This window comes from Schistosoma mansoni (genome assembly GCF_000237925.1).
Source record: "Schistosoma mansoni, WGS project CABG00000000 data, chromosome 2 unplaced supercontig 0120, strain Puerto Rico, whole genome shotgun sequence".
In the NCBI taxonomy this organism is placed as follows: Eukaryota; Metazoa; Platyhelminthes; class Trematoda; order Strigeidida; family Schistosomatidae; genus Schistosoma; species Schistosoma mansoni.
The window spans coordinates 708330-779908 of NW_017386000.1; the positions used below are offsets into that span (position 1 = coordinate 708330).

General features: G+C 36.5%; 3 protein-coding genes across 4 annotated transcripts; 1 reads left to right on the forward strand and 2 right to left on the reverse strand.

Annotated features, from left to right (window-relative positions):
• Nucleotides 1-1368: 1368 nt before the first annotated feature.
• Smp_014010 (adenylyl cyclase-associated protein, putative) lies at nt 1369-18071 on the reverse strand (the record flags this gene model as incomplete). The annotated part of the gene is made up of 11 exons (XM_018791578.1): nt 1369-1720; nt 4357-4500; nt 5248-5330; nt 9119-9242; nt 12660-12914; nt 15058-15283; nt 17389-17474; nt 17509-17598; nt 17639-17770; nt 17821-17927; nt 17963-18071. 11 exons carry the CDS (start codon nt 18069-18071, stop codon nt 1640-1642), a joined length of 1437 nt encoding a protein of 478 aa, XP_018645286.1. The 3' UTR covers nt 1369-1639.
• A 14039-nt stretch (nt 18072-32110) lies between these two features.
• On the forward strand, nt 32111-43191 carry Smp_014020.1 (cdc50-related; the record flags this gene model as incomplete). 2 transcript variants are annotated; one of them, XM_018791579.1, is made up of 7 exons in its annotated part: nt 32111-32190; nt 32228-32361; nt 32396-32542; nt 35748-35937; nt 38268-38606; nt 42052-42214; nt 42939-43191. In XM_018791579.1, 7 exons carry the CDS (start codon nt 32145-32147, stop codon nt 42946-42948), a joined length of 1029 nt encoding a protein of 342 aa, XP_018645288.1. In that variant the 3' UTR covers nt 42949-43191. The 2 variants fall into 2 exon arrangements, with proteins under 2 accessions (XP_018645288.1, XP_018645287.1); XM_018791580.1 differs by lacking the exons at nt 42052-42214; nt 42939-43191 and having other exon boundaries at nt 32145-32190; nt 38268-38631.
• Nucleotides 43192-44677: 1486 nt separating this feature from the next.
• Nucleotides 44678-57629, reverse strand: Smp_129720 (fuse-binding protein-interacting repressor siahbp1, putative; the record flags this gene model as incomplete). The annotated part of the gene is made up of 7 exons (XM_018791581.1): nt 44678-45288; nt 46221-46407; nt 50663-50798; nt 54583-54895; nt 56389-56552; nt 57101-57361; nt 57396-57629. 7 exons carry the CDS (start codon nt 57627-57629, stop codon nt 45015-45017), a joined length of 1569 nt encoding a protein of 522 aa, XP_018645289.1. The 3' UTR covers nt 44678-45014.
• Between the last annotated feature and the right edge of the window lie 13950 nt (nt 57630-71579).

Sequence of the window (71579 nt, forward strand, 5' to 3'; positions counted from 1 at the left end):
GATTGAAATGCAAGATCGTTCATGGAGGACAGTTGACAGACTCGTTCGAGGTGAAGACCGGTGTCATGCAAGGTTTCTTACTCTCACCCTTTCTCTTTCTCCTGGTGATCGTCTGGATTATGAAGACGTCAACATGTGGGGAGAAGAACAGGATACAATGGACAGCTAGGATGCAGCTGGACGATTTAGACTTCGCATATGATCTGGCTCTTCTACCACACACACACACACACACGCCATCATTCAGAGGACACAAGCGTTTATTAACAGTTGTCTACGCATATACTTCGGATCCGTTGGTCAGACACTATCAGCAACAACCTAATGTGGTAGAGAACAAACCAGATTTCAGCAGAGGAAGAAATCAGGAAGAAGTGCTGGAAGTGAACAGGACACACATTGAGGAAATCACCCAACTGCGTCACAAGGCAAACCCTCACATGGAATCCTGAAGGCCAAAGGAAAAGAGGAAGACCAAAGAACAAAGTACGCCGAGAAATGGAGACAGACATGAGAAGAATGAACAAAAACTGGATAGAACTAGAAAGGAAGGCCCAGGACAGAGTGGGTTGGAGAATGCTGGTCAGCGGCCTATGCTCCATTGGGGGTAACAGACGTAAGTAACCTAAAGCCAGAGTACAAATATGCATGATGTGAACATAGTGATCGTTAGCTAGTTCTCCTAGCTATGAATTTTTTGTCAATCTGAAAACAACGAAACCCGATCACTTGTAACTTCCACTTTCCTCAATCAGCACACTCAAGACAATGGACAAACATTTAAAGAGTAATGCTGTGTGCGTAAATGATCACTATCTTTTTACAAAGTGGGGGAAAACAATCGTTGTGGCTTCAGTTTGGGCACCTGGGCAGTATCACAGCCCTCAAGCAAATCGAATGAGATTTGTATGGCGCATATATATCTGGTGCTTCCTTGTACCAATATTTATGTGTTTAAACAAATAAATAAATAAGTAAATAATCGTTGTGGGTGTCATAATGATAACAATATGCTATAGAAAACCATTCCAAAACAACATTTAAAGCAAATCATAAGTTTTTATACGAATCCTAAATATATGGTTATCGAGATGAAACTCTCTATTCACCACCTAGTGTACCTAAAGTGACAAAAATAGCTTGTTTTATTTCTTATATTCAATTATTTTTATCTGAATGAAAACCATATTTCAAAGGTATATTGCTCATATCCTATTCTGTGTAAAAAACAATACTATCACGTGATACTTTCTTACATTTTCAAATCATTTTTTGTAGTTTACCATAACCAAAGTCGTTATTATTTTTAACGCATTGCACAATAAACAGACTAATCACACGATAATGATGATGAATTACACAGACCGATGTAAAAATCATAACATGTATATTTTTAAACAAGCAATAAAAAAGCAAATACTTTCAAAAGAGATTAAACAACAAGTGCCTGATATTGACAGTCAAAGATTGACACAGTCAAACAAATTAAATCATCATATCACTATCAAAAAAGCAGTTTTTTATTGCGCTTGGACAAAAATGTTGTGCTGGTACATGAAGCAAGATAAGGTGGCTATTTGAAATGAAAAATTTCAAGATTGTTGACATGTGTGTATGACGAACATTAAAGTAGCATTTCTTATCTGGAATCACTACACACTGTTTTCAATCCTTTTCCAGTAAAGTTTGTCTTAAATTGTTCTGGGACTGCGAATTCTTCCTGAAATTTCACACATGAAAAATGGGGTTAAGATTCTTGAAGAAAAAAAACATTTATCAACAGTTATCTTTTATATCATTAAATAATCATCTACAGGCTAAGATTGTTATAGAGAACATTTTCACTACATATAAATCGATTTTTCATGTAATGTTACAGACATGGAACATTTGTGTGCTACAACAGAACTATAAACGACTGATTAGCCGATTAATCTAACACTAAAAGACTACACAGATAATGTTATTAGTTTCCGAAACACGCCAATCCCATTGACTGTCAAAACAGTTTCTGTTATGTAAACTATTTGATCAATAACAAATTTATCATCTCTTAGATGAATATAACGCAATATATCAGTGAGTAGTATAACTGATGATAACAATGACATAGAGAACTGTAGACTGTTGCTTTGTTCATAAATTATTTATTAACGTTATACTTTGATGGTCAGATTGAATGGATACACGTAAAGCAAATATCACCATGAATGTAACCAGCTTCAAATTAGAAGTATTAATAACTAGATAATAATTATGATTATATACATATATACAGTGAAATAACATGAATTAAACCATAGTGTAATTATACATAATAGGAAAGCTCATAATAATATAGATTATCATGATAAAGAAAAAGAAACCGGCAAAAGATTAGTTCAATAATAAAGGTGTTACTTGGTATGGTATATATATTTAAACTGATATTAATTAACATATAAATAAAATAATTAAAATTTATTTATTTTGTAAATTCTCTTCATTTGCTGCCTACAGCAGAGAAACAATGGTGCCAATTATTTAAAACTAAGATACGTATTTTATAATATATTAATGAAGATTATTAAAGCAGAACATTCCTTAAATTAGTTAGTATAAAAAGATTAAACAATTTTGTTTAATTCTTCAACATTTAGTGTTAGATAGTTAGTTTGTTGTTGTTGTTTTTAAGAGAATAAAATAATAATCTTCATTAAATCATAAGTATGTAGATTGGTTTTATGAATCAATTCTATGGATTATAAGCATATAGAGAGAATTCATAGAAATAAATAAATTCATTATATTATTTTTTATTACATTCACTACTACTGTTCCTTTTATATTCACATTTATAAATGAGAAAAATTTTATATAATAAGATAACAACAAGGAATAGATATGATGTATAATATTTGAAAAGTGATGTGAACAGCGAAGCACGAAGCTTTGACAAACTATGGAAGCTATTTTTTGGGAATTCTATTTCATTTAATTCAATGCTTGTAAAACCGTAACATTTACTTTTGTCCCTAGTCTATTCTACAAATCATAAGCTTTTGTTTGATGTACGATTCACTGCCATAGCTTTTTCTATTCCAAAGCTATTGTAATTTAGACGTGACCTTTTGTACTCTATTTTCTACTCAAATCCCCCAGTTTTGAACATAATTGTATTTAACAGAAGGGGTTTTGTGGAGATTTAGTATTTTCATAGTTGAAAGCGTGAATCAATTGAAGCTAGACCACCATGGAAAACCTGGAAGCACTGGACGGCCGTTTCGTCCTATTATGGGACTTCTCAGCAGTGCGCATCCACGGACCCGCACTCGTGAGATTCGAACTCAGGACCTACCAGTCTCGCGCCAGAGCATTTAACCGATAGACTACTGAGCCGGCATTCAACGATGTTAATGTCTAACTTCAACTGATCCACGAATTTGAGCAACCGTTCGCCAATTGTCTTCAGTGAGTTGATATCTCACAACAGACGTGGTTTGAACTCCACTGGTCACTGCTTCTCACTAGAACTCCTGGATTTACCTCTCGAAGTCAGTCACTAGTGAGCATATTTGTATTTTCCTCATTATTGTACGCTGTGATCAGGTTAGTCATCTATTTATTCATGCATCTTTTTACACTAATCTGAATTCGGGTGCCAGATCCGAATTCGGAATAAAGCGAGTAGTGTTCCAGTTGTCTTATCTTCTCTCTTGCGCGTGCTTGTCAGCTAATCAGGGATAGGATAGTTTTCTTCTCTCTACCCCACTTCGAACTCACGCATAATAACCTCAAGGTTAAGCCAGTCAGCCTATCGTGTCAAGGTCTTAATCTACATTAGAAATGTTATTCTTGGCAAGAAAGTGGGTAGACAGATCAAGGACGTAACAAAAAGTATACTATTGATGGTATATTTTAGGAACAATGATCTAGACTTGATTATGTACAATGGAAAAGTAGTAAATTACTAAATAAAATTCTTAAAGTAATTAATCTTTTTTTATGATATAGCTGAATATAAAATAAACACCAAAAGCAAAATTAAATAAAGTGATTTTGTAAAAAGGTAGAAATTGAGGAACTGATAATATTATGTGATGAGCAAATAAACGGAATAGGGCTACGTTCTATGGTAGTTAAATAGAACGATAGCTAGGTGATACTTAAATCACAGGAAAAGGTTAGTATATTATCACTATTATTATTTTATAACATCTAAATCGCTTGTTTTTTTCTAATAATTTAATTAGTGATTGTTTGTTTAAAAATGTCATTTTATGCATGTATATTCACGTTATCAATGACTGAATATCGTTCAATATTATCGAGAAAAAATAGTAAACGGTTTTCCGTTTGAGAAACAAAAAAACTTACAAAATCATCAGTTCCTTTAGGTATAAGGATATTGACCTCTGAAGATTTTGCTGTGATTACGTCAGCATACTTTGATTCTTCACTTAAAAACACTTGACATCCATCTGTCTTGTCAATATTCACAGTTGATAGTTGTCCAAGACACTAAACAGAAATAAATAAATTTTCGTGAAAATTAACAAAAATGATGAACATAAATATAAATATATATGTAGACATCTATGTGTATAATGTAGACAATAAAAACTACATTATTACTACTACTAGACAGGTATAAACTGAATTATCAACAGAATCATTTCAGCAGTTTTCAATAACTTCATCATCAGGCTCTACAGTTATAAGTCCATAATTATGATAATTTACAAAGGCCAAAACGAAGCATGTATTAATTAATTTGATTCACACAATTTTTTTTCGCATTTCCATCTTTCCTAAATTACTATTATACGGATTGTGACTGGACACTTATTAAATGACCTTTCAAATTTGCAAATAATACAATTTTGAAGTGTATATTTCGTAACAGCTGCAAACGTTCACCATTTTTAACAATATAACATTGTCAAATTAATTAATATATGCCTTATTTTGGCGTTTGTAAAATATCACAATAATTATGGACTTATAACTGTAAAGCCTGATGATGAAGTTATTGAAAATAATTGTTCGCTCAATTATTGTTCATTTTAGAATAATTTCATATGAACAGTTGGTTTTTCAATTTTTTTCCCGGTTTTTAGTTGGTTACTGTTCGTAATTAAAACTATCTAATCAACAGTAGAAATTAACTGTAAATTATTACTATCCAATGATTAAACACATATTTACAGAATATTGATACCAATTATCAAAATTCAATACATTTAAATACAAGACTACAAAACTAACCTGAATTTTAACACTCTGACAGTTTACCACATCAATTGATGAAATCAAATGATCAAAGACCACACCAGTTTTCTTACAATTATCTAATAGAAAATAATAATAAGAATTCATCATAAAAAAACATGATAAAAATAAAATAATTATCGAAATATCAATAATAATCAGATTGACATTTCCTATACAAGAATTATTAAAACTATACAGAATATATATAGGAGAGCAGATATATATATATATATATACAAATACATAATACATCACTACATAGCAACTCAGAGATAGTTCATATGATAGTAGTTTTATTTCTTTTGAAAAAAAGAAATTCACAAACTTAACAACTCATTCCATCAACCATTAAAATGAACATAAACGTAGCATACTTGATTGAAATTGGATTAATTAGATTATATCATTAAATTTATGCGTGATGTATATTGTGAATATTGTAGAAAAAATTTTTTTTCATAAATCGTTTTCCAGTTAATAAAAAAAAACACATTAACAATCAAGTTTTATAATTTACAATTTAATACTAATATGTTATATTCTCTTAGGTAATTCATATGAATATTAGCATTGAATAAAATGTAATGTATTTGAAAACTGTAGGATATTTAATAGGATAATGAACGTATACATAATGGATCAGAAGGGGTTTTGTAGATATTTCAGTATTTCCATAGTTGAAATCATGAGTCAATTGAAGCTAGACCACCGTGGAAAACCTGGAAGCACTGGACGGTAGTTTCGTCCTATTATGGGACATCTCAGCAGTGCGCATCCACGATCCCGCGCTCGCGGGATTAACACCGTTGGATGCCGACTCAGTGGTCTATCGGTTAAGTGCTCCGGCGCGAGACTGGTAGGTCCTGGGTTCGAATCTCGCGAGTGCGGGATTGTGGATGCGCACTGATGAGGTATAGATTATAGACAGTTTTATTTCTTATCATAAATGTGAACATGTGGTTAAGTAAAAATGATCATTAAATCATTGATAAATGTCAACAAATGATGTTAAAACTTCTTCTTATAATCTATAATTGTTTAACTGATCTGTTTCCACTCGACTTCATAAGATTAACAGTAAAAATAATAATAATAAATTTCGATACAACATATATTTTAAGACAACAGTTGGAATAAGTCTATGTAAGGGAGAACGGCAGTGATGAAAAAAACCTACGTCGAAAACTTTTGCTGTCAGTCAGTCATATGCAATGTACAACCTGGGATATGTGCGTATCGGCTCAAATTGTCACGTTCCACTGGTATAGTGGGATGAAATTGTCAGGGTAAATGTCAGAGTAGTAGAGGTAGTAGTGTGAGACATGATAGTAGGCAGAAGGAATGTATTTTTGTGAGTTGCAAAGTATTTATATAATACATTATGCATAGCCTTCAATCTTCCATTTGCATCTTTCGGTGTGTTATGCAATATAAACTATCTTCTCGTCTGATCTACAAGTGTTCTGTCAACTTTGTGCTTTAGATGCACTGAAACTCTTGACTTCGTCTGATAATTGAGATAACTTCGACGTCACATTCCGATACACACTACCTACAAACAATCTTGTGAGTAGCGTCCGCTACAGTAGCACTAATAGTGATAATAGGAAAAATTAGGCATAGAAGATAAGATACGAAAAGATAATATCAATTAGCTTAGCTTTTGGTGCATAAAATGTTTGTTAATGAAATGAATTTATCTTCTAGAAACTTTCACGAAAGCTGATTTGTTAGAATCGAAACTAATTTGCTACTCAGGATGAGTTTATTCAATAAAAATATGAAGTTTAGAACTCGATCCAATATAGCAGTTCTCTTAAATGACAGATTAGATGTTGATACTAATAAAAAGAAGAGTTATGGTGGTAAAAAGCTCATACCCAGACTTAGCAAACAAAACCATCATAGTTAATACTACTTTTAGGAAAAATGGTGTTCATTCATCAAGATATAACGTGCTAATTTTCACCTGCTACAATATATTAGTTGTATGCACACAAACTTTGAAATGATGACGAAAATTTGTGGCTCTATTGCATGCTTCCGATGGTGTTGAATTTTTTCAACCGAATGGTTTATTCCTGCTTGAAGTACTCCTTGATGATATCGCATTCAGAAAAATAACCAACGCTTCACAACTAAACCATTCAGTCCAGGAAATAGAACAAGACCAAAGACACATACACATAATCAGTACTTGGTTGATACTTTTTTATTTAAAACAATTCGGTTGTAAACCATATATGAACGATTTCTTTCAACAATAATAAAGGATTTAAAGCCGATTTCACACTAAGTAACAGTTAGTACCAATGAATTAATGTAGATTGTTCAGTAAAACAAGATTATACAGCATAAACATGATAATATTGAGCTTCACACATAAAAGTCGGTCTACTCAAGTACACATATAAAGAACATATTTATTCTACATCCCTACATTGTATTTTGCAATTTATGTGGCAGTTAGCCAATTAAGTTATCAATATTAATTTGTGTCACTCATAAATTCTAACACAATAATCAAGAGAAATTTTTTAAACTGATTGTATGGGACCAATAAACTATTGACTGCTTATGTTAATAATGTAAGTCTCTTGGCTTGTGTACAAGCTTCTCAAAATGCAGTATTTCTTAAATAATTACACTAATAACCGCATTGTCCTCATATTAGATAAATATGTATTGTTATGAGGTGCTTGTTAGAAACAAACTGTAGATTATACAGATGAGTGTAAATACTAATGTGATACACAAAAAAGATAAAATTGACACGGTGAAACTTTAAGGAGTCGAAATAATGACAGTAATGACACTTATAATTTAGGGAAATACAAAATATAGATTTAGTCGCCCTACTGCAATCGACCTTGAGCTGGTCTGCCATACATGATGATTATCTTGAGGATCTCAAGACGGAAATCTGATTCTCCCCACACAACTCAGACCAACATCCAACAACACGATGGATTGGTGTCATGTCTTTGATACATCCTCAATAGTTTTCTTACAATCTACTTCTATGTGATAAAGTATAGAGAACGGGGATATATGGTGTTTGGTATAAAACAGTAAATAAATGGATGACCGTGTACTTGAATAAGAGCCAAATGTTTTCTGTGAATGTTTGGTATACCTCCAAATCTTCCCAACTGAGGCAAGTGTGAAAGCGTTCGAACCTGAAACCCAGTGGCTGGAAATTGAATGCATAAACAGAGTTACCATTTTTAGTTTTATAAATTCCATAAAAATGGTAAAAACTTATTTTGTCGAACTATTTACACTGAGGCAAGTCAGGAATTTTGTTATCACAGGTTCTATAAATAGACAAATTATCAGAAAAGGTACATCAGACTTGAAGCTGATGTTTGCAAACATCGTATTGATGGATAATAACTATAACTATTGTATAATGAAGCATAAAGAATATGGTGATATAACTACTGATCAAATAGAATGATGCACAACCTCGCATAACGGAAAGATATTTAAATCACAAGTCATTTATAACATTGTACAAGGAAGTCAACAAAAGAGTGTAAACAAATCAATAGATTCGCAATAAGAAGACATTAACGTTTTGGTAAAAACACTGGTAGAAAATGCATATTACATTCCTACAGTAGTTCAGTTAGTAAAACAGAGGCTTTTCAATACTGAATTCATCTCAAAATATACACATAAATAAATAAATTTGAAATTTACATTGGCCTTTATCTAGTAAAATTCATTTTCTATTTTCGTAATGTAGAATAAAACAAGTTAGATTTATGCCAAATTAGTTGCGGGCTTCATACATTCATATATACACACACGATCACCCATATGCACAACATACTGGTTTATCAACAATAATATCACTCACCCATCATGATTGAATTAATTTTCCCCTTAATTTGAACTGTGCATTCATTACATTTATGAATGCAAACTGTTTGCTTTGTTTCAGTAGCAACAATTTGTAAATTTCCGGCAGACTGAAAATTTTCCTAGAAAATAAAATGATAACCACAAAAAGCATAAAACCTATCAGTATCGCTTTCTAATAAAAAGTATTAAAAAATTCGTAGCTAAAAAGTGGGTTCAATGAACCAATCATTCTTAGACAGATAGAGAATTCGTAAAGATTTCTCAGTTTGAAAGCTACCTTAGGTCATAGTTTAATATGAACTAGAGAGTCCCTCAAAATCATGAAGCGCTGAACGAATAACCTATGGTTTGAGACGTATTACCAGTGACTCGAATGCAGTTTAACTACATAGATAGTGAAACAGATTCATCAATGGTGTCGGATGATTGTCGCGCATTATAGCAAACTGACTAATTGTGGATCATTAATGGATTTTAACTCCCCATTCTATATATATATATATATATATATATTATGCACGATAAAATAATTTGGTTGTCTTGACCTTGATCTTATTTTGGGACTTCTGTGCACATTACTGATGATAAATCTCAATCTAGAATAGAACAGTTATTCAGATCTCCTTGATATCAACCCGTGATGTAAACTGACTTCAGTATTAAGTAATCAACATATAACCTCACTCAAGTTACATATTTAAAACCATCCAACGTACTTTTATTCAAGGATAGAATATCGTTATTTGTTATTAGTTTACAGTTTGTTACGTAATATTTAATTGATTACTGTTTCCACATGCTATCACTAAAATTATATTAAAGTATATATCAACATTTAAATATCTCGTCCACTGCAAGTTTACTTATACTTGTATAAAAACGTATTTGTGAGACCTAAAATTACTACCCAACTATTAACACCATAGTACATGGAAGTGTTCCAATATGCTATCTTGTGGTTAGAAGTAGGGTGTAAAGTGTATGAAACAGCAACCCCATGCTTCTGTAACAGGTTAAATACTAAGAAGGCTAATCGCTGTATGTTGATTCAATTGTGGTTACTGATACACAACTGAATGGTTCTAAATAAAGCCATATGATTGTATAAGTGAATTGTTGAGTTCTTAAGAAAAAACGGCCTAGTTATAGTCAAATGTTAATGACTATTCAAATAAGGATGAAGGTCACTTTGCAAACGTTTGACCTATTAATTATAAGAGTACCATACTCAGTAAGAAGAGAATTTAGATAACTCTATTTCTCGGCATAGGATATCAGATGGATCTTTGTGAAAACCTGTTACTTTAAGAAGTATATCCTTAAGAATGATCTATACAATTGCCAGTTATCTACCACATATTTTTTTTTAAATAATGAGTCTAGAAAACCTGTGAATCATCTTTAGTTACATACAAAGTTACTTTAGTTATTGTAACTTGAGGGGGATATTTCAAAACAGACGCTTAGATATATTCTTTGCTGTTCCCTATCAATCAGTCATAGGCAACGTAGAACCTGACAGAAATGTGGATTAGCCTAAGTCCCAACAACACGTCAGAACAGCGGGATCATATTATCAGTAATTTTATAGTTTAAATCATGAGTCAACTGAAGCTAAACGACCATGCAAAACCTGGAAGCACTGGACGGTCGTTTCATCCCATTGTGGGACTCCTCATCAGTGCGCATCCACGATCCCACCTCGCGAGATTCGAACCCAGGACCTTTAAGAAATCTTTAAGAAATACAAACCTACAAAATCGGAAAAATGTCAAATACTGAAGAAAAATTTGGATGGCTATATTTATGAATTATTTTCATTTATCGTATACACTATTTAACGAGTACAAACATTGAATTGGAAAACAAATTCGAATCGAACTACATGAAATAATATCAGCAGGCTAAAAATGATCACAAACAATAATCATTAGTGTGAATGTTGTAAATACTAATGATTTCTTATATTCCAACAGAAAATAATAATACTGTTAGAAAATAACCAAAAGTAGATAGACAACTATTTCTAAAAGGTTGGACAGTGAATAAAAGATGCGAAGTAATTTTATTCATGCAATTACACACACTAAACGTGCACATGCACATATAAATACACAAACAGTAATTCACTTTCGAAGTGGCACACGTGAAAAATTCGATTTTGAAGAAATCAATAATTAAAATCAATCAAGGGGTAATTTTTCAACAGTCCAATGTACACTTATAATTAGTGAAAATTAGTTTGTAGTGTATGAAATAACATTAACCAAGTCACATTTCAAAACAAATTATCAGTAGATAGGTTAAGGTATTCAGATTAACAATGAAATTGTCTTTTTGAAAGTGAAATTTTATTTACGAACTACTATTCGTCGGAGAGCCATTCAGAATCACGAAGCACTGGACAGCTAGCCTTAGTTTAGGAATCCTTAACAGTAAGTATCTAGGAGTAAAAATGGGATGGAATCCATGAAGTTTAAGTCCTGTGGTGAACACGATGTCCATTGTTTTTGGTTGGTAACCCCCTCACACCCGACTAAGTTGAACTCCATTAGTCACGGAAGATTATCACTCAATATTGTGAATTGATTGAAGCTAGACATTAACCCCATTGGATGTTGACTCAATGATCTAGAGGTTAAGCGTTCGCGAGCGAGATCGAGGGTGCTGGGTTCGGTTCCCGCATGCGGGGTCGTGAATGTGCACTGCCGAGGAGTCCCACGATACGACGAAACGACCGTCCAATACTTTCAAGTTTTTAATGGTGGTGTAACACCAATCACCTCATGATTTCAGTGAAACCCAACAATCTCCACAACCTTATACAGATGAATATTTATTATGTGAGAACTATTATAATTACACTAAATGTTAATAAATGGAGTGACATTTAAATTAATGTCCTATTAACTTTTAGTTAACGAATCAGAATTCAAAAAAAAACATCTATGTTTGATCGGATCTCCTGTAATAACGACATAAGTGTTCATATTTTTTCATTTTTCCTGTGAAAAATGACCGTTTCCTGAATACAAAATACTGATAAGTGTACCATATACGGCTTTACTTGTTTTTTTACAAATAGACAATTTAAGTATCGATTTCTTTAGAACATTTATATCTTGAAAATGAGGACAACAATACAAGTATGGATGAAACAATTCAGATTATTATTATTATTATCATTATTATTAAAATCTTTCATCAACTCTAATCGTATTATTAATATCAGACACGAAAGGCTATTTGTGCTACATCCAAATATGTAAATAAATCACTGACTACTCATGATAAATGTCTAATTTTCACAAATGTAAACCTCGTTTACGTACTAAGATGAATATTTTGACTCTAGTTGGTGTGAGTTTTTCTAGCTCTTACTAATGAAAGTTAGTATGTTATTCCATATAATGAGGTTTCAATCGTTGGAGTATTTTACAACACCTCACTTTTATAATGGGATTAATCATATTGAAAAGGATTTAAGCGCATGACATCGAAAAGACAACATAAAATTTTTAACAAATAAAACGTACTACAATCCATCTGTTACCCCTTAGTTCCAAGCATCCAGCCCCCGACGACCCTTTCTCAGACGGTGGTCGGACAGTTGGATTACTCGATGGTGAGTTCTTTTGATCTCGTGTTGTGTGCATAATAGGTCCTTCACGAAGTTTGGGGTTTTTATGCGTTTTCATATCGTCAGTTACTTTGCGCAAATTAGATATCACTGCTGTTCCACGATTCAAATCAGCGAATAAAGCAGACTGTGGTGAATTATCGTCTGCTTGCTAATTAATAATTAAATAGAGAAATATTAATGATAACCAATCCCGAGTTATAAATTCATGAGTATGAAAAAGCTTATCAATTAACGATACAATGCATATCAATAATGACCGAATCCAACAATCGTCTTAGTACACGAAATAAACTAAGTTTTAGAAAATTTATCGTAAGACTACTTGAGTTGTGCATAAACATAAACATATATAGTCTAGTCTATAAGCATGAAGTCAACTACATATTTGAATAAAAGATAAACACACAATTAAACTGAGTTTTGAACCAATGATCGTAGAAGGAACAACGACCCACTGAATACTAACGTGTTTCTAGACCTGATAAACTGTATGATCTGGAAGGCAGATTTAATTGTATTTAGAAGCTTTGTTTAACACTAAGTGATCAATATATTTTAGAACATAACCAATGTCGTTCATTATTTTGACAAATCAGCGTTAATTATAAAAGAAGTAATCAAAAGTATGCATTCGATGTTATGTGGTCTTACAGGGTCTCATATATATATCTAAACTGTTTATGTAGTTACTAACAGGATGTGAGATGTTTGATACTGAAACCCAGGCTTCAGATACACGAGCTAAACGAGTGAAAAAACTTTTATTCGCTAGCTAAATTGGCATACACGTACACTGATATATATAAAGCTTTCTTCTCACTCGTTTGGCTCGTGTATCTGGAACCTGGATATCAGTATCGAACATCGTATATCTTATCATTCCTGAGAAATGAAAGCCGTTTTTCGGACAATCAATCATATGCACTTATCATTTGGCGAGTTAACTATAAGCAATTTTATTTCATTACCTACATTAAATACAGCCCCCGAACGCCCTGGTACGGCAGAGAGTAGAGAGAGTCCGCTCTCCCTCTCGAAATGCTCTCACATGGCCACGCATATATAGCCTCTGCCAGAGAAGTCCTACTCATTACCTTCTTGTGGCGGGGTGTTGTTTACGAAAGTGAGAGGACGAAAAGCGAATGTCCGGAGCTTTAACCGGGTTGGTGGACACAGAAAGTCCACCTAGGGGAGTTGGAAAACCCTGATTCCAAACCAATGGTGCACATGGACTCCGGTATCCTGAGGGAACAAATGGCGTATGAACCAATCGTTGGTCACCGGCTACTATGGAACTGCATCTCCTCACGATGCCCCACTGCCTTGTGGATCAGATCTTCAAGTCAAAGGCTCGGGGTGTGACCCCCTAAGAAAACCACCTGCTTCGGTTTGGGCAGCCGGGCAGTACCACAGCCCTCACGCAAATCAAATGAGATTTGTGTGGCGCATATATATCTGGTGCTTCCTTGTACCAATATTTATGTGTTTAAATAAATAAATAACATTAAATACACTTAGCAGAATATATGAAACACAGTAGTGCGACAATTAAGATGTTAAGACTATTTCAAAATATGTTAACCAGTTCACTTCAGTTAATGAGTAAAGGGTTTAGACTTACTTCGTGTGCCACTTTTATTCTAAGCAGTTACATTTTATAAAAACCAAGTACTTGGCAAATGTTGAGAAAATTATAAAGCTTTATCCTCTAAAATGTTGTCTGTAACAAGATATGTAACGCAATTCGACTGAACCCATACTAAACAAGTAACATTCCCACTAGGCTTATATTAATGTATGTAGGTGACAATGATGATAATATTAACTTCATAAATCTCTGGTGTTAGAATAGGAACTACACCGATCAAAATATAATTGAATCTTCTAAGTCAGAATGACTTGCGGGAAGTATTTGATGGGTACGTTCTTTCAAGTAAGATAATTTCAAAATGAAATGAATGCAACATTTTATGAATCGATAATTGATACATATACATACGCAACACTTCGATCCGATATGCGATATGAAATTACACAAGTTAGTGACAAAATAAATGGATAGTTACAATTGTCCTGTATAGACTGACAACTATATTAGCACATCATAAGAGAAACAGCATGAGTAATGTGACCAAAGTCTAGTGGTTTAAATGAATGGACAACCGGATTATCGATGAGAATCATAAATGCTAACAATCCAAAGATGCTAAAAACTACCGAACAAAATATGTATCAAATTGATTTTTAATGGGCACATTTCTATCAAACAAAAAGATCATATTCTTACACACCAATGACATTGCAGCTAAATGAGCAGTTGTAAATACAGGGGGTGGTGGTGCAGAACAATTGGAATTGACTTCACGAGTAGGTGAAGACTTAGACAGCTTTGATGCTACAGCTGGTTTACCACGAGCATTCCAAACCAAACCAGTGGTATGATGTTTGTTAACATAAACTTGTAGTGCAGTCCAAACTGACATTAAAGATTTTTTCCAAGCACGATGAACTGTGTCGCTATAATAAATAACACAGAAAATATTTATGGTCATATCTCATGAACAAATGAGGGAGATGAACAAATTAAATAAGAAATTTTCAATATCAATATCTTTAAAAAAACAAACCATATAACCATGAATTGTCTCAAATAAATTCTAAAACCCGTTGGATTTATTCAACAATACATTTGATTTTCAGCCAGATTAGTATGAGCTCCTATGGACACCTGGTTCCCAATAATACGTGATTATCGTACTTTGATCTTATCGTAAAAGGTCTTTTAATGGATTTTTCACGGATTTGAACAGTTGTATAACGTAGTAATAACTGTAACGTGCTAAATTGGTTCACGCAAATGTTGAAAAAAAGAGACAAAACTTCAGGTTTTAAAGTTCTCTTCGCAGAAGAAATTATAACCCAAAGATAATAAGAGGAATCCGTCACAGCTTTGGGCTCTATGTAAAAACAATCTGACACAACCACACCCCGAAGAGAATTGTAAATGGTAACTTTTGAGGACTATTTGTGGACCAGTGTAATATGTATATTTCCTATCGTATAATTGTTAAGTAACTAACCTAATCATATTCGCGTCCCTCTTATCATTAGCTTTATTTTGATTTTTGAACTATAATTATACGATTCTTGAGTTATCATCAGTTTATAGATTACTTTCCCCCTATTCACAGTCACATTTGGCTAAATATTGTACAAATGTTATTTTCTTTTTTATGGTACGATGTGGTCTGTTTCATTGGTATATAAACCCAGTATGTTTGTGAATAATGATTCATACCACAGAGGCTGTTATTGGTGTTTTGGACTTAACTGGCTGGGCTAGGCAGAAGCAGGACCGGTTAGCACTCTAGACTGCTCGTACGGTTTCGTGTGTCACTGTTCCAATCGATAATTCGCTGCTCCCTGATTGGCGGTCTCATCAAGTCACACATTAACTAGGCATCCACTCGGCCACAAGATATAACAATATATTATCAAAATATTTGATCGCTTTTACTCTTAAAATCTTGAATTTCGCCAACAGACTGACTATAGTTCCACTGGTCTAAGCCAGCGTTTTTATCAACAACTATGCTAAATATGCAAGACACCTTGGATGGCGTGCGCAAAATAAATCCAACATATTGAAACCAGTATTGACATACGCAAAAGCTGATTGAGTCACTTGATTTTTACTAGCTATAAGTTAAAAAGGATTTGAGAATTGTGTAAATACTACAAGGATAAATAAACTCACTGAAATTTAGACGTAAATAATAACAAAAATTCAACAACCCATCTTATCAGTTTTGTAAAAAAAAAATCAGATATGATTTAACGAACTAGATCCATCTAAATGTGACTATTTTTCAAGAGAAACGACAACGTATGCCAGCATAAATACCACACATGTTCATTAAATCTGATCAACGTGCTAATTATGGCATTGTACAAGGAACAGATTAATGTTATTATAAATTGGTTACACAGTGCAATTTAATTGCTGTAGCCAGAACTTTCTCCAATAGGCTTCAAAAATAACTGCAATATTTTGTGGTGAATTTAGTGGGAAGATTACATGAAAAAACGTTCGTGGTAAAATATATGTGACATTCGGAATCTTTAAACTGACTAGTGTGTGTCCTATGATTTAAAACCACACTTCAAAAGTCACCGGATAATATTCATGAAATAGAATGAAAGGAATACCAGTTATTAGTAACGCTAGGTCTGAGTAACATGCTGCTTTTCAGAAAATATTATACATTTGACGGTGTTAAAATAGGAAGTTAATTTTGTCACAAAATTTAGTTTTGACTTCGTCAAACAAAGCCTTTTCAATTAAGTAACAGCGTCTTTTGCTATAAATTATGGTTGTTCATATATAACTATTAGAATAACACATCATTGGCCGCCATTGGTTTGATCGGCAACCAGCCCCTTCCTTATCTGTTGGTGTTATACATTTTCTCAAGGATATAGTCTATCGAAACCATCAGAACGCCAATTACTTAGGTACATATACATTTATAAACATACATAGCAGCAAACTCTAAATACAAACCTCTTTGAAATATAGAAAATAGTGAGTTTATTGATAAAGTGAATAATAAATAACTAACTTGTCTTTGTATTCCATAAGAATACGATTCATAAAGAATTCACCTGCTTCTTGCATGGTTTTAACGTATGTCGATGGTGCAGGAGTCTGAGTAGTCTAAACGCTTAAAAACAAAACTTACATCACTTAACCAGCCTAGAGCTGTCACAGACTCGGCCACAGCTGAAAGATGGTTAAAAAATTTACTGCTTCGATTATTATCCTTAAATTTCTATAAAGGAAAACAATTTAACGACGTACTAGCAAATTACGATAACTTCTTCTATTAGATTTCCCAATGGTGTTATAATAAGCTTTAGGTCCGAGTCAGAAGGTTTTGAGCATTCAGCTGCCAATTTGATTATCTCTTCTTGCATCAAAAAGCATTTTTTAACCATGGAGGCCTGATTGAAAATAATCCCGTGGAAGTGATTAAACACAGAATAAAACCTACGTGATTTCCAACAATATCTCCAATTTCGAAACTATTAAGTAGGTATTCCGATAAGGGGCCATTGACTATTTCATGAAATTCCTTGACTGATGAAGGATTTCCACTTTCTTAATACAGGAATAATTATGAAAACCTCATTTACCCGAAGATATTTTAATTGGCGATGTACGATACATATTGTTAACGGCGGCTGCTTCAAGAAGAATAGTTACTTTTTCTAATCGACAGAGTAGAGAATCAAGTCTTTCCATGCCTATAAGTAAATCAAAGAAAGTGAAAGAAGGATATAAAACGGTTATCTCGAATCTAAAAATAAAAACGACAAAATTACCTGCATCCCAGAGTTGATGCTCACCCCGTGACTCGGACCCAGCACCGTCGGCTTTAAACTACAACGCGTTATCCACTTAGCTACTGAGTCCTAATAATCACCAGGTACATCCAACTGACGAGTCCCAAACAAGACGAAACGCATAACCTAAATTCCACTACTAGCCACTATCTACCTTCGTTTATAATGCTTGTGACTTAAGGCAATGTCGAGGCAATCCGCGCAGGGTGCACATATGCCAATAAGAGACTAACCAACTATAGTCTTAAACATCAATGTGAAGATTTAAACAAACAATACAAGCATGTCAAATAGGCTGTTCGATCACTATTTTTCCATTACAATAGGACCTAACTTAAAGTCTTCACCTACTTATACGACTCGGGCCAGAGGGTAGTGATTTCATCGGTCACGGTTAGCTTCCACCAAACTGATGTTACTTTAAAACTCATCACATATTGAATTGAAAAATAAACCACATGACTAAACTGATAACGTGAACTTTCAAAATATGGATTGGTTGAAATATAATCTGAGTTGTTGGTTTAAGTATTAATTAGAAAAAAGTTAAAAGTGCTTAGAGCAAGACATGAATCTAATTAATTAAGTCACTGACTGTACGTCTAAGAAATGTATAGAGATTCAGGTTTCCGGGTCGAAATCTATGAAACAACAGCTGCTTTACCTTTCCCGATGATGTATAATTACAGACATGATTGTACTCAAGGCAGTGAGAAGTTAGGTTAAACACGTCCAGAAAAGAACCGATGCTGCCTAAGTGTTACTCACTTTTTCATAAAATACAGCGAAACAACCAACTCAGAATGATACTTATCACTACGACTTTAGTTATATGAGAACTAATTACGTTAACCACACCCAAAAATTACTCGTCCCACTACCTCAAATGCACAAATTCGATCACTCACTAGTTCATTAAGAAGATTGAGTTAACCCAGGTCCCTAGCAACCCAGTAAAAGATACTTAAGGCTTAATTAGCTCAAAATATGGACTTTGCACAACAAAGCTTATCACCCTTTGATCACCTGCAATTTATGCTGTCAGCTTGTTACAGCCCGCGAATGCCCTGGTACGGCAGAGAGTAGAGAGAGTCCGCTCTCCCTCTCGAAATGCTCTCACATGGCCACGCATATATAGCCTCTGCCAGAGAAGTCCTACTCATTACCTTCTTGTGGCGGGGTGTTGTTTACGAAAGTGAGAGGACGAAAAGCGAATGTCCGGAGCTTTAACCGGGTTGGTGGACACAGAAAGTCCACCTAGGGGAGTTGGAAAACCCTGATTCCAAACCAATGGTGCACATGGACTCCGGTATCCTGAGGGAACAAATGGCGTATGAACCAATCGTTGGTCACCGGCTACTATGGAACTGCATCTCCTCACGATGCCCCACTGCCTTGTGGATCAGATCTTCAAGTCAAAGGCTCGGGGTGTGACCCCCTAAGAAAACCACCTGCTTCGGTTTGGGCAGCCGGGCAGTACCACAGCCCTCACGCAAATCAAATGAGATTTGTGTGGCGCATATATATCTGGTGCTTCCTTGTACCAATATTTATGTGTTCAAATAAGTAAATAAATGTCGTCCGTAAAAACAGAACTGACAACTTTCTTGCAATTATAGATATTTATTGCTACACACTTGTTACAATCTTGGACCGATGCATATGTGTGCCCGGTTTCACGTTGTAGCTGACTAACTGACTGACGTTTTGTACGAGTATTTACGGTGGTATCCATGGTAAATCTGAGGGTGAATAATACAACACTTCGTTTATAACCGTGGGAACAAGTATATGAACACCTATATTTATCCACACCTATAAAACTGTGAACGAAGAACATTATCTCAAGGTAAAAATTCGTAGTGTGAACGTGATTTTGATTAGTTTAACCAAAAATCGATGGTTAAAGCAATTAACAGAATGTTGATTGACTGTAAATCTGAAATGACGCGATCTTACGGAGTGATTACTCACAAGACTAAATCTAACAAAGTCATGTTGACTGGCAGACTAGACAACAACCCATGTAGTTAGCTTGTGTCACAAAATACACATTTATGTTGACTAAGATACCGTCCCTGTTGGTTTAGCAAAGAACTACTTTGCAAATATTGATGAAATCCTGTTTTGAGACCTGATGATTGATGTCTTAATTGTACTTTGATAGCCCCGGGAGCTATTTCCAGCACAAAATTCCAGAGATTATTTAATACGAAATTATTCAGCGAGCCAGAGCATAAGACATTTTTTTAACACTAAACATTCGTTTTTGAAAACTTGAAATCGGCTAGACTGGTGTGCCGAGAGATGTAGGGAGAAGATTAAGGAAAACTTAGTACTTATAAAGGAACCTCTGTCTTCTAAGAATTCAATGTTAGGGGATACTTTGTGGATAGTATAAATCCAAAGTTGGTTGTGCTATGTTGTAATAGTGGTAGTAAGGTTACTCCACTTAACGAGATGGGGAATGTTTGGTTTAAACACGTTAGTCGGCGAACTCACACTGTAGAGAGCACCATATATGCAATTCTGGGCGGAGGATTTTGTTTGTTCGTGATTCGAAACGAAACTCCAGAAATGTACTATACGATGTCCTTATGGGAATGTCCTACCAAATGATAAGTCCTAAGTAAAAGCAATGACGGATTACTTCCAGTTTTTGAAATACTGAGTAAAATGCCTCAAAAAATATTTGTGATGGAAAGACGCGTTGTTACACTGTCGAAATAATTATTTACACTAAGTAAAGTACCACTATTACTGACGTAATAAATTAAATGACAGAAAAACATCAGAAAATGAATCTTTATACCAAAAAATATCGAACACACACTTTACCATTCTTAAAACGCTCATTGACACTCTTCATGCAATTTTCACAGCAAAAATACATCACTTACACCAAAGGCTTTAGGCCTTAGTAACGCAATTATCGCACACCGCGGGCCAGAGTGTGAAATGGGTCAAATGGGTCAAATGGTTGTGGACAGAATAGAAAAAGCTTTCGCTTGACGGGCTTCCGTGTCTGGTAACAGAGGATCACCGATTCTTCCAGGTAGGGACACAGGTATATTAACGATGATAGAGGGAAAAAAGAAATTGGCAAATCATAACAAGATGTAATCCTTAATCCTTAAGAAATAGTTTCAGTTTCAGTTTCAGTTTGGAAAGGACAGGAGGCTTGATGGCCTGTGTTAGTCCTGGCGATGATGGTCTCTCAGCTGATCCAACTTTCTTTTGAAGGAGTCGACGGATGGAGCCTCAACCACGTGCTGAGGTAATGAATTTCACTCGTTGATTATTCGATGGGAAAGTCGGTAGTCAGCTGACAAGTAATTCTTTCGGGGCTTGTGAACTTTTTTGGAGTGTCCCCGTAGATTTTCTGTTTTGGAAGACAAGAAAAATGAGGGCATATCAGGTGCAAATTTGTCATTAAGCAATTTGAAAACTGTAATCAAGTCGCCTCTGATTCTTCTATATGACAGCGGGAATAGGTTTAGCTTGGTCAGTCTAGTACCATACGGGAGCTTCGCTATTCCGGGAATCAGCCTAGTTGCTGTTCTCTGAACCCTTTCCAAGAGTTCACTGTCTTTTTTTAGGCAGGGGCTAGCTGCTTGTATGCAGTACTCAAGTTTAGGGCGTACGAACACTGTATACAAAGTCAGAAACGTTTTAGCGTCAAGATGCCTAAAAGCCCTGCGTATGGACCATAAAGTCCTAAAACCTTTGGCGGCTATTGCACGGCAGTGTGCAGTAGTCTTTAAGTCTTGACTAACGATGACGCCTAAGTCATTGTGTGCCTGAACAATAGGTAACTCAGTGTTATTCATCGTGTATGTATCTGTACCCTGGTGGCCAATATGCATCACAATACACTTGGAAGTGTTTATCGGCAATTGCCAGGTTTGGGACCATTCAGATAATCTCTCCAGGTCATTTTGGAGTTCTAAGCTATCGCCCTTGCTTTGTATCGCTCTCCATATCTTGACATCATCAGCATAGAGTAAGACCGATGACGATAGTAGACGAGGGAGATCATTTACGTACAGGAGGAATAACACTGGCCCCAAAACTGTACCCTGGAGGACTCCACTAAGCACAGTTTCCCAGCTAGACAACTTGGAGTTCACCCTTACTCTTTGTTGACGCCCAACCAGGAAGTCTTTTATCCACATCAATAGATTGCCTCCAATCCCGACATTCCTTAGCTTATATAATAGCCGGTTATGCGGAACTTTGTCGAAAGCTTTGCTGAAATCGATGTAAGCTACGTCTATAGGTAATTTTTGGTCCTTAAGAGCGCACCAGCTTTCACGAGCGACTAATAAGTTTGTGAGACAAGAGTAACCTGTTCTAAAACCATGCTGCTTTTCGGAGAGGAGCCGGTTTTCATCGAGATACTTTAACAGCTCCTTCCGAATAATCTTTTCTAAGATTTTAACAACCACACTAGTTAGGCTAATTGGTCGGTAATTCTCAGGCTTATGTCTTGTACCTGTTTTGAAGACTGGACTTACTATGGCGTTCTTCCAGTCTTTTGGTAGACGACCCTGGGTTACGGATAGATTAAAACATACACTTAAAGGGTTCGCAACAAAGTTAGTTAATTCCTTTAGTAACCTAGGATGCAGTTCATCGGGTCCAGTGGATTTACCTATGTCAAGCTTAACTAGCAGACCAAAGACATCGAGTTCTTTAATGGTTACGCTGTCCAGTGCTTGTGTGGGGGGATTTTCATGGACTGGTGAGAAGGGTGTCTCTATGGTGTATACATCGCTAAAGTATTTAGAGAATACTTGAGCCTTGCCAAAGTCGTCCTCCACTAGTGATGTGGCAGTACTGTCTCCCCATAGTGAAGGAACATTTCTTCTTCTTTTTGTCCTTTGGTTTATATACGAATACAAGCGTTTAGGGCATTCTATGGATTCCCTAACGATTTTCTCTTCGTACAGCTTTCTGGCCTTACGGAGGGTTGAGGCACAGGTATTTCGAGCCTTTTGATACTGAGATTTTGCCTCGTCAGTCCCCAGTAACCTAAATCTGTCCCACATTTTCCTTCTTTTACGGAGAAGGATACTATGTTTCCGTGCTCTAAATAGGGACGAATAAAACCGTTGGAGATTGTGTGGGAAGTTCTTTTGTCAAAATGGCCGAAAATTCGCTTCAATGTTACCAGTGCACGGTTTGCTTGAAAGGCGTTTTTGTCACAGTCAGCATACGACTTCAAGTCGTAGGGTACTAACACTCCTAAATCTTTTTCGTCTTGAGATACTTCTAGAGAGGAGTTTCCTAAGTTGTAACTGTAGTCTGTAACATGTCGCAGATGGACTACTTTACACTTTGAAGTGTTGAAGGTAAGTCCGTTGTCGTCTGTCTAACTTTGAAGTCGAGTTAGGTCCTCTTGAAGTGCCAGTATATCCTCTTGGTTGCGAATCTCTCTTCAAAGTTTCACATCATCAGCAAAAAGCACTGGGTCAGACGATACTTGTTGCGGAAAATCTTTTATATAGATCAAGAAGAGAAGAGGTCCTAGTATTGAGCCCTGGGGGACCCCACTAGGACATTCCATAGCCCGAGAGAAAATAAAGTTAACCCTGACCTTAAAATGTCGATTTTTTAGATGTGAAGTGAGCCAGTCAATTGAAGGTGGTTTGATATCCAATCGTTTGAGCTTATTGATATATCATATATGGTTGACCCTTCCAAAAGCTTTTGAGAAATCAAGGTAAATTATGTCAACCTTCCCCTAGCGATCAAGGATGATTGTCCATCTGCCCACCTCAGTCAGCAGGTTGGTTATACAAGAGTGGCCCTTCCTGAAACCATGCAGTTGGGGTAAAAAGAAGTTTGAGGATAATAAACAGTCGTGTAGACCGTCACATATCAAGGAATCTATAATCTTTGAAGTTATAGAGAGAAGTGCCATCGGTCGGTAGCTTGAAAGTTAGCTGCGTCGACCCTCTTTGGAAATTGGTGTAGTGTGAGCCAGCTTCCAAATTTCCAGTACTTTATCTCGACTTAGCGAGCATGAGAACACGCTAACCGGTGTTGCCAGGATTGCAGCTGCTTCTTTTAGTATTGCACAATGAACCATATGCGGACCAGGAGTAGTGTCTTTTCTGAGGTGCTGCAGTTTACGGAACATCAGGTCAGCGGTCAGGTTCACTTCGGAAGGTCCTGTGCAGTTGCAGATGAAGCTTTCGTCAGTGTCGGTCGAAATGTCCTAGAGTATTGTTCAGCCAAAAGGTTAGCGACATCACCGTCGTTACTGATCGGACCAAGGAACCCAAGAACCGAAGAATTCGAATGGCTATAGAAGGAATAGAAGGAGCTTTCCCCTAACGGGCTTCCGTGCCTACTATCAGTGGGTCACTGATGTCTGCAGTTAGCAGCATAGGCATAATTGATGATAAAAGAGAAAAAAGTATTGATAAGTAATCGTGAGATACTTCCCTTAGTCCTCAAAAATATGTTACGTTTCCCTTTAGAGAACTTCTGAGAAGCTGTTTGAGCTACCTCACTCAGCAGCGAACTTTAGAACTTAACTGCCTGTAAACAGTAAAAGGTTCACCAATAGTCCGTTTCGCTATGTTATCTCCGATTTCTGGGTGTTCCCCCTATAGTTTGTGTTGGAACTGAGCTTGTGCTGGTTCTTAAGGGGATGCTTAGAAGTGTTTAAGCTTCTATGGATCATCAGACGTTCACCTCCGAGACGTCTATACTCTAACGGTCAAAGGCTCAGTGATTTGAGAGACTCTTTATATGGCTTTAATTTGAATCCTTGAACTGATTTCGTGACTCGCCTTTAGATATATTCCAATGTATTCTCATTCTTTCGCAGTATCCTATTTCCTTGCCTTAAATGGAGCCGAACAAAACTGTTTATGATCAAGTGGGATATCCTGCTGTCGAACTGGCCGAAAATGAGCTTCAACGTTACCAGTGCAAAATTTTCTTGAAGCGTATTCTTACCACAGTCAGCGTAAGACTTCAGATTGTAGGGTACCATCATTTCTGGACCTTTTTCAACTTGGTATACCTCTAGATGTGGGTTATTTGTATTGTATGCATAGTCTGCGATATGTAATAGATGGACTGCTTCATACATAGAAGCATTAAAGTCCATTTTTATCTGCCCAACTCTGAAGTCGAGTCAGATCCCCCTGAAGTTCCAGCTTAGTATCCTGGTTGCAAATTTTTCACTGGAGTTTCACATCATCAGCGTAAAGGAATAATTCAGACGATACTTGCTAAAGAATGTCATTTGTATAAATTAAAAAAGAAGAGGTCGTAGTATTGAACCCTGGGGGACCCCACTAGTACATCCTGTAGTCTGAGAAAAAGCTAAGCTAACATTTACTCTCATAAGTCGATTATTTAGGTATGAAGTGAGCCAATAAACTGACAGTGACTTGACACCTAACCGTTTGAGATTATTGATGAGACATATTTTGTTGATCCTATCGAAAGCTTTTGAGAAGTCGAAGTATGTGACATCAACCTTCCACTGACGACCAAGGATGGTTGTCCATTTGTCCGACACTACCAGCAGGCTGGTTATACAAGTGTGACTTTTTCTGGACCCGTGTTATTGGGGTGAAAGGAAGCTTATGAATGGTAATTGCTCACGTAGACCAACTTATACCGGAGACTCCATAATTTCTGAGCATATTGGGAGGTATGCTACCGACCGGTTGCTTGAAACTTCACTGCTTCAGCCTTCTTTTAAAATAGGTGTGACGTGAGCCAACTTCCGATTTTCTGGTACCATTCATCTTCTTAGCGATTATGAGAACATCACGCAAACAGGTTTCGCCAAGATTGAAGCTCCTTCCCTCAGTACCGCGGAATGAACTATATCAGAGCTAGGGAGCGTGTCCTTGTTTAAATACTATCGTTTCTGACACACCATGTCAGCTTTCAGGTTCGCTTCAGAGAAACTTGTTGAGTTACAGGTGAAGCTCTAGTTAATGTGGTTAGTAAGAAAAGGCTGAAATGTTTGAAAATACTGTTCTACCAGAAGGTCAGTGGGGTCACCATAGTTGTTGGTTGGGCCATTAGGATCTATCAATTGCGAAACTCCGGTTTTGGAGTTGTGAGTGATTCATCATACGTCCGTAGTTAACAAGTTATCAAGTACTTCATTAGATCCGTCTTCAGTGGTCGATAAGAGAAGTTGTCCTTAGGGCATCCATAAATTTACCGAACCCAGGATAGATGGTCTACAATCAGTGATGAGGAATTCACTATTTAGGATTGAAAATTTGTCGTCACTAATCAGCAAATTACAACACCCAAGAATACGAGGTGTACGACTAGTAAGACTCAAAATACAAGCTTTGATGGGCTCGATCATAACATTTGAATTTAATGACTTCAACTTTCCGACCGAAATAATGGACATGATACTGCCGTTGTCAAAAATAAGATTGTGAAAAGCACCACTGTATGAATATGATCGTTTTCGAGTATAAAGTGAATCACTGGAAGTTGTAAATAAGGATAGTATATGACTATTAGAATCATCCAAATCGATAGGGTCAGGATTTCAAAGTTTGGTATTACTTGCTGCAAAATGAACAGTAGTTTTACAAACTTACTGGATGTGTCCCATTTCACCACATTTAAAGCATTTAAAATGGCGGAAGACACATTATTTACATGAATGAAACTTATCACAGGACAAAGATCTTTCAAAAGTTTGCTCATTTTTGTGACCTGCTTTGCAATCCCCCAATGAATTATTATCTGCGTGACCTTGAGTACGCATTGGATTGTAATGATTAAATAATGTAGTAGAACGCTTGATGTCCTGGAAGTCAGTTTAGTGCACTGCCTCACAATTCTTACACGCAGTTCTAAAATCTTGAAGCAAACACTTCGGCATCTACATAAGACCTCTTTCTAGATTTGCCATATTAATTCCTTTAGTTAATCGACCATGAGGACGGACATAAAGCTGATCGCTGAAGCGACACTTGGTGATCCGTTTCTGCAATTTGAGGATAAATCCCTCAACTTTTGGTTTTTCTAGTAAATCTTTTCATATAATTTCACCCTTTCGCGACATCAAAAATGTGTACATATTACGCGATTTAATTATGCTTCTTTGGGTTTTAGAACAACACATGTAAGCGAACAATTGTCTTCAATTAGATCGTCATCAGGCTTTACTCCAATATACATAAGTATTTATACGAAAATATTAGACCATTCAAGGCTATTTGAGTCAATAATCACAATCAAAGTTACCTGAGTTGACCTCCTCTATGTGCATTTATGAGTTCGGCTGCTCCTATGGAGATAGCTATATCGGGCGTACTACTAGGCAACTTAACCAGCGAATGAGTGAACATCTACCAGCATGATTTGGGAAGGGCCAAATAAAAACAATACTCAGTTCTATCTTGGCACATCTAATTGATAGCGGTCATATTGTAGATAAATTGAAATCATTTCAAGTGATCTATCGTATACCTCCCATCATTTCGTTCCCGTCTCTTTCATGTAGCAGAAGCCATAGGAATTCGTACATTCCATCCCAAATGATGTGCACAGAAGAAATTCGTAACCCCCCCAATCCCTTCCATGGCCGGACATAACTTAACAAATGACATTATTATTATTTGTAAATTTTATTTTTATTATTTGAATTTTGTTATCATTTGTTTGCAATTTTCTACCTCTTTCCGTTTGTTTGGATTAGGATTGTGACAATGAACATTTATGAATATCATAAACTTGTCACTATTTAATTTTAGTATGAATTAAGTGTAGTGTTAATATAAGATCAATCTAAAATAAAACGGAAGTTTTAGTACAAAAGTATTGCAGATGTAAAGGCGAGCAAGGACAGCATTCCTACAATTGAAGAACATATGAGACTCAAAACAACTGTCAACTCACTTCGAAGTGAGAATCTTCAATACGAACATCAAGACAGCCTTACTGTACGGAGCTGAAACGTGGAGAACTACTACATCCATCATCAAGAAGGCACAAGTATTTATAAACAGTTGTCATTGGCCGGATACTATCAGCAACAGCGTTTTATGGGAGAGGACAAACCAGCTTCCAGATGAAGAGGAAATTAGGAAAAGACTTTGGAAGTGGATAGGATATACATTGAGGAAATCACCAGTGAGCATTACAAGGCAATCCCTAACTTGGAATCCAGAAGGGAAGCGGAAAAGAGGAAGGCCAAAGAACACGTTACGCCGGGAAATAGAGGTAGATATGAAAAGGATAAATGTTAACTGGAAAGAACTGGAAAGGAAGGCTCAGGACAGAGTTGGATGGAGAATGCTGGTGAGCGGCCTATTCTCCTAGACGAGGGGTAACAGGTGTAAGTAAAAAGTAAAGTAAGTTCTGACAAGTCAAAGTTGTCGATCATTACTCTAATATACGTTGAACACTTTCTTACATCATATTTTCGGTACTGAGTTCGTTTTTCTTCCTTTAGTACCTAGTTTAGATATTCGTTATAGAACATAAAGTTCCAGACTCAATACAGATTGAAAAGTAGGAATATAAGCATACTTTGTCCCCTACACAGATAGACGAGGTTGTGACCATGAACTCCCGACTCCTAGAATTGTGTGTGGTCATTGTAACCTTGATATAATTCGTATCAAAACGGATGAACTGATGACAGACCATATTGCTTCAAAGGTGATGGGGCCATTAATGCCATTCCAAAAGCTCATAGTGTATAATTTACCAGACAAATCTTCATCAAGCGTAGATTAGAGGCGCACAATACAGTGTGAGTACAAACGCTTTCGTAAGAAAGGGACACAGTCATGTTGTCCGATGGTCTATCAGCTTTTAACTTTTGTTGACAACAATAAGTTCGTTGACATTCGAGAGACAATCGGAAATAATATGTATCCAGTAAGTTTAACTATTCGTCATGATGGAACTTCTTACCAGAGATGGACGTGCAAGGGTTGTCAATCATATCGCACAGCATCAGGAGACGTGGAAGAATGCAGCAAAACCAGAAATATATCAGTAGGGTTTCGTAGTCACAGCCCCACAAAAAATGTATATTTTACTCAGAGCGGTAATACAATAAGTACTAATCCCATCCCTCTGACGTGTGAAGCAAACCATTAGGACATAGCAGATCGTGACCACCTCTCTAGTGAGGCCATTGAGAGAAAGACGAAAGCACATGGCAGATGGATTAAATACGCTCGTAAAACTTCTTGATGAATCCTTCTCTTGCACTGATCTAGTAAGTTCGAACACATCTGCGCCCTGCCCAGATATCAGAAGCCATCTATACGTCTAGACCATATAAAAGGGACACTCACCATTATGCTAAAGAGTTGCCAAGAGGAAACCCCCAATCTCCTGTCTACTACAGGTAGCCCTGTATTTATGGAGCCTGTAACTCATCAATCGGTTAGGATAGCAAAAAATATCGCCGGCGCCAATGTTTTGTGATTTCTTTCTTGTCTATTTGTCATCATTGTACTACTTTCACGTGTAATTTGCTGACTTACCGTTAATTTCATCTCATTACTCATTGCCTAATTTATGACCTTTATATTTCCACACTTCGAATAATTCTGTAAACATCTATCCCTATTATATCCTTCAATGCGCTTACACTTTATTTAGAAACCCATAAACTATAATATAGTCTTCTAAGGCATTGCATCCATAACTTACCCACAGTTCATAATTTGTGACCGCCTGACAAGCTCATAAGATGGTAGTCATGGAAACGGTGTTTTCCAACAGCATGAGAAGCAAGGAGCAACGTGTGAGATATAATATTTTATCTAAATATAAGCCTTAATGAGCCCAATATAACAAAAGGATGAAAAGTGGATTTACTGACCAGCATACGATGAAAGTGAGGGCGATGATTTTAATCCGCCTATGTTTGTGGGGCGGAACATTTTTTCCTGGGATTTTTATGATTGAGTGCAAGGCAATCAGTCAGTGATACTGAGGTTGTTCTCCTAAGCTCACTACTCAGACTCATGTTTTCAATTTTTTGTTGAATTCGTTATTGTAATAAGTAATCCCACTACAAGCCGACTCAGACTTTTACATTGTGACCTAGTGGTTGGCATTAGATGAAAAAAATTAGAATTAAAAATAGATAACGAAAGACACACCAGTTACCGTTTCTTAGCACTTCACTTTCTTTTGATGCAATTTATCTACTAACTCTGTCTATTCCGTTACAAACTACTAAGAATGACTTAAGGTTTATATCCATGTGCCTTTCTGCTTCATAGTTTCCTCTTTTTCAGTGTCACGATCTCGAAACACCGCTGAAACAAACCTAACGTACGCATTTTTCAAGGTAACAGCCCATACCGAGAGTTTCTTAAATGTATTTTAAAACTAACACAAACTCCTAAAACAGTTGTATAGCATATATACTGAGCATCACAAGAATGCTAATATAATATTGCTGAGTTTGGTCTGACCATTTGTTTCTCATGGTCACAATGTGGACGCGGTGCCATCTTTGAAACATCATAAAAACTGCACTCGTAGTGCAATACGAACTCTCTGGGATATCTGCACCAATGTACTGCCTTTTGTTTTCACTGGTGTAATCTATTTATTAACTTTGCTGAAGAAACATCATATCTGCAAACCAATGTTGAAATGATAATTCTGGTTAAGTTACTAGGTCATATGGGATCGTACAATCTGTTGACTGCCGAGCAACATAGGTTTCGAAACAAGCATTCACGCTTGAACAACTTATTGCGAGAGAGGATTGGACAGCAGTCCTAGATAACGGACTGTCTGTGGATGTGATATCCATAGACTTTAGCAAAGCATGTGACAAGGTTTCACACTTGAGTCTTATGTGAAAACTCTCGGGCTCCGGAATAATAGGTGCTGTACAGGAATGGACAGCAAACTTCTTATGTGACGGCACACAGAGAGTAAGAGTTAGTGGGACGCTACCCGAATGGAAGCCGGCTTAAAGTGGTGTACCCCAACACACCATCTTAGGTCCCCTACTTTCCCTTCGTCACGTTGATGAATTGCCGCTGTTGCTTAAGTTGTCAACATCATTGTTTTCGGATGATGTCAAAACCTGGAAAGCAATCAGAAGTGAGATTGATCATTTTGATCTTCAAATTGACCTAGACGAATTAGTTAGATGGGCTCGATGTTGGGTCTTAGCGGTCAATTCTAAAATGAGTGTGCTCATGCACATCGGACACAGTAATAGTTACTAGTATACTATTTATGGTATATCTCTTCCATGTGTGCAGGAACATAACGACTTAGGAGTAATAATAAGTCACGACTTGAAAACAAATGCACATTGCAACACAGCGGCTGCCTAAGTGTTTCGTGAGCTATGGTCACTTCTCCTAATATTCAGATGCCTTGACCAGATGCTCTGAACTTTATATACCACCTATGTAAGACCGCACTTAGAGTACTATATCCAAGCAGCTGGCACATTTCTGATTAAGGATAATAACTCACTTGAGCGTGTTCAACCTGTAGGAACAAAACTAGTGAAGGGTTCTTCTAAACTCCCTTACAGTGAGTGCTTAAAACGCCTAAAACTTTTCCCCTTTGCGTATCGTAGAACACGAGGTGACCTTATATTGGCATCTCGTATCTTTAATTACGATATGAGTGTTAATATGTCCTATCTTTTTGACCCTCTGACAATTATAATCTTTGGGTTTATAGAAAGAAGGTTCAGAAACAGCGATCTAATAGACATAAAGTGAGGTTCCGCTTTTCTCATTGAGTGGTCAATGACTAGAACGCCTTACATGAACAAGTGGTGTCAGCCACATCAGTAAACGTTTAAAGGAGAATCTGAACTTTAACTGGAAAGCAAAATGTCATGATTAACACATGTCCAACAGACCATTATCCTTATTACCAAAGACTAAGGACTGAGGTTTGAAATTTCCAAGAGCGCTATTTCGTATGTGTGAGTTACGTGCCTGCAGTTAGTTGTATCATGGAATCAGCTGAGACAAAGCCAAAGAAATTAAACAAACCAAAAGGTATTCTCGTGAGCTATCAGTTGTTATTCTGCTTCAGACACACCTTTTCACCAGCAACGTCTCAAGTCATGGAGACCGATTCTAACTGCTAGAAATGCGTTTCCAATATTTCTCACTATTGGGTTATTATCTATACCAGTGGGTATAGTTTTACTTACTTTCTCTAATAGCGTAAGTTTTTACATCGTTTCATTACTTTGGTAAGGTCTCAGAAGTTGTTGTGGAGTATACTCACTGCGAAGATACCGTACGCCATACACGATGTTCTGAGTTGGTCAGACTTCCTGAGTTCTATAGAACATATAATATATGTTCATGCAAAGTCGAATTTGAACTTAAGGAAGAATTCAAGGTGAGTATTTCATGAATTTGCGTCGTTTAAAATACGAAATAAATTCCACAGTAGGAATGTTATGTTTAATGTTTTGCTTTCTGCATGTATTACTTACTGTTCCATATGACCCAAAAATGTTCATTTCAAATTGGCATGGTCACTTCAATTTTATGCAACCGTATCAGCTTGATTATCACTTAAATTTAGGAATAATGTTCTTGCCATTCATCGTCACTATGATTTTGTTTATCACCCATGCAACGACAGTAGAATTTTAGTTGGCTTATTGCTTCCACCAATGATTTCCTCTACATTTTTGCTAATTAAGGTTTTCCGTTAATTTTGGTGGTGAAACTAATGCCACTATCATTGTTGGGTCGATAATTTGTGTTGCTAGTACAAGTATAACATGTCTACTAAAGTTGGCACGGGAATTTTATTCTACGTATGCTACTTTTTTTAGTTCACCGCATACGGTTAATGTATCCATCCAACAAAATTTGGCTTACATAAATCAGTTCCCCTACGTTACAATGCTACTAATCGGATCATACTCCGGTTGCCGTACGTATCGTTAGCCACAAAGGAACTACGCAACTATTCGTAGTCATAACACTTGGAATACGAACTAAATATATTGTAATAATTTCAATAAAAAATGGCTGTAGAATTTAAAAGACTCTAGCGTTAACGTTGTATGGTTACATTAACGTGATTGTGAACCGTAAAGCATGTCTTAATTGATTTCGGGTACTATTGATTTTCCGCCATTTGGTGTGACTGGTGTTATTATTATTTTTATTTTATTTAAACACATAAATGTTGGTACAAGGAAGCACCAGATACATTTGCGCAGCACAAATCTCATTCGATTTGTGTGAGGGCTGTGATACTGCCCAGGTGCCCAAACTGAAACATGTGGTTTTCTTAGGGGACCACACCCGGAGACTTCGACCTAAAGGTCTAGCCCACAAGGCAGTGGAGAAACGTTAGGAGATGCAGTCCCATGGTAGCCGGTGACCAATGATTGATTCATACGCCATTTGTTCCCTCAGGGTACTGGAGCCCATGTGCACCATTGGTTTGGAATCAGGGTTTTCCAACTCTCCTAGGTGGACTTTCCGTGTCCACCGACCTGGTTAAAGCTCCGGACATTCGCTTTTCGTCCTCTCACTTTCGTAAACAACACCCCGCCACAAAAAGGCAATAAGTAGGACTTCTCTGGCAGAGGCCATATACCCGTGGCCATGTTAGAGCATTTCAAGAGGGCGGGCGGACTCTCCCCACTCCCAGCCGTACCAGGGCATTTGGGGGCACTGGTGTTATTACACCACAAGAAGAAACCGCTTAACTATATTGGACTATAATTCTTGCTTACCTACACCCTGTGATTATACTAGATTGTTTTAACATATAATTTATCTATTGGTTCTCCTAAACTTGTTTTCAAAATAACTCAACTCACCAAGCACAGGTTTATGTGCTTAGCTTAGAGCTACACTGAGGGCTAGTGATTTATTATAGCTGTTCAAACAATGAACTGGGATGGGATTTGTTATTTGAAGTCAAATGATTTTGTCGCCAAGCGTCTCCTCTTTTGGCCTGTAGTTGTTTTCAAGTTGTGCTTATTCAGTTTGATCAGATGAAATTTAAGGTTAGATTGCCCATTCCTATGTATTAATTTTTGAGCCATTAACTTTTAGTTCTGCCGTTTTATTGTTTTGACCTACTAGTATAACCAAATAGCCATCAACTGTAACTTGAATAACAAGAACTCACTCGGACTACTTCGGTTGTTATATTTAGTATTATTCGTCCCTTGAATGTTTAACAATCTAATAACTACATACTTAAACATTTGCTTCGATTATTCTTTTGCCACTGACGTGTTAATTATTATATCTGAATCGGTTTTCTGTTGTTGAAACTAGTTCATACTGTAGTTTATAAATAACAACAATATGTTCAGCATTACATGTGTAAACAACCGCAATTCAGTAACGTATGATGTTAAAATATTTAGTGCTGACATGAATCATTTGTAAGTAAAACTAATTATTACTAATTGCCGCTTGAGTTTTTCGGTCACATTTCCGAGTTGGTAAGTCATCAGAACAAACCCTGTACTTCCACTGTATGGACAGTTGAGAGTGTTCGTGATGTTCAAATTTCTGGAAGAAATCGTTTCCATTCTGTGTAGTCTTTTGTTTCATATATCACAAAGCCCTCTGTTATGTTTTATCACGCTAACTTTGACTACTTCTTGTGATAATTAGGAGTATTTGAATTATTATACAAACTAGGAATCCCATAAATAGCGCAATTTAATCAAAAAGTACTAGATGAGCACGAACGAACGTATTGTATTTGGAATTCAAAACCAAGCAGTCATCAATCACAAAGGAATCATTGGTTCATTCAAACACCACACTCCCCCAAGTGATCCTGATGCTAACTAGCTAAACGCATCTGACATCCCAATTATCACTTCTCATCCAACAACAAGCTACAGTAGACAAATCTAAAACCACTTGTTATAGGTGTATGCTCTGTTCCAGAAACCCAGGAAGGACGAGTTTTTTTGTTCACCTCACCTCAACTCTCCAGTGTTCACATTTAGGCTATTTGGAGATTTTATAGACGTTTTTCCAGTTACCTGTTCCTTGATGTTTACTGTTGTGTCGGGCGGTGTCTAAAATCTGATACTGATGCGGTTTGCTAGGCGCTACCCCCCAACTGAAAACTTAAGCGAGAACACAAGAGTGAGCGAGAAAGTGTATTGTGCTACCAAATAAAGTGCACTAATAATCATTCACATATATGCCACCACTCTAATACTTAGGAAATCGATCCATTTCTTAGCCAATGAAATGCACTTGTCCTTTGGGTCACTTCCGATTGCCATCGGTTGACCTCTTCATCAGGCTACTTTTGATTGGTTCTCCATATTAATTACTAATGAGTCAGCTTAGTTAATAGGATTTCTAGAACCCTAGTATCTGCGATCACCAAATATCTAATAGGGTCATAGACAAAATGCTCTAGAAAGAGCAGGTTTATGGTTTAAATAAATGTGAGTTAATCAAATCTACACATCTTTTCAGACATTTTAAGTTCATTAAATTTATTGAGTCCTGCTAAAGTAATTATTTTTACCTTATATATAAATTCATTAATCATGAAGTAAATAAATAACGTTGTATGTGATCTTTTTTTATCTGAGGGTCAAGTGTACTTTTACTATGGCCTGTCAAATTTCTTCCAAAACCATCGCCGCTATGTCATATCAAAGGATGATTACCAGTTACATGGTTCAGTAGAAACTCCAAAAGCAAGTTGTGAACCGTATCGATTTGATCCGAGTGGAAAAGTCTACGCCCCCTGTGGAGCTATTGCAATGAGCTTATTCAATGGTAATTTTGATACCACTATCCTTCACACTGATAAATTTCCGAAATCTGATGTAATAGTAATTTACAGAAATTTTTTAAATTTGCCGTTTCTTCTGATTGTCAGTATGTAGTAAGTTACTTAGGCATCTAAAACACCAACATCGATAGTGTTTCCGTTCTATAATGTCCAAACCCCGAAAAACCTGACACATTTTCTCCTTATTCATTGTATGTTTTCTTACGAATTGTAGTTATCTCTCACAACTAACCGATGATATTATTTATACATCGTTTCATTTGTATATGGCGTGAAGGCTCAGGAGTTAAGGAGTTTGACTTTCGGCTACTAAGTCCCAAGTCCGAACTCTATTCCATCTACTTTAGTTTAAGCAATCGAGTAACATCATCACCCCTCACACTAAAAGTGTGGCTCATCACCAAGCACCTGACGAAGAAGTTAGTAACTCGATAATATAAAATGAAAACAATCTCGCGCTGTTTCAATAAGCGGTTCCGTATAAGTTCGTGGGAATATTATAAACTGTGGCTCACAGTCTTTGCGAACTTGAAAAGAGGTTCATGAATTGCATAATTGAGAGAGTTTAAGGTTTCTATGAAACGGAATTAATAGACAACAAACTATTTAAAGTTTTGCAGACTCGAATATATCATAAGTTCGTTCAAAATCACCATTTTAATGGTATAACTTATAATATGCTGCCAAAAACCTACCTTATAAAACTTATCACCAAGATATAGGCAGTTATAAGAAAACGCCTTCTCGTAAGTATATTGTGCACACAAATTGATATGACCTGATCGATAGAGGTACCTGCTGGAGATGTGATATTCGTGAGAATTATTATACCTGAGAAAATACCATCAGCGGGTTCCAGGGAATGAAAAAAGGGTACTTGGAAGTGACAAGATCTATGTAAATCAAACAGCTGATTGCTTTTTTATTCTCTGTAGACATAATATCTTTTGGCTAAAGAAATCATGTGCTAAGGTAACATGGTGGTTGGAGGTGGTCAACAGGAAACCCTGGACCCGGGTTTCGTGCTACTTGGCACTCGTCAGCAAGGTGTACCTGTAATCTTGAGGGAACTGATGCTCCCTGGCGGATTCGATCCCGTGTCACTCAGTTTCACAGTCAGAGACGTTACCACTGAGCTATTCGGGCCGCGACGAGTGCCAAGTAGCACGAAACCGGGGTCCAGGGTTTCCTGTTGACCACCTCCAACCACCATGTTACCTTAATATATATAGTGCACGCAGTGTCGAGCCACCTAGACTGGTGGCCACATTGCAACTTGGTCGATAGCATTCGATCAGCACTAAGGACTTGACACGCATGAGATTGATCACCACCCAGTGATCAATCAATTGTGAAATCATGTGCGTTTATCTGAAGTTACCCACATTTCGCTTGGTTACTAAGATGCTGGAAACAAGTGTTTTGAGGTCGTTGCAGTTTGGGCCTACCAAATGTAGAATACTATAAAAACCATCTGGATTGACTCTTAGTTTTAGATAAGTAAATAATGTGGTTGGGAGAATTAGGAAGTGGGATTCGTATTGATGGACTAGTTGTCAATGAAACCTCGACAAAGTAGTCGATTCAGTATTCTGCTGACTTATGAGACTACAGCAAAATGTTGGCAAACGAACAAAAGAGCGAGTATAGTGCTCAACAGTCAAGTTATTTTTACTTTATAGTGGTATGATTCCCCTTAAAAATACCAGAAATGCACAGTTTAGGAGAATTTGACCTTGTATACCGGCATAGGTTTATCCATGTGTAGTGGGACCTCTCGGCAATATATTCTGAGTTCAGGTAAGGAGATTAAAATCCTTTGTAGGATTCTAAGCACTCACTGAATGATGCTAATAAGCTATGTGTCATGCATATCATGTTGCATAGAGTAAAATTTGGTTAGGAAGTTAAGCGTAAGCAGAATAGCGAATGTCATGGACCATTATTTTTAGCAATATAGAGACGTGTAGACCATCTAGATAGGCCAATGAATATTCTAAAATTTAGTATTTAAAAACCAGACGACATGATTCATTAGGATGTAAATTCGCTCATTGTTGGTTTTTATCTTAATCTTCAATATCTCATTGAACATCACCAGTACATTTTTCATGCTGTTGCAAAGCTCACAAACCCAACTATTATGAGAAAACAAAGCAACCGGTTAATAAACAAAGTAATTGTCCATACACAATCTATCTCTGATTGTTAGTGAAAATCGATTATGTTTAGTGACCAGATATTCTACTGACTGGTCCACAAAATAGCTAATGTATTTTAGTAGGATCATTTATGAAATCGTTCTTTATTTCAGACTCGTTTACTCTAACATATCTTGGAAAAAGCTCCGAACCCCTTGCTAAACCATTACAAGTTCCAATGACCAATAAGGGAATCGCTTGGCGTACTGATGTTGAAGAAAAATTTGGTAAACCACCAGCTGATTCATGGGCAAACACAGTAAAACCACTTAGTTGGAAAAAGTCAGCTCTTGAACGCTCATCTGGTGCATATAGCGAAGATGAAGAGTTATTAGTATGGATGCGTGTTTCAGCACTACCAACATTTCGTAAATTATATCGTCTAATCACTCATGTCAACGCTTTTTCAAACGGTCTGCCAGCTGGAATTTATAGTGTTAATATTGAGTACTGTGAGTACTGATTTACTTTTACTTATCTCAACGTGACTGATATGTTTTTCGTCAGTTAAATCCTCTCAGTCAAGAGAAATTTAGTTTCATATGCTCAAGGCTACAATTTTTCTTGATTCATCTAATGTAATAGTCTTACTTTATGGTCCTTGTTGATAAGCTGACTATCTAAATGGCAGCTGGATCTTAGATACGACAGTAAAGCTCGGTAGAGTCATATCAAATCCCATATAAGGAGGTTATAGGTCACTCTCTTTATCTCTTGCTTATCTTTTCTGAATTATTGTAATTTTGTGTTGTTTTTGGCCATTTTGCTAACCCATTTTTATGGAGGATGGTAAAAACAAAACCTTTGGATCCATAACAAGAGTAATTTCATTGAATTAGAACAAATAAGCTTGAAATGGAAGATGAATTTGTTTTATTTTACAGCTTCTTACCTGCAAACCGTCTCACATGGCAACGAAATTGTCATAAGTAATACTTATGGATTTATGCTTTAAACGTATGAATTTATTTATAGTTATAAGATAGTAATTTGACTACGCGTAGAAAACAAAATTTGTCAACTACAATTGAAAACAAGTAATAATGTATATGAGTTAAAAAATGTGATCGTTAAAGGAATGCACAAATGGTTGTAAAAGAAAGAAGCCCTAATAGACTGAGAGATTATGTAGTTTCTCCGAGTTATTTAAAAAAAAACTTGCGAGGACAAACCAGTAGTATTAATCTGGTAGTTGGAAATAAATTAATTGGGTAGTGTAGGTTTTGTCATGTTTTTCTCTCTGGAAAGGTCGAACTAAAGGATTCCTCAAAACTCAATAGAATTGGCATCTTTCGTTCCTTTGGTATTGTAATTGGTTAAGACGTATCTGTTTACTGACCGATGTTCATCGGATGCCTTGGGATTGCACTAGGAAAAGATCTTGTTTCTATTCAAGATCTTAGATTCGGTCGACAGTAGGTAACGCAAAATCTGACTCATATATGAATTGGTCCGAATTATCACACCACATCAACACACTAAGATGAGTACTAAGTCATAAGTAGTATCAGTTATGATAAAAGCAATTAGGCATAACGAATACGATTCAAGAAGGATGAACTCAGAGTATAAAACATATAACTTTTGTATCCAGGATCTAGAAATGGACAGTGAATAAATCTGCACCGTTGCGACGGATTCTGAGCAACATCATCCAACATATATACGAAATCGTCACAATAATCATTCATATATTCCGTAAAGGATAGTAAACACCCACTCACACGGTCCAGATCAACAGTCAGTGACTTCATTTACTGATGCCGACTTAAATACCTTCGTTTAACTTTTCGACTTATTACCCTCTCTAAGTCTGTGTAAATTGGGAAATATAGTTAGCGGGCACATGAGCATAATACCAGGGTAGGAAGTATATGGTATCGCAAAACGCGACGAACATGATAAGCGGGGAACTTCTCACTAGGTTTTTTTCCTATCAATCATCTTAGATACATAAAATTACTGGAATACCAGATGAATCAAAATTGGTTTATTCTCAACTGTCAAATATTAGGGATTTTAATATATCCATTGTATTGTTTCATCATAAACTTGTTGGTGTCATTTGTCCATCCCAGACTTAAATCCGTGAAGTCATAATTATTATACTTCACAGTAAAAATTACTCTGGAATAGATCTGGCCACTAATATCAAACAAGGATGATGGTCTGTGGCTAAAGCAAGAACTTAATTCATTAGGCTATGGTTATTGTCTAACATGGGTTATAACAACATTTACTTTTGTAGATCCAAGACTTAATAATAACACCATCTCAAGATGTGGTTGATTGATAAATGAGCTGAAACACTTTTTTAAGAGTAATATTTGTGACTTTTTCTTCGGCAATACAGGCACATGGCACCATAGTAACCCCAATGAATTTTTTCTATTATTTTTCTACTTGTTGTAATCTAGATATTTAACTCACTATGTAAAATTATCAGAGTCTGATTGGATGCATGTCTGTATATCAATGTTATCCATCTTTCCATTGGTTGTTTACACAAGCAATCAATAACTTATCTATATTCGATCAACACCCTTAAGTATCATATGAATTTTCTTGACACTCATTTCTTTTTTATGCGTGCTTGCGGATTTTAGTAATTATTAACAGTATACTTTCTTTACAACTGGTGTTCTGGCTTTTGAATATCCTCGAGTAAATTCATAATACTACTAAGGGATTCGACCCGTTTTAAATACTCAGTTAACGAGGTATTATTTATTGGAGTCAAATAGAGAGGAATTAAATTCTACAGGGTATTGTTAAACAGAATGAAGGACTCCGTAGACTCCCAGCTTCGAGACCAATAGGCTGGGTTCCGTAAGGATCGATCATTTGCAGACCAAATCGCAACTCTACGGATCATCGTGGAACAATCAATTGAATGGGATTCATCACTCTACATCAACTTCATTGACTACGAGAAAGCATTTGATAGCGTGGACAGGACAACACTATGGAGGATTCTTCGACACTACGGCGTGCCTGAGAAGATAGTCAATATTATACGGAATTCCTATGATGGATTAAAATGCAAGATCGTTCATGGAGGACAGTTGACAGACTCGTTCGAGGCAAAGACCGGTGTCATGCAAGGTTTCTTACTCTCACCCTTTCTCTTTCTCCTGGTGATCGTCTGGATTATGAAGACGTCAACATGTGGGGAGAAGAACAGGATACAATGGACAGCTAGGATGCAGCTGGACGATTTAGACTTCGCATATGATCTGGCTCTTCTACCACACACACACACACACACGCCATCATTCAGAGGACACAAGCGTTTATTAACAGTTGTCTACGCATATACTTCGGATCCGTTGGTCAGACACTATCAGCAACAACCTAATGTGGTAGAGAACAAACCAGATTTCAGCGGAGGAAGAAATCAGGAAGAAGTGCTGGAAGTGAACAGGACACACATTGAGGAAATCACCCAACTGCGTCACAAGGCAAACCCTCACATGGAATCCTGAAGGCCAAAGGAAAAGAGGAAGACCAAAGAACAAAGTACGCCGAGAAATGGAGACAGACATGAGAAGAATGAACAAAAACTGGATAGAACTAGAAAGGAAGGCCCAGGACAGAGTGGGTTGGAGAATGCTGGTCATCGGCTTATGCTCCATTGGGAGTAACAGGCGTAAGTAAGCTTCTACAGCACTATGTACAGATCATTCCAATAGTTTCATTTATTTTTATATCCATAAGCAACCAGTTAACATTAAACTTTACTACAAAATTTTCAAGTATTTTATTTCTGGCAAGTAAAATCATTTGATTCTGAAGATATATTTTTTATATTTGCGTTTTACAAATTTATCAAAAGATTGCATTCAAGTTCATGTTATTCCCCAGATTTACTTCTGCTTGTTTTTAATATATATCCAGCTTATCCCGTCACTCAATTTGGTGGCACTAAACGAATTATACTGTCTACTATGAGTTGGTTAGGTGGCCGAAATCCAACATTAGGAATATCCTATATTGTTATGGGCAGTGTGGGTCTTATTTTAGGTCTCATATTTTTCATTCTTCACTTTCATACAATGAAGTAAGTTGATATTTTTTTGCGGAAGCTTTTCTTATTTCTCTTTCGAAGATGCTAAGTCTTAAAAAGAAGTGGGTAGTCAATGTTGTCTTACTATTTTTCGTAACAATCTTTACTCGGTTTATTTTTTTCTCAGGCAATCCGAGTTAAAAGCAGAAAAATAAATCTAAGAAATATAGTTTGATGAAAGCGAATGAAAAATATTAAATAACATTAAAACTGAAGGGCAATAAGGAATACTTACATCTGCACTATTATCATTAGTTTCGAGTTCTTTCACCAACTGAATATGAAAACAGGGAATAATTCAACCTGAAATTTCTTTATTTGGGACGGAAATGAGTACACATGCTAATGGTGCTTGATTGCATTAAATCTATACTTAAGGCAATGCTCGGTAGCATAACATGTTAAATATAAAGAAAGGGGAGGAGATTATTCCTGAATATTCTGTAGTTTCATTAATGTTTTAGGTTTTTTTCTTAATCAAATAAGCCTGGTTCCCTTAATACCTACAACACTAGTTAACTGGGTTTGAATTTTGTTGGGTTATTATAAAATGAGTAACCAAACAGTCATGTAATATCAGCTTGAAAAGAAATTGCCACGGCACATAATTAGATTAAAACATTTTAAAAGTAAACCATCAAATGTTATACTTGTTAAATCAAATAATATAAACACTAATTAAATAACATTCTTTACTGTTTACTTATTTTTTGTACAGGCATCGATAACCTAGCGCTCGTAAATATCAAACAATTTTCCGTACGAAAACTTGTTAATCATTCCATAAGATGTGAAGTGCCTTTTAGTGATATATTTTGAAGGACCCTTTATGAAGTATTTTTTATTTATAACTTTTATTTCTTTATGAATTAGTAATATTCACTCCTTTAAAAACAAACATATGAGTTTTTACTTTTAAATGTGATATTTCCCAGATTTTTGGTATAATATACTGTTATTGTATATGTTTCAATCGGCTTTTTTGTCGGATAATTTGCTATACCGTAGACATACATCTTATCTGTGGCTTCTGTTAAACTTAAGTTTAGGCAGTCAGTCATCTACAACGTAAGACCACGCACATATATGCATCGCTCCAAGTTGCCACACCGCATTAGCACAATGAGATGAGCGCCGAATTCATAGAAGTAGTTACTTCAATGGTAGTAATATATAAAAAAGATTGTGTATAAGGATATGATACAGGGGGAAAATTGGTTCGAAGAAAGTTACAAAGTAATTCTAATCTCACAGTTCAAAGGAAGACAAATAGTGTATACACCTACACCATTGTGATCGATTCTGAGCCATGTCACCCAGATTCTCCAACCACTGGTTACGATAGTCGCGCAGACCTCAACCAAGTGGTCTGCATTTACCAACATGGCTCAGACCAGAAGTTAGTCACTTTATGGACTGATGCTATGTTTCGGTTTGACCGCCTCCAACTTCCATCCATCCCCAACTGGTCAACATTGCACGCCGTGGTAATCTAGTCTAGCGTATCATTGTTTAAGTTTTTTTGACTCCTAATTAAGCACTGAATGCTCTAAATTCTTTCGATCTACATTCGTTAGTTATGGCTCATTACAAATTCCCTCTTGAAGAAATGTTTCTTAGTATGCGTCGCACGTTTGGGCGTACACGTTTCAGCCACCTCAGCCGACAAGAATTTATTGTCTTATCAACTGGTTTCCCCAGTTTTTTTTACCTCTAATATAAATATTGCTCGCTAGTAATGCTTTAAAAATGCCTACGATCAAACAATTGCAACCTACTCATGTCTAGCGCTACAACCTTTGTGCCAATACAGAGCGAAACGACACAAAATGTGAGATGGTATAGAAGATTTATAGCTCAGGTAGATGACTTTGGTTCCTTAGCTGGGAGGTTTAATCGTGAAGCTTTCACTGCTCTTCTCAAAAACATCAGGTGGAGTAGTGAGTGTTAATTTCTCACCGTTCAATTTATTAAGCTATTCTCCATCTCATCAGGGAGTTGATTGATGTTGTTCAGAAGAACAATAAAAGCTTCATAATTAAACCACCCAGCTCAGAGAACGAAACCCTACCACAAAGTTACAATGTATTCATTCTTTGGTTGAAGTATAAGCATTTCGCATGCACTATAGGAATTACTAGTAAGCAATAGCTAAACGAGATTTGGGTGTCCTGTATCACTGTTATGTTAACCACTAACACTGAACCCTTGAACCAGCGATAAATCTGTCCTAGGAGATAAAACGTCTCCCAAAATAATCTGTATTCGGGTTTAAACTATATATTTCCGAATATGAGAACTGATGATGCTATCTGGCTGTTCAACCCAAAGACAAAGCCGGTATTCCGACAGTATATCAGTGCCGTTTGAATGTTAGTTTTCACCGAAGACTTAGCAGATGAAACGCATGGAAATCACGTAACATATTCAGTGGGTGCATTAGAATAATATGAAGAAATACGACAAAACTTGCAACTTTATTAAATAAGTAGTTTCATAACGAGTTAATCAAGAAGTTTACACATGAATAATCATTATTAGTTCGAGCTTAGTCAAGGGGAATGTAGCTTGACCATATATTCAGAAACGACAGAAGGGAAACTAATCCGGAGTATGTTCAATATAAAATTAAACATTGCTTTATGTATATACAGATTGTAGGGTTAAGGAAGTATACAGTAATTCTGACAAACAAAATAAACATCGTAAATATGCATACATAATTGTTATAAGAAATACTGATATTGAATCCCGATTAAAGTACGACCAATAAAATAAATAAGTTAGAATTCCTCTAGTCATCTAATTCATGCAGTTGGAACCGTTCTTCATCATACAAACGAGCTTGGACAACACGGCCAGCGAAATAGCGTTGATTTAGGGCACAGCAAGCAGCTTTAGCGTCATCTGATCGGTCAAACTGAATAAAGATACGAACATCCTGACTTGTCATTATATGAATCAAAACACGTAGGACAGAACCGTAATTTCCACACTCCTCCATTACTTCCTCTTGAAGTTCGTCGTCCACTTCATTAACGCCTACCATATTCTCAAGCAATAAAACCCTAAAAGTGACAGTAAGCGAACAAGTAATAAGATAAAAAGTAGTTAGACCACTGAGTATAAAAGTATACTGAGCGAGAAGAGTACTATTATGAATCCACTTAAATAAATGAAATTAAATAACTTTTAAATGTAAAGAATACAAAATGTCTCAAACACAATTTAGAAAAATGGAAATATTTACGACAATTCATTTATTGCTTTTTGGTTATGAAAGTAGCGGACAGGTGTAGACTGCAAATATTTGGACATTAATATCTTCAAGTTGTTATTTACGTGCGACAATGCTGATTTTATGCGTAGTGTGATAAGTAGAGTCGGTTAATAAAAATATAGACCTCAGTTTTAGATGTTTAAGGGTTTATTTAGCCACATCTGACCCTGACATGCTATGTTTGACGGGGTAGAAAATTTCTACGGAAATGCTAGAAGCATCCAGACCAAGATACAGCGCCAGCCTATGAAGCCACTGTCTGTCCGAACCACATTGAAGTTCAGATTTTATGATTTTGAATTTCGAGGTAATCGTAATCTATAATTGTCAACACACTTAATGTAACTTAAGTCAACGAAAGACTTCTACCACTAATGCGTTACGGTTAAACGAACTTCTTTTTTAACAGCTTACAGAAAAGTCGATAAGTTGAGTGCAAATAGTAGAATGTTTACTCAAACAAAAAAGTAGCTAAGAGTGTTAACAAATTGAGCATAAATATTTAGATAAGTCTGAACCTATTTTGCTATAGCAATCTAAGCATATTCGATTTTATTCAATGCTCCAGAACTTTGCCGAAAATTTACAGCGGTAAAGTAGGCAAACAGCCACATTACTATGTTGAAGAATAAGCACACATTTTGGAGTTTGTGTTGAATTGCAGATCAGCTAATATGCTTATAAAATATGACTCAGTAACTGGATAAAAGTGATCCCTACCTAGACATACTAATAGTAAACACGTCTTGAGAGTCTTCGACATCGTTTAGGTGAGCGGTCACTTCAGTGTGCTCCCCGACCTGATCTTCAGTAGAAATTTCAGGAATTTCCTCTGAAGCAGTTGGGACAGGAATCGCCGAGTCGTCATCATCATCCCAGACAGATGCAGTTGTGACGGAAATGACATCTGAATAACACAGAAATCAATGAGTAAGATAAATTTAAGTTCACAAAAATAAATTACATTTCAATTTTATGACAGTAATATGCATAAAACTTCGAAATGATAAAAGCTGAATTAGTCACAGAAATCGAGACGGAGTTACAAAAACAATCCCGTTGATTGATAAGTTCTACAGTTGCCTCAAGCAGGTTCAGGTCTAGACACGATGCAATAAGTGATACTAAGAAGCTATATAAGATACGTCATTTATACTTGATTTCCCAGATCTGTTACACAAAAACATTGTTACGAAGAGTTATATAGTACTTACTTAAATGCATTCAATACAAGATACCTACGAGAAGAGACAGATAAATCGAATCACAGAGACAATTTTTTAAATCGACCCAAGTAGAATCATCGGTTACTTACAAACTCATATGCACAAGTGTAACTGAGTCAATGTGGTCTGATGTATCTGTTGACTGTCTCTGTTGCATGTGACCCGCCAATTGAAGGACATTATTATCCTAATATATTAGTGACTCATAATTTTTATTCATTTCGATAAGACACTCAATGCTGGTCGGTTTTTTTGTGCGTCCCACCTAATGACTATAATTCCTTTGATTATTGTACTAATCTAATTGTTTTTACGCTTATAAACAGATAAAGTATAAAGCTAAGTTGTCCCTGTTTCGACTATGGCTTTTGCTATGAATTTGAAAAAAGGCTCTCGCCAATTGGTTGTGATTTTATGCCCGGCTTTTATCACGTGATTTATTTACCAATCGAAATACGACTTATCCAATCTTAGCAGTGAGCCAAACCAATGACGTTCGACCGGTTTGGGCAGCCTAGCGTCCTTATCGATCCTTCGTCCGCCTAGCCAGTCCAGTTGAGTCCAGAACACCAATAACAGCTCTACTATGTGAATCATTTATCTAAAACATATTAGGTTTGTATATATAATATTAGTCAATTAAAAGATCTCAGGAGTTATCCATAATTTAATCTTCACTAGAATATAACAGCTTTCACATATACTCTGGGGTCACCGGTATCGCGTTTACAGTTGTAGTAGAATATCTGTAGGACAAATTAAATCCTACTTCAGCTATCCCAGAAAAGAATGTTGGGTTTTCGGAGAGTAATAGGTACCAAGGCATGCTTGAGGTACTTATTTATTTAAACACATAAACATTGGTACAAGAAGGCACCAAATAGATATGCGCCACATAAATCATTCGATTTGGGCGAGGGATGGGATAGTGCTCGGGTGGCCAAACCGAAGCAGGTGGTTTTCTTAGGGGGCCACATCTCTTAAATATCACCACATTTCTTTTTCCTTTCGGGTTTTCTTTATCTTCTGTATTTTTGATTTAAAGTGTAATAAAAGCTGTAGAAAAATACACCATGTAATCCCTATTTTCTGTCTCCTTTATCGGTTGGATAATTTAGAATCTAATGATAGAAAAGTTTTTTGCTCTCAATGCGTAATAATTGTTAATTCAGTTCATTCTCGTGAAGTGATTGTCTAATCGGTCACCTTATTCATACCAATATTTTTTTATATCGTCGTAACAGCAGCAATATTTGTCATTCACAAGTAAGATATTAATCCCTCTTCATCATACTTGACAGAGGAGATAAGGAGAAATCATCGTGACTACATGAAGACACAAAAAGTCAAGTTACGGATATAAATAAAATGACACAATCGGGAGGCGAACGGAAGGAAGATAAGCAGCATTTTAAAGAAATAACCCAGTACGTCGACTGAATTGGTTTATTGACATACTCTGTTCAATAAACAGGTGAACTGGTTTACTGAGATTGTTAGCCGGGATCAATCAGTCACAATGTAGAACTTCGTACGTACGTACATCAGTTCGAGTTGCCATACCACATTAACACAGAGATGCAGTTGTCGATTCATATCCCATACTGATAGAGGTAGTAAGAGTATAAGCAGTAATCGGAAAGATTAGGGTTTGAAGATGTTATTCAAGGAGTACAATCCAGTGGAATAGATTTGAAAAGAGAAAAAAGATAGAGACATGAAGAATTCAGAAGATTAGGATTTGGGAGAACACAAAGAGTGGATGCACCTTCGCCATTGCAAACGATTTTGAGCCATGTCATTTAAGGTCTCTGAATTATCGATTGTTATCATCTCGCGAATCTCAACAAGGTAGTCTACACCTACCAACATTGCTCAGCCCACTTGTCAGTGACTTCATGGATTTGTGCCACGTTTTGGTCTGGTCGCCCCTAGCTTTCTTCCAATCTACTCCTACACCATAAAACATCGCTAATCAGGGCAGTCGGTGGTTGGGCATACGTAACACGTGTCCCAGACATCTCAACTAATGAAGTTTCACTATTTCATCAATCGATTTGCCATCCTTACCTAGTACCAGTTTTCTAACGACTGTATCACTTACTTCGAAGACACCTATGATCGAATACTAGTAGCCGACGAATATCCTCTACTCTTACCTGCCATGTTTCACTGCCATAAAGTAGGACGGAACGAACTGCTGCACAGTAAACCCGTCCTTTGGTTGCTAGACGGATATTTCGCCTACGCCATAAATGACTCAAGTTAGCGAAAGCTAGACGAGCCTTCTGTATCAGTGCTGATATTTCGTCACACACCAGACCACAAGGGCTGATGAGACTCCCAAGATAAGTGAAGCGGTCGACACGCTCAACTACTTCACTCCCTATCATTAGCTCGGGTGTAGATGCAACCCAATCCTGAAGTAACATTTTGTACCCCGAGTGAGAGAATCGCATCCCGAACATGCCTGCATTGTTGCTTATAGCGGTCGGAACACTTTGCACTTTGTTAGCGCCTTCACCAAATAGAACTATGTCATCGGCGTATTCTAAGTCAACATGTGAATCTCCCGGTTAAAGTTCAACCGCTCTACATTTAGGTGGGGAAAATGTTATTTCTAAAAGCACTTCCACGATAAAGTTAAACAAGAATGGCGAGAGTGGACAGCCCTGACGAACACCACTTGAGGTAATCAATTCTGACGACAATTCGCCATAAGCTCTAACTTGACCAGTTGTGTTCGAGTAGAGAGCCTTTATAAGGTTAATGTACTTCTTTGGTACTCCTTTCAGTGACAAACACTGTCATAGAACCTCACGATCAACAGAATCAAATGCCACCTTAAGGTCGAGAAATACTATGATTGTGGGACGTCTGAATGTGTGTCTGTGTTCTAGGACCTGACGTAGTGTGAACATACGGTCTATACAGAGACGTTCAGGTTGGAAATTAGGCTGGTTTTCTCTAGTTTGCTCTTCATGAGCTTTAGTTAGGCGTCGAAGTATTATTGAAGCTAATATTTTAGACACTATATTAGTCAAACTGATCCCTCGGTGATTGTCTCAAGAGGACTTTTGTCCTTTCTTATAGACTGGCACAATCAGTGATTGGAACCAATCAGATGAAATTACGTCCAGTTCCTAGATTCTCCCTAACACCTCAGTAAATTTCGCTGCTAGTACTGGACCGCCATCCTTAAAAATCTCAGGGGTAAACCTGTTATGGCCTGCTGCTCTCCCTCGCTTAAGATTTCCTATAGCTTTTTCAACCTCGTAAAGAGTTGGAGGACTTACCCTAACTTGCCATTCAGATCGACTAGGGATCGTGGGAAACCAAAGTGTGGCTGAAGGCCAGTTGAACTGATTCCTAAAGTGTTCTGCCCATCGATCCAATCTCCGGGATCGTGGCGACAGAGATGGTTGGTCAGGAAAACTTACGTTGGAAACATTAGGCATGTGTAATCATTTAGGCTTTCTGGTTGGTGGATTAACCTCCGTACCCATTAGACGTAGCTCCTCGCGATTGCATGTGTGGAAGATACCGGGATGAGGTGGAAACGACAAAACATGGGACGAGACAGAGCCTGATTTCTGAGGACTTGGGAGGATGCATCGAACAACAGGAAAGAACAGGAGACAAGTGTATTACAGTAAATGGAGAGTATTCTGAGAAGGGCATGACTGATGTACGCTGAATTTTGTAGAACAAATTTATCCATTACATCAGTTTGAGTACTCAGTGGATAGACCATGTATATCCCTTTGAAGCTTGTCAGCAGAATAGGATACTTGCAATTCTAACTATTATATCTTTTATGTTGCAGAAATAGAGCAAATCAAAATGTTTTCATACAACTGGTTAGTTAATTTTAAATTGGTTGGGACGAAAAAAGTTCTTTTAATGGATTGAAAGTTTCCTTTAATAAAGAATTACCTTCTATTTGCTTTTCTTCCGATGTTGACGTTACATTATCCCCTACAGAAGTAGGAATAAATACACCAGGAGGCGGGAGATTTTGTGCAGCTGCAGCAGGTCCAGAAAATCCAGTGGAGGTTGTGGGACGATTTGCCTGTTTAGATTCAAGAAGCGTAATCGAAAAATGATTGTGAAAACGGATTATTCAACCAAAGCTCAAAATCTAAAGTTATCTATGGGGTAGGCAGAAGCCTGACGAAGACAGTGAACTTTTGTCTTAGCATTTGAGTCCTTCGCCAAACATTTAGAATAAACAAAATTGTGCGTACAAATGAAACTTATTCAACCCCCTCTTCTATAATGGACTTAGCCACAAGTTTTTCGAAGTAATTATCCTCTCTCTATTTCCCTATAGACGTTTTATCTTTAGCTGACTTATTTCGTTTCTGTACTGTCTATGATTAATTTAAATAATACATTCATGACAATAGGGTTAGGATTCAAGGCAAAGTGTAATGGTGTTATTCTGTTATAAAAGTATAATCAGCAGTTTAATAATCTGTATGATGTAGCGGACTAGTCAGTCCAATCACTATCAATGTAGAAACTAACAGGAGTATCAGTCGAAGTCTGAGAGTCTTAACTTAATTAGTGACTGAATGACCTAAGAAACTAGTACCTTACAAACGCCTATTTTACCAAGAAAAGCGTGTTTGTTGGTCAATTGCATTATTTCTTAAAATCAGTTCATCTAAGGACTTTGATCAATTATTTGGTCTTGTGAGCAGTCATCAGATCAAATTTTATTATTTTCCACCAATTATTTATTACCATTCAAATAACTTAAACATGTTTATAATAAATCCAAAACCATTTTCTATAACGTCTTAGTTCGCTGTGATCAGAAAAATAAGAGCAACCCCCTCGAGCAGCTAAAAAATTTTCATGTTAACCAACTGGTTACAAATGTCCTAATACTCTATAACATATAAGCTTATAACGTCCATTAAAACTCTACTCAAAATGACATAACGAGAGTGAAATGGGACAGGTTCATGTGCTCAGCTTTGAACAATAACTTAAGTATGATGGTTGGTGACATTACTGAGCTTTTTATTTATTTATTTATTTTATTTAAACACATAAATATTGGTACAAAGGGACACCAGATATATATGCGCCACACAAATCTCATTCGATTTGTGTGAGGGCTGTGATACTGCCCAGGTGCCCAAACTGTAACATGTGGTTTTCTTAGGGGACCACACCCGGAGACTTCGACCTAAAGGTCTAGCCCACAAGGCAGTGGAGAAACGTTAGGAGATGCAGTCCCATGGTAGCCGGTGACCAATGATTGATTCATACGCCATTTGTTCCCTCAGGGTACTGGAGCCCATGTGCACCATTGGTTTGGAATCAGGGTTTTCCAACTCTCCTAGGTGGACTTTCCGTGTCCACCGACCTGGTTAAAGCTCCGGACATTCGCTTTTCGTCCTCTCACTTTCGTAAACAACACCCCGCCACAAAAAGGCAATGAGTAGGACTTCTCTGGCAGAGGCTACATACCCGTGGCCATGTTAGAGCATTTCAAGAGGGCGGGCGGACTCTTCTCACCCTTGGTCGTACCAGGGCATTTGGGGGCTTTACTGAGCTTCCCAAAACCGAAGTGAAGTATGACACAAACTCTGGACCTAGTTAGTCTTTAGCTAGTAGGTTGTGCTTGAACCATACTTGGGTTTTGGAAACTGGGCAATAACATTGGTCTTCACACCTAGTGTGACTGTAAACTGAGTACATAGATTTTCTCATGGTAGTTGAATTACACTGCAGTCGAGCCGGATCAACAGCAGGGTATTTAGAGATTAGAAAAATATATTGGCGAAACAATGCAATACTGACGACCTTAAGCGATCAGATTCAAGATATTGGGTATTAAGTATTAGAGCGAACGCCATTGCCGGTAACTTGCCGCTGAAAATCATGTTTTTGACTAGATTTTATATGAACAGGACTATGATTTTCTTGTGGAACAATGTGTTATGGTCGAGAATTAAAGTTCAAAAGTGTTGGGAGTTAGAGGTCCTATGTATTAGAATTGGAGAGTAGGGCTTAAAAGTGTAAAAGTTAGGAGTTAGTGTTAACGAATGTTAGATTTGGGATGTTGAGGTGCCACTAGTTTCAGTCCAGTTTACCAAAATCTAGCTATAAGTTTACTAATTTTGCTAACATTCCAAATCTTTTGTAATTTGATCATTTTTTCAAAACGATTGTTTTACAAAAATTGCATCCTGATTGGGTTGCTCTTAAAACCTTTCAAGGTTGTCAATATAGGACAGCTTTATCAACATATTTAATGTTCAGTCGACTAAGCATCCTTGGAAAATTGAATCACAACCACCCAAATGTCAACTGAAAAGGTTCAGTGAACAATGAAGAACACAGAGTACGAAAAAATTAGGTAATAGACTAGATAGATGAAAGATTTGTTACCGTGTCACTTAACTTTTATTAGTCAGTAGTGTCCACTTCAATGAAAGAGCGCGCGTGTTCGTTTTCGTTTAACAGCAAACCCACTAATTCGAACAATGTATTGGTAGAGTGATCGACAACCCACACAGACTTTCGATCACTTTCCCAAACCTCCATTCAGAGCATCGGAAAGCCAGATGAGTGATCACCAGGAATCACTTATTTAGACACAACTTACATGATTGTATGAGTAAAATACAGGACTACAAAGCATCACAAACAAGCTAGGACTTTTTTATGCATAACAGTTCGACAGATTTATGGTTGACTGGTTACAATTTCGAAATAGTATAAGACGGTAACCACTGACGAGTCAAACAACAGTTCATAATTAGGACGAGATAAAAATACCATGAAGAAACTGATTGGCACTCTTCAAAAATATACCACATCTACAGTCTAGCAGATGGAAAATCTCTGTTAAAGTATACGTGAATTGTGTAAGCAGATATGAAATTGAAAAGTAAAACCAGGGGTTATATCTAATCGAACAATTTTTTGTACGACAAACTCCGAGATTAAGAAGCGGATTTCTGGTTTCAGTTTGAGATGAAAATAAAATGATTTGCTAAAACTAAAAACCCTGAAAACAAACAACAGCATAAATTTACAAATGTTCATGTTTTCCATTACCAACTAACATGGATGGCATACTGCATAATAGCTTTTGTACATCATAACACGGGTTTGTGAGAAAATTATCATTGACCATATATTAGTTGGAAATGGTACAGATGCATTTCTTCAATCTGAAAGTAGTGGATATTTTGTTATTCTGTATTTTCCTATTGTTATGATTCCTCTCATTACGATCCAGCTACTTTTATTATTTATCATTCTTGGACACTATTTCACTCAGCCAGTTCTTAAATCAGAACATGGTTGAATAGGGACGTAATTATGTCCCAAAGAACAAGGTTGGATGGGAGTAGGAATCACAATAAGAAAAACATTAGCATATTTATAATCTTTACACAAGACCCTAGGGTCTTCTGCAAGTACCTTCTAGCTCTAATTTGTTAAAGCCAATCAGCGTGCTCCAACACAATCCTGCACGGGACATACTTTAATTCAATCTATATCCCGCTAACACTTATCTTTTACAATTATAATAATCATTATATTATCACGTATTTTACATCTATTGACTTCTTAGTATGTGGTTGTTTGTTCTCTTTTTGGTTGCTTACTTGATTTTGTCTTGCTTTGCTACAATATATTTAATACATTTAATAGCTACATTAGTGTGAAGCATATTATCTCGAACCAATTTCTGTCAGTGGGTGTCGCAAAAAATTTATATTGCTTTGTATCCATGTTCCTAAACGAATTAGTGGATCGATAATGAACAGAATACAGTAAATAATATGGATTCAAATGTCAAAAAGGATGATAATATATTAACTTACTCCATTAAGACTGTTCGAACTAATTTCCTCAGCGGACAGTGTCATAACTTTAGCGGAAATTGATGCGGCTGCAAACGCGACAGCCGAAGTAGATATTGGATTGGTGGAAATTGTATTTAAACTTTTGTTAGCATTAAGTTCGAACGGGAGAGGAACTCCTTTGGGAGTAAGTGCGCGTCCAACACGAAGTTGTTGTCCCGCCAAGTCGAAACAATTCATGCTTGAGACGGCCGCGATAGCAGCTTCTTCCGATTCGAAATCAATATAACCGAATCCCCGATGACGACCAGAACATTTAGGATCTGGATACAAGCTGATCGAATAGCGTAGGCAAGAAGTTGCGGAAAATTAACGTCACCAGAATTCTTAACCAGATGGTAGACAGCACCTAATGGCTTGACTATCATAAATTAAAACACGCAGTACGAAAAAGTGCTGGGTTGAAACGATTTTTTCTATTACAGTAAGATGTACACCATAAAGTGTAGGCATAGCTGCTTCAGACCTTATACATATATACACACTTCAGAACTACCTGGTGTTAGATATCTATTGGTTGAAATTTAACGTGAAAAACTCTGTTCGCGTTGTACTTAAGGACTTCAATAGCCACATTTGATGTTAAGAAATGCTACAATAAGTAGCAACACAACACTGGTCGACGTACAAATGGAGAAATACGTTTATTGAACAAGCAATCAACTAGCAAATATACCACGTCAAATCTGATAGTTATTACAGGATTCTGCAAGGTAAACAGAATGAGAAATTTGTTCACAAAACTTAGAAAGTGAGTTTGTTTGAACTATAGAAACTGATGGAAGGAGTTACATATATTGGATATGAACGGTGGAGTTTTGATCAAGTATTAAGGTATATCAGCATTAACAGGCAAACAAGTCACGCGGGGACTTGAACTAAAGTACACTAGTCAGACCTAGAGATAGATGTTTAAACAATTAACTACCTTAGCAGGATAATCATAGTATCGCGACAGCCAAATTCAATTGTACGGATGTACTCGAAAAGTAAGTAGCTGTGAATCCAAAATTCCAATTTAATTGAATCTAATCAACATTTGTCTTTTGAAGATTAAATAAAATTCAAGACTTAGATACTTAAGGTATATGTCAAACTTCACAATACTTATGGGAGTTTCACAGGGATGAGTCATTTCTTTAGGTAAACTAATTAGTATCCAGCCCAGTGGTGAAAGCAATTAGTTGATTAAAAATGGAGACTGAAACATGCAAACAGCTAGGATTAGCCCTGCGACTACGGAGTAGTTTGTTGAAGATTACTTTTTAATCAACTTGCGAATAAAATGTCTTGGTACCGAAATTAAACGCCTTTAGTTCACTAGTTCGAGGCTCTATCATTGGAACCAAAAAAACACTAATTTTTCAACAAGGTCTGAAATTGACTTCAAACAAGTTTTTCTTTACTCTTATGTTAACGAGAAGTATTCATTTAAATGTGTTACATCACACTACCTGCTCACTTAGGTTTTTCTAGTCCCAACACTGATCAGACAGAATGGGTGCCTGATTGATTGTCGGGGCAATCAAGGACATTATAAGATTTGGGAAGAACGCGTGCTGGTTCACGTTGCTAAATCTCAAATCGAAAGGAAATCAACTAAATAAGAAAGAGGTAAATATCAACATTAACATCAATGTAAAACTAATTAAAAATGGTTTTTGTATCGAACTGTTGCGAAATACATTACATTATTACAGTAAATCAAATGACAAATACACAAGGTGGTAAGTTAGTGCCTAGATTGATCACTTGATCATGGTTTACCTGCAGCTGTTTACTTTCCCAAATGCCTCGAATACAGTTTGAATATCAGACTCGGTTAACTCTGGATGAACTGAAGCAATGTATACACGAGGCTTAGTACTGACTTCTGCGCGTAGTTCGGCTTCTAAAGCAGCAGTTTGAGGAGCGTTGCTTGGTCGCCCGACCTGTGATTTATAAAAGAGTCAGTTGGGAAAAAAGCACATCTAAGTTACCAATGGTATGACTTGCTAAAATAAGTTAACGGAGAAAAGTGATAAAATATCTTATCTGGCTAGCCGAAATAATGAACAGAAGTGAACATTCCTGAATACATCGAAAACCCGAACAATATAAAATACAGAATTTTGGGTGGGGCTTTAATTTATGGACAGCCTTTAGGCGACGCTAAGGTGACCTTGAGGATGTCCACCTGTTAACTAAGACTGAATGAAGGTAATAAACCAGTGTAAGGAATTGGAATCATGATTTACAGTTGATGGTTAGGGCGAAGAACTGGATTCAGGGTTTTTATTGCGCATTTTGTACTAAATATTCCTTGACAAACAGGTATGAAATCGATCTACACCATTATGATAAACATATATTGGGAGAAAACGAAGTCGTCTTCTCCCAAAGCAGAAACTCAGCAAATCTAGTTTCGTGCGAAAGGAGACGTTTCAAAATACGACCACGAGATGGAAAAAGATACCATCGATGCCTACACAACACCTACCTTTAGGTTCCTGCCAGCTAGAGTGTATCCATTCATTTGATCTAATGCCAAAGAAGCAGCTTCTGGGACCTCGAACTCAACAAAAGCAAATCCCTTGTGTTTTTGTAGAACTGTATCCCAACTAAGAGCGACAGACTTGATCGGTCCGAAGGGTGAAAACGTTTTTCTGATTTCTTCCTCTCCTATTTCAAAACTGATTGACCCAACATATATTCGACTCAAAAGAATAAGTGCCTGGTTCCTTTTAATTGTATTCAAGTCCTTAAACATGAGGGGAATTTCGGCAGATAAATACCTGTTGGTGCAGCTGTGCTGCTTGTTTGCTGAGTGCATTCTGAATACTTTGCTCTAAAGCATACTTCTTTGCCCTTTCAATGGCGAAACGCTGATCATCCGTCAGAGTCAACAGTGTGAAAGGTTCTTGTTTAATATTAGTTCCAAAGTGAATAGAATCTCCCATTGGCATAAGACTAATTATACCACCAGACTTCCGTAACGCGGCCGCAACACTCAGATCTACGTTAATCATACCGACGAATGATAGTACGATACGCGCGCCTTTGAGCTAAAGGATTGAAAAAGTTGATAAGATGTGTCCTAACAGCTGTCCAATTAGCAATCTCGATAAATTATGACCTCAGATTACTTGTTACCGAAACAACGAAAATAATCTATTTTCTTGTTTTTTTCATTGATATTCAGCAATGAACTTTGTTTTGTATCACAATTTATATATCTTGGTATATAGAAAGGCTTCGGTCCTTAGAAGAACGGGCGGTATGTCAGACCCAATATCTAATATCTTAGAAACAAGCCTGTGTGAATCAAACGATTCCATTGTGCATAATTTTTGGTTTTACAGTACAATCCCAGGTCTTTAGTTTCTTTCCTTATCGGAAAATAAGTCCCAAAAATAAATGGTTCTGTATGTCTTCGACATTAATTCTGACCTCATTAGTTTTAGTGGACACGCCCAAGTTGGAGGTGATTGGTCGTGCAACCACACCAGATCTCGAGTGAGTGTGCCGTACTTTGCATCCTTTGCAACTAGCGGCCAGCTTAGACCAGACGTTTCTCGATACATCGATAGCTTTCCAAACATATCTTCGAGACTTTTCATTTATGACTTCTGACTTGGCTGTATTATCACACTTCGATTATAAAGGCGATACGTGTAAAGGAGTTATCAAACTCCGAATACCTGTGGGGTCTTCAGTCTTGTTTGGATATGCAGCTGTGGATAAATCTACACCCTAGCCAAAAGCTCTCGTTCACCCATCAGCACTAGATCATAAGTGGGTACTCTATGTTACTCATCCCCTTCAACAACTAGTCAGTTCTACTCATATGCTCCTCGACATATCAGCTATCTTATAAGTGTATCTTCGAACTCCTTTATCTCTGAAATCTAGTTTGAACGGGTTTGGGGTCTCCCTACTATGGATGTTTTACGGACATCAGCGCTGTCAAGACCTGAATATCTGTGAAATACTTAGATGGTTTAACGATTCGGCTGCACTTCCAGTGAAATTGACTGTTGATTAGAGGTTATCACTTTTTTTGATTATAAATTAACGAATTAGTCTTAGGTATGCGGGATTGCTAGGGTCAGAAACTTTTATACTATAGGACGGGAGATTGTTTAGTCACAATATAAAGTATTATGAGGTTGATGGTGAGGATGAGTAAAGGAATGGTTCATGCATATCATGTGAACGGGTAAAGATCTAAAGATAGCAGATAGACGAGGGTGATAGGGGTGAGGTTAACGGAGATGGTCTAGTAATGATAATGATAACAATAGTAGTTATGGTGTTAGTAATCGCAAGTTGCGAGATGTGTATCAGGTACAGCTACTTCAGGCGAGGGACGATAAGCCATGGATGAGTATGTGGTTGAAAAATTTTCTCTTACAGCTATCAATTGAGGAGGTTGTGGTCACTTTGGATGGTAGGGCATTTCAAGTGAGTACTAGCTGTTGGATGATCAGTTCATTGTGGTTTACCTCATGAGATGAAACGTTAAACATTGGGTAGGATACTTTTACTGAGATGGCCTGAATAGCTCGATATTTTTCATACCATTATCAGGTTAACTCACCTCTGAAGGTCAGCGGGAACAATAATAAATGATAAACCCGGTCTTCGCATGGTTTACGTCCTAATCTTGTGACCCATTTTGCTGCACTTCTATGTGCTTGCTCAGAGAAATCTACATTCGTTTATTGGAGGTGAGTGTAGTAGTACTACGGGAAAAATGTTGTTTCAATCCTTTATGACTTCTGGACTTGTCCAATATTAGCTCAGGTTTGCTTCATACATCAACCCTCTTTACTATCACTAATTGTATTGGTATGCAACCACTTGATGGTTGTTTGACTCGTTTGCTTTCAAAATGCACATAGAAAACCTCTTCTGCTTTTAAGTTGTTAGGAATAATTCTTTGAGGATCGGTGATGACAAAGCTTCCCTTTTTCATGCTTTTTCTTTTAGACTCAAACCAAGGATCATATTTTGGGCTTCAATATAAGTTCAAGGACAAGCTTTTTTGGGCCGCCTCCGACTGTTTCTTACTCTTATGTTAGACACTCTTCTAAACGTTATCCACAAGTCTTTTAGTAAGGCTCTCCACCTGTTCAAAGCACTTATCTTCGTATGAAACAGTCACTCAGTGTCTAATTTTATGAAGGGTCTTCTCTTATTTGGATCATGAAGCAAATAGCGATATTTCTGGGGTGTCGTAGTAAACAATTTTCCTTGTAACTGTCCGTTCTTCGTCATTTGATAGGATGACCGTTTTCTGTGGTTATGGACTACGTTGGAAGTACCAAAAAGTAAGTCCGATCACGGAAGAGAGGTTTGATACTCAAACATTGCGGTATTTTTCTAGAAGCTAAATATGCCCCAAGTATTCTAAGTTTGACAACACCTTAACCAGAAACACCTATAATTGAATCGTGCCCACTCAGTGAAATCAAAAGTCAGAAGCAAGGAGGTTGGAAGATATATTTGATAGGTTATCAATATATGGAGAAGTTACTAATCTGAACTGGCTAGTGATCATAGGAGAGGCTGAGCACGGCGTTCACACTCGTGATCTAGTGCGGATGCATGACAGGGTGCCTTCAGCTGAGTGAGTCCATTAAAACTAATGTGGTCAAAACCCAATATCGAAAACTTACAGAGCTACTGATTTTGAGGATTTATTTATTGCTACATCAATATTGATCTGTTTTTCATGTATTTGTTGACAGAAAAAGCCAATAGTCCAAGTTAATGGTACATTGGCGAAAAAGGAGGCAATATATATGGATGTCATTCGTTCCCAATCCAAATCTGCGTGTTTCCCTTAGAAAATGAAATCGAGAAAGTTGTGGATCTGGGGTTCGAGTTAACTATTTTGAAGTTTTATTGTGGCAGATTATACATATCTAAAACTGAACGAATAGGAACTCCTGATTCTTGAACTTTGAGTAGACCATAGAGTCACACTGTGTTCGACCCAATGAGCATTTGAAGTATTCCTTTACTTTTTGATTCTTTAGGTAAATTAATCGGAAGTTTCTTTGCTTTCATATTTATATCCTTAGCGTCATTAGTTTTTGAAAGTTACTCCGACCATTTAAAAGTAATTTCATTTTATCGATGTAATCAATTTCGTCCATTAGAACTGGCCCTTCTCCTCTGTCCGGCTTACTTATGACTAGAGCATTATCTTTTCTAAGCATATGTAAGGCATCTCGATGCTGTCTGGCAAGTTGTGATCCTACGGTATATTTACTAATTTTGTATTTCTTTTAAAATAGTTGTGATCATGAGTTAATTGAAGCTAGATCATGGAAACACTGGACGACCGTTTCGTCCCACTGGGGGACTCCTCGGCACTGCACATCCACGATGCCGTCTCACGAGATTCCAACCCACGACCTATCGGTCTCGCGCACGAACGCTTAAACTCTAGATCACTGAGTGGGCGTCCAACGGTGTTAATGTCTAACTTTAACTAATCCATGAAATTCAGCAATCATTCACCATTGTCTTCAGTGAGTTACTATCTCACAACAGACCCAGTTGAACTCCACTGGTCTCTGCTTCTCACTAGAAACGGACATACAGTGCTTCCAGGTTTTCCACGGTGGTCTAGCTTCAATTGACTCATGATCTCAATTAATAAAATTATTATAATATCCACAAAAGTCCCTTCTAATATTAATTTTGCATTGTTAGCAGATGTCAACCTGTTATATCTGACTGAAGATCGAATTATGGGTAACTTCTGAGGAATATTCATGGAGTAATGTTATACACATATTCTTCTTATTTAACTGTTAAGAAACTAAACTATATTCCCCTTATTATATGCTTATATTTGACCTGCCGGTTACTGCTTTAGGATTTACTATTCTCAAGTTATTCCCAATCTACTAGTCATAGTTTCTTACAACCACAGTCATTTTCTGGCTTGAACGTGTTATTTTATATTTTATGCTGTGATGTGGTCTGATCTATTTGTTTATAAACCCAGTATGTTTGAAATAAACTATTCGTATAATGGAAGCTGATATTGGCGTTCTGGGCTCAACAGGCAGGGCTATGCAGGAAAAGGAGAAATAGGAACACTAGGCTGCTCGTACCGGTTAATACGTCATTATTTTTGCACAGTTTTAAGATTGTAAGAGTCGTATTCTGATTGGTGAATAAATCACATGACATTTAACAGGCCACAAGTCATAACACAACTAAAGTCGCTTAGTAGGTTCACATATGCATAAAAAGACATTACCGTAAATTAGAGTAAAACATGATGAGGATCTAATTAAAAACAGTTTTGTTCGCTTATATAAATCGTTCAAATCTCCAATTGTCGTAGTTACCCCTGGACTTTTGATGGTAATTATTATCTGTTTTCTGAACAAAATAATTGTTCCTGTGTCTCCCTGCGCAAGATGTGAGAAATGTTTAGGTCTCCTTCCATGAGCAATTGATTAGGCCTCCGTCGTGGCAATACTGACGGCAATTAGAGTATCTGTTTTATGCGTGCATCGTCGCCTGTGCACTGATTACATATTTATTCAACTTGTAGATCACCAACGTAGATGATCCATGTCGAATGATTGGGGGCCTACTACAATTAGACGGTAATGGTGTAACCAAAGTTAACTTTGAAGTCACACCTCGTAGTCAGCACCTGATGTCGTTTACTCCCTTGTCGTATAGAGATACTATTGCTACTCTGAAGACCGTATAACACAAAGGACGTCATTACAGAAGTATATTATTTAAAGTAGGTACAAGCGAATGTGTGACTTCTACTGCATGGGTCAGTCCATGAAGAACGATTAGCTGATGCGCGTTGGTTGTGCTTGACCTTGCCGGGAACTGATGTACTGGGTAGTTTGCATTTAACAGCAGTTGATTCACGATATAAACGGCCGAATTCGGTCCTTATGATACTAAACAAAGGCCTCACTATTATTTGTCCAAGGCTTTCTTGCTCCCCAGTAGTCCTTGATCAGGCATAGGCACATTAAAAACTACCAGACTTGGGCTTAGTATTTAATACTTTGCTCCTAATCTTGACTCATTGTTCGTTGTCTGCATATTGTTGCTCTGCCATACAACTACCCGACATCTTTCAGTAATGATGTCTGATGAAAATAACAGCTGAATGTAGGACGATTCAGCATGTAAATTGTTCTATTCGCTACACGGTCTCAACGTGTTTTCCTGTATTGACTTTCATTCCCAAGTGTCTTGCGTTATAAGTTTTTTCTACAGGGGTTAGAGCCTTTTTTGAGTGTAAGACCCTGTATTTCAAAGAATGATTGAGCGAAGTCTTGCCTTTCCTTAATTCGATGCGTTGGTTCGCCTCACTAAGTGGCTATAAAAAGCAAGACCAAACCTGACGACGGCTAATTATAAACCCATCAAACTGCTTAGGTACCTCAGAAATCACATTCGAATGGCGAGTTACTTGTTTTGACTAATGAACTGCACACGAATCGATCATTCATTTCATCTTACTACCTCAGTGCCTAGTATCTATAAAGATACTTTCCTACAGAGCCTTTTCCCCTCTTTTCACCACCTTATTTAAGACACTGATGCCCTTAGGTTCGTAATGAGATTGTTGCGTTAATCCTCTGTGTTGCTGCGCGGTGCTGTGTTTTGATAACAACCCTATTGATCTGGATCCCTGACTAGGTACGTTCCGCTGTGTAAAAAAGCTGAGGGAAGCCTAAGGCGTTATTTTATAGTGGAAGATTGTCAGGAAATTATGTCACACACTGAAGCGATTAAGTCGATAAGTCGATCTAGTCTCATGAAAAACTACAATATCTTGAAAAAAACTTTGTTACCGTTGAATGTAGCTTTTCTCTCAGCTTGCGTAAAGTACCCTGATTACGGGTTAGAAAAGATGCTGCATAGTATAATTATTCACCTGAACATTTACAAATACCATTTGTATGGTCCCTTAAACTTGTTCACACCACCTCGAAACGATGTATATTTGTTTGCAAGTCACCGAAACAAACTATGAAGGCCTCTGTCTTGAAATCGTAATGCTGGGAAATCCGCTCACAACGTATGCATCCATCTCAACGATCAATAGCTGAAACACATTATAGTGGCTTTGCTTCGCTAATCATTTAGCTCAGTAACCGTTGTAATATAAGTCTCAACGGTGTTTGAAATCAGAGGGCGAAGTGAAGCATCAACTACAGTTTATTGCCGAAAAGAGCAGATCACAAAGCTATAAGCACATCGAGCGAATTCGAAGCGGAGAGGTGAATAAGTATATGCGAGCAATTACATGGGAAAATTCTCAGTCAAAATGTATCAAGATGCAACAAGACAAAGCAAAATCTAATAATAGGATTTGAGTACATATATACATGGGGAAACTCCGCCTGTAGCTCTTCTAGAGTTACTGCCGGTCCCAAGCCCGGGTAAGGGAGGAGGGTTGGGAATGGGGTTAGCGATCCCATCCCGTAGAAAACTGAAAAACGCCAACCAGAAAAAAATAATTCAAACTATTTAAACTCTGCCCTGGGAGTTGAAGGAATAATTATGACGAAATAGAAGCTGATATGAAAAGGATGAATAACAACTGGATAAAACTGGAAAGGATTGGCCAGGACAGAGTTGGATGGAGAATGCTGGTGAGCGGCCTATGGTCCTCCACGAGGGGTAACAGGCGTAAGTCAAGTCAAGTCAGTCATACATGGGGAGAACGAATCATCGAGTGGTATTTAAGTAATCAACATTTTAGCTAGAATCTGTCATTTGTTTTATTGATAATAACAGTACAAAGAAATATGCGAATTGTTATTATCTAAATAACATTTTATGTTGGGTAAGTTAGTAAAAGGGTTTAACCGAAATTAACCATAATCAAAATTGGTTGTAGGATAGTTGCTATAACTTCCTGTCGCTTAAAGAAACAAGGACCGAAAAATAACAAGTGCTGTATTGTTCGAAAATATAGGAAACAAACGTTGGCACGTCAGCAACAAACAATTAGTTCCTCTTGTGAGAATATGTACACTATCGTTATCTCATACTTATTTCAGACAACTTGAAGTTTTTACATAACTTATTTTTGTAGTCTTGGTCAAGTTCAACTGCAGATATGCGTAAAGAAAATTTCGTTAATCAGAAACTTTGTCCAAATAAGCTGGATTTCGCAAAAATAAAAAACACTGCCATTACTAAGAATGTACTCGGCAACAGGCTGACCATATGATTGTTGTTCGTAAAGTGAGTAATAAGGAGTACATGTAGACCAGCTTCATCAAAGGTAAAAAAGCTTTAATTGGACTTAAATTATAGGTTATGATCGAATAATACCTTAGTTTGATCATTCATGACAGCCGTATGTAACAAGTTAATAAATAAAATTAATAGGCTTTGCAATAAGAAGAATCATGATGTATTTCTTGACAGTCGTCATAAAAATATGTGCAAAAATACTGTATTAGATGAATGCCTGTAAGTGGTGGATTATATAGATGTGCGGAGATATCAAGCGTACATAGAGACTAACAACAATATTGTAAGAAACTTATAATACGAGGATAAAAAAAACAGGAGTTTTGGAATAAGGGCGTTCTAAGATATATTTGAATAATGGTCAGTGTATATGCAATCTGTCTTTACCTGCATTCGGTTAGGGGTGTGTTCAGTAAAATTAGTGAGGTTAAGACCAATCCTGAAGACCCACAAAGCTAATTATTTTAGGAGATTTGTAATTGTAACTGTAAGAAGTGAGTTGAAATCTCTCTTGCAGGTGTATGGACATATTTCCAACTTTTCGGCAATTGAATTGACCTCTGTTGTGTTTGAAGGTTTACAGTTAGGTTTTATTTGGTTTAAGTGACGGACTAAATAGAAATTCTGATTCTAATGAAATTGAACACACATCTCCAGAAATCTATCTATATAAGTCACAGGAGGTTATCAACAGTTGTAGATGATAGGTTCATCTCTTACAGTGACCTTCATTGATCACACCTTTGTAGAGTATTTAGTAAGGTTGACACCCATGTCACAGTCAATTTTTTGGGTTCACTCCTGGTATATATATAACGAATACTTTAGCTCGCAAATTTCTGGTTTTGACAGTTGAATTACATTCAAGTTATTACTTCTAGTTAAATAAAAGGATGGGATGTTGAGGTTCATTGTTCCTTAAAATATTACACTTAAGTTTATAAACATGTTCACTGTGGCACAAGAGGTAATAACAAGAAGCTATAGAATGAATGAAACCAAAAGTAAAACTCAGTGTTCGTTAGATAAACCTAGTTCTACTTAAGTTACAAATTCAATCATTTATTAGTTAATACAGCCCCATAAAATCCTTCACGACGTCTGTCTAAATATACATTTGGATTACAATCGGTAAAAGCTGTTACCAGATTTTCATAATGAAAAAAACTATGTTGAAAGGAATAAGGAGAGGGTAATTTTCCTAGTCTATGTATGAAAGAAGAGAAGCGAATTGATACGTTTTAGATTTTGTAAAAAACGATTGGGATGGTATGATAATCAAAAGTATTTGAATTGTAGTATAAACTAGTAATCCCAGGAATAAAGCAATTTAATCAAAAAGTATTAGATGAGCCCGAACGAATGTATTGTATTTGGAATTCAAAATTACAACAGTCATCAATACAAAGAAGTCATTGATTTATTTAAACATCACATCCTCCACAGCTCAAATTGGAGTGTAAGTGTCTGTAATCAATTGTTCGTCTTCTTCTTAAGTTCATCTTACATATGTCCGAAAGTGTATTGGATGTAGACTCTGTTTTATCTAGATTACACTCGTAAGTATTAGAATTAACAACCGAAATTGGAACACACTCACCTGGGTTCTGAAATTGTATACAATCAGCATGTCGGTTGTGTAGTGAAACCATTGATATTTAGAATTTGCATCATAGACTTTCCAACAATATCCTCCCCCACGAAGTAATGTTGAGTCCTTACGCCGCAATGTTTTAGCCAATATGACGTTCCCAATTTGCATTATCTTCTCAAATCTCACGCATTGACTACTGTGAGTATTTGGGGATAAACACTGATATATAATTTGAGGTATTCCATCACGTGACTTTGACTTGAATAAAAATCATGATACATATTCTTTTTGTTATTCATATTAGAATACACAGATGGATATGCGTTGATATATGTAATTAACACATTTGACTCAACTAGGCTTGATTTACCTGCGAAACAATCGAATAGAAAACATTCATCTGCCTCATATTCATTAGGATAATCTTGGACTTGATTTGGATTCTCTGTCTGTGCAAACTTCACTTCTGGGCAAACTGGTTCTCCGATTATTTCGGTAAATTTTGCTATCCCCTCTGATTCATCATACCACTGACTAGGGATTCTATTCAACATACATTGTTCGTGAGAGTATCCAACATCTGATACAATGACATCAGAAATATGATTAGAATTCGACTCATTCGGAACATATTTTTCACATTCATTTGGAATATCATTAGAGATAAATTGATTGTGAGGACCACTGATACTTGATATGATATCAGAATTCGATTTCTCTGAAATATTTTCCTCAAATGGATTAAGAGTTTCATTAAAGAATAATGAATCATCAGGGAATTCAGCATCTACCAAGACTGAATCTGGTTTTTGATCATGATTTGACTCATTCAACATTCTATTCTCAGAGTTGTAAGAAATTCCACCAGAAGTATGTGAATTATTACGACAAACCATATCTGGTTCAATAACATGAGAAATCCGATAAGTTTGTTGGTCAAAATTTTTTGTCTCACAATGATTCTGGGTTTCATTCAACTCTAGACTGCTATGTGACGTTATACCACTTCTAGATAAAGATAACTGATCATTAGAAGCATCCATCTTAGCATTACTTTCAGCGAAATGAAGCATGGTATTACAAACTGACTGAATATGTCCAGTTATACCACATTTAAAGCATTGAGAATTACGAAATATACATGAATTACATGGTTGAAACTTGCCACACAACAAGCATTTACTAAACTCGTGCTAATCTTCATGGACTGTTTCACAGCTCAATGAAGTATTATATGAATAACTTTGATTACGCATCGAACTGCAACGACTTAATAAAGTAGTGGAATTCCTGATGTTTTGGCGAGTCATTTTATCGGATTTTTCTCCTTTACGGCATTCGAAATTTGTATGCTTCACATGGTCCAACAGTAGTTCTTTGAGAGTTGTATAGGGGAGTGAAATCGGTTTGTCTGGAAGTGCCAAAGTCTTTATAAGGTTGTATGCTTCTTCGCCGATGAACGTAAGGAAATGGGCCACAATATTAAAATCGTCATTATCTTCCTTGGTCATAGCCCAGATTTCGAACCTCTCCATGAACTCCTCAAAAGCATTAAAACCTGAATTTATATCCAACCGTTCCATTACAGGCTCAATCGCGACGCCAATATGATAATCAGAAGTATTGAAATTGTAGTATAAACTAGTAATATCAGGAATAAAGCAATTTAATCAAGAAGTATTAAATGAGCCCGAACGAATGTATTGTATTTGGAATTCGAAATTGCAACAGTCATCAATACAAAGAAGTCATTGATTTATTTAAACATCACAGATGGTTTTATGATGCGCGATGAAGCTTATAGGGGCTCTAAAGGAGCTGAAAAGATTCCATTCACTCAGAACCTTTCCGAATATCAACGTGGCATTGTCTAACTTTCCTACTTGCAAACTGGCTGAATTATAATGATGTTATAACCAATGCTAAAACTATAAATACCCCTGTATTTTGTACATTTTTGACTCTTACCCAATAATTACTTCATCTGCTTCTTGAGTCTTTTGATTTGAGACTGTGGGGTTATTAATATTCGAGTGTCGTTAGTCGTATATCGTATTTTGTCTTAGTCAAGTAGAGGATGTTAAAGAAACCAAGTGGTTTTCAAAGCAACAGTGTACAATGATGAGTCTACTCATGAGCAAGGGGTCTAACATCCATTAACCTCTGAATCATTATAAATGTAAGATACCATTAAAGACTTAGTAAAAAGAATTGGGTCTTTCAAGGGCTACAGAAACATATGTTTGGAGGACTCATAATCCGTGTTAATTAAATGTACCACGTAGTATATTTGAATAGAAAAAGCCAAAACGTTGATGAATTTTTGTCTTAAAGTATAAATATCAGTGAAAAACATTCAATATGATCATAAGAAACATACATTATATCTGAATAAATTGTAAAAAATATTGATAACAACACACAAACACAAAAGACAACGAATAATTTATTGCAAGAAAGATAAAATAATCTTTCTAAGAAAAAAAATGTCTTCCTAAAATAATAATAATAATAATAACAATGATAATAATATACAACAAAATGTTCTACATTAAGTGAATGCTTGTAGCTCCTCCGGGGGCTACCGCCGGTCCCAAGCCCGGGTAAAGGAGGAGGGTTGGGCATGGGGTTAGCGATCCCATCCCGTAGAAAACCGAAAAACGCCAACCAGAAAAAAATTATATATATATGTATATATCATAATCACGAAAATATTATCCGATTACTAGATCAAACAAAACAATGAGTGGTTGATCATTATGAAATAAAAGTTAAAAATATTACACTGAATTTTACAAAAAAAAACAGAAAATAAAACATAAAACTCATTATTATTATTATTATCAGTAAAGAGGATGGGAATTCACAGGGGTGTAAAGTGTATGTCATTTGAGACAAGAAATAAATTGTAAAATTTTGGTTTATTTCATTGAGGTAGTTGAATAATGAAACGTTAGAAATAATAATTATTATTATTTTGAATTATGATTAGAACAATTAGATTTACAAGTGAATATTAATTTAGCATTAGATTTTGACAATAATGTAGATGATGTTGATAATGCATCATTGAAAAGTAATAAATTATCATCTGTCATTATAGATTGAATTGAATTTCTTCCAATTGAGGAACAGGTTAATATATTAGAAATGGAATTGAACCATCTGAAAGAAAATACAAAAATGATTTAGGTTTAAATTTTCTTCGAACAATTCATTTGATAATAAAAGTTTTAGAGAAACAAAATGACAAAAATATTCATATTTTAATGTACATGATCAGTGAAAGATATTATAGATAAGTAATTTGATAAATATTGAACTTTATATGGTTGAGATCATGAGTCAATTGAAGCTAGACCACCATGGAAAACTTGGAAGCACTGGACGGCCGTTTCGTTCTATTGTGGGACTCCTCAGCAGTGCGCATCCACGATCCCGCCTCGCGAGATTCGAACCCAGGACCTATCAGTTTCGCGTGCAAGCACCTAACCACTAGACCACTGAGCTGGCATCCAACGGCCATCCAGTGCTTCCAGGTTTTCCATGGTGGTCTAGCTTCAATTGACTCATGATCTCAACTATATAAAATTACTAAAGTCTCCACAAAATCCCCCTTCTCAAATATTGACCTGTTGACATAAAGTAAGCTGTATATGGGTAGTATTTAAAAATGTTTCCTATTGCATAAGTTAATCTAATTTCGGAAAAAATTGAGAATGAACGTTGATTTGTTGACAAAAATAACATAAACTCATACGATGCAACTATTATAACTAGACAGAGATAGTAGTAGGACTACCTGTTATAACTGCGAGAAAACTTCAAGATGCTACTTATTATTACTGAACAAGGACTGAATAAAGAAAGACTGTTGTGACGCGCGGTGTGTAAAATCTAATACTGATACACGGTGTACTACGCGCTAACCTCCAAACTGAGCGAGAATACAAGTGTAAGCGAGAAAGTGTATCGGGCTACCGAATGGAATGCACAAATATATATATATATATATATATATATATATATATGCCACTCTAATCCTTAGGAATTTGAGCGATTTCTTAGCTAAGAAAATGCATTTGTCCTTTAGGTCACTTCTGATTGGCTCTTCGTATCAAAAACTTTATCATGCACTACCAGTAAACCCACAACTGATCGGTATCTAAATTTCAATACACTGAGTTATATTCATCACCTTATTTATATGGCGGTCGATGGTCAGTTCAATTTGGATACGTCAAACTAACTGGGCATTATTCGACACAAGTTAGTTAATAACTTAATGTATAAATATAATTTGGAATATTCTATACCTAAACTGCTCTAATTTATAAATATAAGCGAATTACTGAGTTATAAATTTGCTCCTCTCTGACATCTCTCCCTTTCTTGATTGAATGACCATTTATTCCATCATGATTCATATGTTAATACGCAAAAAATAGGAACTACAGGAAGTGATGACGAAACCGATTACTAGCTATTATGAGTTCTATTAGTAATCATTCTACCAATCAGAGTATAAGACTGAAAAATGAAAACGATTCAGAGTGATAAAAGCTTTCAGTGTATTCTATAAGATGGTCGCAATACTATCTGGAAAGCTTCTGCTGTGTACCATCTATAAAACCCTATTTTCTATAGAAACTAATGATGCTTATCTCATTTAATAGGAGAATTTAGGTTAAATAGTTTAGCCAATATATAAGTGGAAATATTTGTAGAAAAAACAACGATAAATAATTATGATAAAAGTTAACTAGTTGGTGAAAAAGTACTACTGATAACGTATCATCTTCATTTAAACTTGATTTGTTAACGGATAAAACATACATTATCATTGCAACATTTCTAAACGAAATTTTATATAACACTGATATTATCTTACAATCAAAACATATCAATATGATCACTACTACAAGTAAATAATGATTGTTAATTGACGCAACAATGATAATTATCATGTTTGGGCTGTAAATTTGAACCTCAGGACTGTTTTTTATTATCAGTAAAGCCTTATATAATAGATGCTGGATAGTCGAATTAAACACTATTACAACATACCAATGAATAACTGGTAACTGACAGTTAATGATTTACCATTTAGTTG